The sequence below is a fragment of the Hordeum vulgare genome, chromosome 5H (genome assembly GCF_904849725.1).
Source record: "Hordeum vulgare subsp. vulgare chromosome 5H, MorexV3_pseudomolecules_assembly, whole genome shotgun sequence".
Taxonomy (NCBI): domain Eukaryota; kingdom Viridiplantae; phylum Streptophyta; class Magnoliopsida; order Poales; family Poaceae; genus Hordeum; species Hordeum vulgare.
In genome coordinates this window covers 515597374-515669462 of record NC_058522.1, presented here as the reverse complement: position 1 = coordinate 515669462, position 72089 = coordinate 515597374, and the positions used below count along the sequence as shown (strand labels likewise).

General features: G+C 43.4%; 1 pseudogene across 1 annotated transcript; it reads right to left on the bottom strand.

Moving 5' to 3' along the window:
* Positions 1-23459: 23459 nt before the first annotated feature.
* On the bottom strand, positions 23460-36977 carry LOC123451988 (annotated as a pseudogene). Its single transcript, XR_006632545.1, has 13 exons — positions 36754-36977; positions 35609-36019; positions 35439-35504; positions 35209-35345; positions 34903-34965; positions 34681-34766; positions 33905-34371; positions 32951-33758; positions 32446-32676; positions 32212-32336; positions 31710-32122; positions 24763-24880; positions 23460-24636 (listed from the first exon to the last, which is right to left on the bottom strand). The product of XR_006632545.1 is annotated as an uncharacterized LOC123451988 (transcript).
* Positions 36978-72089: the final 35112 nt, after the last annotated feature.

Below are 72089 nucleotides of genomic sequence, written 5' to 3'. Positions count from 1 at the left end.
GAATCAAGATAGACACTCTACCATGCTTGAACCAAGAACACATCATCCATATCTGTGTAGTGGCCCGTGCTCCCAACCCAACATCATAGTCATCCTCGTCAATCACTTGCACATCATCATCACCGACATTCTCTTGATCGACCTCCACCTCGACATCAACCTGAGTCGCATCAAAATCGTCAAGGAAGGCACTCAAACCCACCGCGCCCTCGGCCAACATCTTGGTATATGAGGAGGGCGCGCATTGGCTACAAAATTTAATGGGAAAAGCTCAAACAAGTGTTCTGAACAGGAAAAACAATGATTACCGGAGCCAACGAAGCAAAAGAAAGAAATTTATACCTCTCGGTCATCTCACCGAACATGTTGTACGTGTGACCGATGGAGTCGCTGTGAATGTGAAATTCATGGCTCGTCGGCGCCAAGGAGGATCACGGCCCCTCGTCGTGATCACCTTGTTCATCGAGGCCTTCGTGTGCGCACTGGCTAGTCCGGTGAAAGTGCAACTAATCCCCGGGTGGTTTTGGTAATTAATAACAACATGTACATCATTGAACTAATGCCTACTCAAGAATATTTGAAGAAAATTCAATTAGGTGTCGCAATGCATGGAGATGTGGACTCAAAATACAAAAGATATCGATTGGCAAAATCTCCAAGGCTCTACATTTTTGGTTTAGTGATCCAAGATCACACTGAGTCAATAGGAAAGAGTATACTATTAAAAGCGGATCAGGTTTTGAGGGGTTGTAATTCCACCATGTCTCAAGAGACAACAACCAAGCCGTGGACGTTCTCGCCCACCTAGGCACAAAGGGCGACCCCGTCCTGGCAACACATTCTTGGAAAGGCTTTTTAAGCCATCCGTTGTATGGCAGGACGAAGTTGGTAGCACACGATCTGATGGTGTGGAGCAGATTATACCCCCTGTAGCCAAGCCAGATGATCAAATCATCGGCAGAAGTTCAATTGAAGAAACGCCCTCGGCTCACGAGGTCATGGCAGTGATCGCGCCATGGCCCGAACCCTTCCTTGCCTATCTCCTGCGCAAGGAACTCCCCGACGACCAGATCAAGGCACGACGAATCGTCCGCCAATCAAAGGCTTACAAGGTACACGAGGGCGAGCTATATAAGAAGATCACCACAGGAGTCCTCCAACTGTGCATATCCGAGGAAGAACGGAGGCAGCTTTTGGCCGAAGTACACGCATGTATGGGCGGTCACCATGCAGCAGCACGGGCCCTGGTCAGCAAGGCTTTTCGAGTTGGTTTCTTCTGGCCAACAGCCCGACAGGACGCCCACACACTCGTTCAGCATTGTGCGGGATGTCAACTCTTTGCGAATCAAAGCCACATGCCCCCAACAGCTCTTCGGACAATTCTAATCACATGGCCTTTTGCGGTCTGGGGTCTGGATATGGTGAGCCCACTTAAAGGGGGACCAAGAAAAAGAAATACCTCCTGGTTATAGTCGACAAGTTTACCAAATGGATCGAAGCAAAGCCTGTCAATTGTGCCAAAGCCGGGCCGGTCATCGACTTCATATCTGGTGTCGTACACCGTTATGGTGTCCCGCATAGCATAATAACAGACAGCGGATCCAATTTCACCGCCCAGGAGGTAAAAGATTGGTGAGCAAATTTGGGCATCAAGCTCAACTATGCCTTAGTATATCACCCACGGACCAATGGACAAGTCGAACGAGCCAATGGGTTCATTATGAGTGGTATTAAACCACGGCTAGTCCGCTCTCTCGCAGAGTCCGACTACCAAAGGGTGGAAGATCTTGATTCCATACTATGGGGCTTGCGTACCACCCCGAATCATTCTACACGGTACACACCATTTTTCATGGTGTAAGGGCCGAAGCGGTCCTCCCCTGCGATATCATCCACGACGCACCTCGTATGCGCATGTAAGAGGAAAAGGAGGCTGAGTTAGATCGGCAAGATGACTTAGACGCACTGGAAGGAGAGTGTGACATAGCTCGGGCCTGATCTGCCTTTTATCAACAACAAGCTCGGCGCTATCAGAGCAGAGAAGTTCGGGCAAAAGCATACAACATGGGTGAACTTGTCCAATGCCTCCCAGGGAAACAGAAGCATAAACTTCACCCAAAGTGGGAAGGCCCTTTTATAATTGACGAAGTCTTAACAGGAGGAGCTTATCGCCTGCACAATCCAGAGGACAACTGCCTTGAGTTGAACCCGTGGAATGCAGCTCTTCTTCGACGTTTCTACGACTAGACCAACGTTGTTACCTTCTTTATATCATTGTCTTTTTTCTTTTTGCCAAAATTTCCTTGTTTTCATTTTTAGGGTTAATTATACTATCCCACGATGTGTTCGTCTTAACCTAACTGCTTCGAGCATTTATCAGAACATTCGTGCTAAATGGAATGATCAAATAGCACCTGGGGGCTTCGTAAAGAAGCAGTTCAATGTATTCATCACACCTACATGTTTATATATATACACCTCGACTCAACATCGATTCACGTCATTATATGCATCAATTGGACTTCAGATCCTTGCAATGTTGGGTTGCATCACTCCTGTTCTTACCCTGCAATTATTACGACCAGTTCGCCTTGATACGTACCTCAGACGGGTAAAGCAAAAGGCTAGCATTTAAGAGACAACTTGGTTGGCTGCGAATGTGCTTCATATAATAGGCAATATTTGCAGTACATGACAGCTATCCGCACTACACAGAGACATGACTACAATGACTACAGTTTATGTGGTAGCCCGGAGAAAGGAACCCGTCGAGGAACTATTTTTTCCGGAAGATGTTTCTTACGTCGCATCGTAATATAACATAATCCCCTCGTGTGTTCTCTGTGTGTTAGCACCACATGGCCAAATTGTGTGGTTATCAGAAATTAGTTCATGTTATCACAGGATACAAAGTATGAAACAATGCCTAGTTATTAACACGGGAGGTAGAAGTCGATGGCCGGTTAAAGACAAAGTTTTCAAAACATGAAGGGAAGTGCCTTAATGCACGAATACAACATTACATATGCTCGCATGCCTAGCGGTTGGTCGAGATGATATATTGTACCATCTAAAGTGCAATCTTCTTGCGACAGGCGGGCGGCGGGCATCACTTGATCATACACCAGGTGAAGAGGAATCTCTTTCCCATCTGGCCCTGCCGGCCCAACCCGGGCCATGTGCTCGGGATCAAGACAGGTAAAGCGGGCCTTCACCATCGCACACGTCTCCCCAGCTCCTTCTTGGTAGGCCGAAGTCTTCCACAGCTTGAAGCGGCTCCGGGCTCCTCTGAATAACTCGGCAAGCTCGGCCATCCCTTGTGGAGGATTTTGATTTGGCCATAGAGCTCGAATCATACTCCGCATAGCCTTTCGATCCCGCTCATGCACAATGGATAGTTCCTTCAGCACGTCCTCCCCAAAGGAGTCGGCTTCTTCCTCAGGACATCCAATTAAGAGACCTAATCAAGAGGAGGTGCACATTTTCGCGATCAACGCAATGAAACAGTGATTTATCACATTACAGGTCGGGGTTTTACTTACAGAATATGCCACCCTTCAATTTCTGCTTCTCTTTGCGATTTTGCACCAACTGATCTTTCAAATTCTCAATTTCTTCAACCTGCCTTTTATTCTCTTCTTTGAGTTGGTTATTTTCCTCACGGCAGCGCTTTAATACGCTATGACCAACTTCAAGCTGAGTATCGGCGTACCTATGAGAATCTCTAGATGCATCTAAATCATTTTGCAATTGGCCTATTGATTCGCCTGCTATAACAAAATTCTTGGTTATAAAGGAAATCCAACTGAAATTTAGCACATCACAAATAATTTCCCTTACCATGTGCTTCTCTGGTGAATTTTTTCACATCCTCTAGTTCGGCCCTGCTGGCTTGTAGATCGGCTTGGCTTAGCTGGAAATCCTTGGATAGCTTTTTCATTTTCCTGCTTTAAAGCCTGCGGGTGGGCATAACGTTATGTCGACCCTTAACTCGGCCGTCCCGACCAAGTTAATGCTCGGGGGCTACTGGGTCCAAACAAATGTTCGGCTATCGAAGAACCAATGACTTACCTGTAGATCGGCAGACATCTACCAGGCCACTTCTTTAAGACTGGCTCGTGTAGCCCCAAGGTATGCATCGGCTGAGCTAAGAGCGTTAAACTCTTGCTCGGAAAAAATAAGATGGTGCAATGACTCATTTCCCTGTCGTTGATTCATCGCGCTTTTGATTTCAGAGTTAGTCGCCGAAAACTCTTCAGAACCTTTAGGGACCAGGCCCGTATTCGGGACTCCTGTGTCAGTTGAGGACCTCAAGTTTGGTTCACTGTCCAATACCTTGACAACGTCTTTGGATGAGGAGGGTTGTGCGCGTTTCCTAATTTTTTGGTTGGGGGTCATTTACATTTAAAAAACAATTGAAATTTATTGTCACTTGTTACAATGGAAACTAATCCTTTGAGGGGCTTGTTCGGGGTATATTCACCTCGAACGGAAGCACAAAGAGTTGCTCCTCAACCTGCTGCACCTACTGAAAATATTTGCTTTGAATTTCCTTCGGGTATGCTTGAGAAATTGCTGGGTAATCCTTTTACCGGAGATGGAACATCACATCTAGACTTGCATCTAATCTATGTAGATGAAGTTTGTGGTTTATTTAAGCTTGCAGGTATGCCCGAGGATGAGGTCAAGAAGAAGGTCTTTCCCTTATCTTTGAAGGATAAGGGGTTGACATGGTATAGGCTATGTGATGATACTAGATCATGGGACTGCAATCGGTTGAAATTGGAATTTCATCAAAAGTTTTATCCTATGCATTTAGTACATCGTCATCGGAATTATATTTATAATTTTTGACCTCGTGACAGAGAAAGCATCACTCCATCTTGGGGGAGGCTTAAATCAATGTTATATTCATGCCCCAATCATGAGCTCTCGAGAGAAATTATCATTCAGAACTTCTATGCTCGGCTTTCTCATGATGATCGAACCATGCTTGACACTTCTTGTACCGGTTCTTTTATGAAGAGAGATATTTACTTCAAATGGAATTTATTAGAGAGAATTAAATGCAACTCTCAAGAATGGGAGCTTGAAGAAGGTAAGGAGTTAGGTATGAATTTCAAGTTTGATTGCGTTAAATCCTTTGTTGAAACAAATACATTTTGTGATTTTAGCGCTAAGTATGGACTTGACTCTGAGATAATAGCTTCATTGTGTGAATCATTTGCTGCTCATATTGATCTCCCCAAAGAGAAGTGGTTTAAATATCATCCTCCCTTAGAAGTCAATGTGGTTAAACCCAATCCAGTTGAAGAGAGAGAGTCATTGCCTATAATGATCCTATTGTTCCCAGTGCTTACATTGAGAAACCACCTTTTCCTGTTAGGATAAAGGATCATTCTAAAGCTTCAACTGCGATACGTAGAGGCTACATTAGAACACCTACACCACCTGAGCAAATTAGAGTTGAACCTAGCATTGCTATTATTAAAGATCTTCTGTCCGACGATGTTGAGGGACATAATATCCACTTCTGTGAAGATGCTGCTAGAATTGCTAAACCTCACGCTAGAGACAAAAATAGGCATGTTGTTGGCACGCCTGTTGTTTCTGTTAAGATAGGAGATCATTGTTATCATGGTTTATGTGACGTGGGTGCTATTGTTAGTGCAATACCTCAATCCTTATATTATGAAATCAAAGACGAGATTGCACCTATTGAGATAGAACCTATTGATGTCACTATTCAGCTTGCCAATAGAGATACTATCTGCCCTGTGGGAATTGTTAGGGATGTTGAAGTCTTGTGTGGTAAAAGGAAGTATCCTGCTGATTTCCTCGTTCTTGCTACCGCACAAGATAGCTTTTGTCCCATCATATTTGGCAGACCTTTTCTCAATACTGTCAATGCTCATATTGACTGTGAGAAGCAAACTGTCACTGTTGGCTTTGAAGGCGTGTCACGTGAGTTCAATTTGTCCAAGTTTGGTAGACAACCTCATGAAAAAGAGTTGCCTGGTAAGGATGAAACTATTGCCTTAGCTTCTATTGTCGTGCCTCCTACTGATCCCTTAGAGCAATACTTGCTTGAGCATGAAAATGATATGCACATGGATGAAAGGGATGAAATGGATAGAGTTGTCTTAGAACAATATCCTATCCTTAAGAATAATCTACCTGTTGAACTGCTTGGGGATCCACCCCCACCAAAGGGTGATCCTGTGTTCGAGCTTAAACAGTTGCCTGATACTCTTAAGTATGCTTATCTTGATGAAAAAGAGATATATCTTGTTATAATTAGTGCTAGCCTCTCAGAGCATGAAGAAAAGAAGTTACTAAAAACTCTGAGGAAGCACGGTGCTGCTATTGGATATACTCTTGATGATCTTAAGGGCATTAGTCCCACTCTATGCCAGCACAAAATCAAAACTAATCTTGATTCCAAACCAGTTGTTGATCATCAAAGGAGATTGAATCCTAAGATGAAAGAGGTAGTAAGAAAAGAAATACTAAAGCTCCTGGAAGCGGGTATTATCTATCCTGTTGCTCATAGCGATTGGGTGAGTCCAGTGCATTGCGTCCCTAAGAAGGGAGGCATTACCGTTGTCCCTAATGATAAGGATGAATTGATCCCACAGAGGATTATTACTGGCTATAGGATGGTGATCGATTTTAGGAAATTGAATAAAGCCACTAGCAAAGATCATTACCCTTTACCTTTTATCGACCAAATGCTAGAAAGACTGTCTAAACACACACACTTCTGCTTTCTAGACGGTTATTCTGGTTTCTCTCAGATACCAGTTGCACAAGCTGATGAGGAGAAAAACACTTTCACCTGCCCTTTCGGTACCTTTGCTTATAGACGTATGCCTTTTGGCTTATGTAATGCACCTGCCACCTTTCAAAGATGTATGATGGCTATATTCTCTGACTTTTGTGAAAAGATTGTTCAGGTTTTCATGGATGACTTCTCCATTTACGGGTCTTCTTTTGATGACTGCCTCATCAACCTTGATCGGGTCTTGCAGAGATGTAAAGACACCAATCTTGTCTTGAATTGGGAGAAGTGCCACTTTATGGTTAATGAAGGCATCGTCTTAGGACATGGAATTTCCGAAAGAGGTATTGAAGTCGATAAGGCTAAGGTTGATGCAATCGAGAAAATGCCATACCCCATAGATATCAAAGGTATAAGAAGTTTCCTTGGTCATGCTGGTTTCTATAGAAGGTTCATTAAAGACTTCTCTAAGATTTCTAGGCCTCTTACCAATCTCTTGCAAAAGGATATTCCTTTTGTTTTTGACGACGATTGTGAGGAAGCCTTCGAAATACTTAAGAAGGCTTTGATAACTGCACCTATTGTTCAACCACCTGATTGGAACCTACCTTTTGAGATCATGTGTGATGCTAGTGATTATGTTGTTGGTGCTGTCCTAGGGCAAAGAGTTGACAAGAAGTTGAACGTTATTCACTATGCTAGTAAAACTTTTGACAGTGCCCAAAGAAACTATGCTACTACGGAGAAGGAATTTTTAGCAGTCGTGTTTGCATGTGAAAAGTTCAGGTCTTACATAGTTGATTCCAAAGTCACTATTCACACTGATCATGCTGCTATTAAGTACCTCATCGAGAAGAAAGACGCTAAACCTAGACTTATCAGATTGGTTCTCTTGCTACAAGAATTTGATTTGCACGTTGTTGACAGAAAGGGTGTTGACAACCCAGTAGCAGATAACTTGTCTAGGTTGGAGAACGTTCTTGATAACCCACAACCTATTGATGATAGCTTTCCTGATGAGCAATTGAATGTCATCAATGCTTCACGTAGTGCATCGTGGTATACTGATTATGCAAACTATATCGTTGCCAAATATATACCACCTAGTTTCACATACCAGCAAAAGAAGAAATTATTCTTTGACTTGAGACATTACTTCTGGGATGATCCTCACCTTTATAAGGAAGGAGTAGATGGTGTTATTAGACGTTGTGTACCTGAACATGAACAGGGACAGATCCTACAGAAGTGTCACTCCGAGGCCTACGGAGGACACCATGCGGGAGATAGAATTGCACACAAGGTATTGCAGTCAGGTTTCTATTGGCCCACTCTCTTCAAGGATGCCCGTAAGTTTGTCTTGCCTTGTGACGAATGTCAAAGAATAGGTAATATCGGTAAACGTCAGGAAATGCCTATGAAGTATTCACTTGTCATTGAACCATTTGATGTTTGGGGCTTTGATTATATGGGACCTTTTCCAAAATCCAATGGGTATACTCATATCCTAGTTGTTGTTGATTACGTCACTAAGTGGGTAGAAGCTATCCCCACTAGTAGTGCTGATCACAACACTTCTATCAGGATGCTTAAAGAAGTTATCTTCCCTAGATTTGGAGTCCCTAGATATCTAATGACCGACGGTGGTTCACATTTAATTCATGGTGCTTTCCGTAAAATGCTTGCTAAGTACGATGTCAACCATAGAATTGTGTCTCCCTATCACCCTCAGTCCAGTGGTCAAGTAGAGCTAAGCAATAGAGAGATTAAACTGATTCTGCAAAAGACTGTCAACAGGTCTAGAAATAATTGGTCTAAGAAGCTCGATGATGCACTGTGGGCTTATAGAACTGCCTATTAGAATCCCATGGGAATGTCTCCGTACAAAATGGTGTACGGTAAAGAATGTCATTTACCTCTTGAGCTAGAGCATAAAGCTTATTGGGCAATCAAAGAGCTCAACTTTGACTTCAAACTTGCTGGTGAGAAGAGGTTATTTGACATTAGCTCACTTGATGAATGGAGAACTCAGGCATATGAGAATGCCAAGTTGTTCAAAGAAAAGGTTAAGAGGTGGCATGATAAGAGGATACAAAAGTGTGAGTTCAATGTAGGCGATTATGTCTTGCTATATAATTCCCGTTTAAGATTTTTTGTAGGCAAGCTTCTTCTAAATGGGAAGGTCCCTATATTGTTGAGGAAGTATATCGTTCCGGTGCTATCAACATCAACAACATGGAAGGTAATTGTCCGAGGGTGGTAAATGGGCAGAGAATCAAGCATTATATCTCAGGTACTCCCATAAATGTTGAAAGCAATATTATCAATACCATAACTCTGGAAGAATACCTAAGGGACATTTATCAGCCTGTTTCAGACTCCGAAACCGAAGAGGTATGTGATTCGGTAAGAAAAAAGACTCCAAAACTTTTCGAGTAGGAATTTTTCTCCGTTTTGGAATATTTGAAAAAATAGAAAAATTGGAAGTAGTCCGGAAAGCGCGCGAGGAGGCGACAAGCCTGCCAGGCACGGGCCCACCCCCTGGCCGCGCCTGGGGGGCTTGTGGACACCTCGTGTGCCTCCCGGACTCCATTTTCGTGCGGAGTACTCCTTCTGGTCTGGAAAAAAATCATTATATATTCTCCCGAAAGGTCTGACCCTCGTATCACGCAAATTTCCTCTGTTTTTGTTTTGAGCCTGTTTTCTGCCGCAGATTTAGGGCAAGATGTCTTCTCAAGATTCAGAGAGGGAGAGCTATGTGGCAGATTACATTGCTGACCCCAAGGTCTATGGGGACTTGGATCCTTATGGCTGGACCACTGATGAGGAAGAAGATTATGATCCCAAGGGGAAGGAACAAACAAGTTCCTATGAAGAGGAGTATCCTCTACCTCAACCTGGACACACGCATGTGGAGTTCAAGAAATCGAGCCTCCCAGACTCAAGGAAGAAGCCTAAGACTTTGTTTATCCATTCTCGTTTCTTGCAGGAGAGTAAGCAGGAATTATGCCAAAGGGTGTTGAAACTTGAAGAGGAAAATGATGATCTGAGGGAGCAGAATTTATGCTCAAGTGGAAATTAAACAAGCTCAAGACCTCTGCAACAACTCCACCGCCATCACCGCCAAAGGAAGACAAATGAGCATGGGTATGGGCAATCCCCTTGGCTTGTGCCAAGCTTGCGGGAGTTGCCCCGGTATCGTATCACCATCACATCTTTTGCATTTACCTTTGTTTTAGTTTGTTCCTTTTCAGTTTTCTATTTCTTTAGTAGATTAAAAGTCTTAGTGTTTTAGTCTTGAGTTTTGCTTTGTGTCACCCCCAATGTATTCGAGCTCGTGAGCCATATAATAAAGAGTGTCTTAGTTGAAGGGTTTTGCCTCATGCCATGATCAAAAGATTGAGAAAGAACAAAAGCATGAAAGATCATGTAATGATCTTATAAGAAGTGATGGCTTCACATATAAAAAGAATGATGATTGAAACTTGTAGAGGGTAGGAAAACGTAGACCTTGGTCATTGTTGCAATTAATAGGAAGTGATAAAGAAGGAGAGGTTCACATATAAATACATCATTTTTACACCATCTATGATTGTGAACACTCACTAAACTATTACATGCCTAGAAGTAGATGTTGGACAAGGAAGACAACATAATGAATTGTGTTTGCTTGGTTCAAAACAATGTTATATGATTAGAGATCCCTTAGCATGTGACGATTGTTTCCACCTCATATTAGCCAAAACTCCCGCACCAAGTAGAGATACTACTTGTGCATCCATAAACCTTCAACCCAGTTTTTCCATGAGAGTCCACCATACCTACCTATGGATTGAATAAGATCCCTCAAGTAAGTTGTCATCGGTGCAAGCAATAAAAATTTCTCCCTAATATGTATGATCTATTAGTGTGTGGAAAATAATCTTTGTACAAACCTGTGATGAGGAAGACATAAAAGCGATAGACTGCATAATAAAGTTCTTTATCACAGGAGGCAATATAAAGTGACGTTCCTCCGCACTAAGAGGACACGCATCCAAACCTCAAAAGCGCATGACAACCTCTGCTTCCCTCTGCGAAGGTCCTATCTTGTACCTTTACTTTTTGCCCTTGAAAGAGTCATGATGATCTTCACCAATTCCTTGTTTCGCCTTTATCTTGCCTAACATCATATGCTTGGGAAATATCTATATTCATATGTCAACTTGGAAGTAAGTATTCATGAGTTATTGTCATTGACATTACCCTTGAGGTAAATGGTTGGGAGGCAAAACTATAAGCCCCCATCTTTCTCTGTGTCCAGCTGAAACTTTGATCTCATGAGTACCACGTGAGTCGTAGCAATTGTAGAGAATGAAAGGATGATTGAGTATGTGGATTTGCTTTACAAGCTCTTATTTGACTCTTTCTGATGTTGTGATAAATTGCAATTGCTTCAATGACTAAAGGCTATCGGTTGTTACTTCTCGGTAAGGTTTTTGATCCATGCTTTACTTTGTGAAGGAATTGTCACTTTAGCATGAGAGATTATATGTTAGTATTGTTGTTCTGATCATGATCACGATGCATGCATGTTTGCATCTTGTTTTGTCGACACCTCTCTCCCTAAACATGTGGGCATATTTATTGAGCTCGGCTTTCGCTTGAGGACAAGCGAGGTCTAAGCTTGGGGGAGTTGATACGCCATTTTGCATCATGCTTTTATGTTGATATTTATCGCTTCTTGGGCTGTTATTTCACTTCATGGTACAATACTTATGCCTTTTCTCTCTTACTTTGCAAGGTTTACATGAAGAGGGAGAATGCCGGCAGCTGGAATTCTGGCCTGAAAAATGAGCAAGTTTGAGATGCCTATTCCGTGCAACTCCAAAAGCCGTGAAAATCATCGTGGATTTTTTTGGGAATTTATAAAAAAATACTAGACCGAAGAAGTGCCAGAGGAGCGCAACCAGGGGACCACAAGCCTGTAGGCGCGGCCACCCCCCCCCCCCCCCCGGCCGCGCCTAGGGGGCTTGTGGGCTCCCTGCTGGCCCACTGGCCCCCCTCTTCTACTATATGAAGGGTTTCGTTCCGAAAAAATCAGGAGGAGGCTTTTCGGAGGATTCGCCGCCGCCACGAGGCGGAACTTGAGCAGAACCAATCTAGAGCTTCGGCAGGACGATCCTGCCGGGGAAACTTCCCTCCCGGAGGGGGAAATCATCGCCATCATCATCACCAACACTCCTCTCATCGGAGGGAACTCATCACTATCAACATCTTCATCAGCACCATCTCATCTCCAAACCCTAGTTCATCACTTGCAACCAATCTCCGTCTCGCGACTCCGATTGGTACTTGTAAGGTTGCTAGTAGTGTTAATTACTCTTTGTAGTTGATGCTAGGTGGATTACTTGGTGGAAGAGTTTATGTTCAGATCCTTGATGCTACTCATTACCTCTCTCGTCATTAATATGATTATGCTTTGTGAGTAGTTAATTTTGTTCCTGAGGACATGGGATAAGTCATGCTAATAGTAGTCATGTGAATTTGGTATTCGTTCGATATTTTGATGTGTTGTATGTTGTTTTTCCTCTAGTGGTGTTATGTGAACGTCGACTACATAACACTTCACCATTATTTGGGCCTAGAGGAAGGCATTGGGAAGTAGTAAGTAGATGATGGGTTGCTAGAGTGACAGAAGCTTAAACCCTAGTTTATGCGTTGCTTCGTAAGGGGCTGATTTGGATCCACTAGTTTAATGCTATAGTTAGACTTTGTCTTAATTCTTCTTTCGTAGTTGCGGATGCTTGCGAGAGGGGTTAATCATAAGTGGGATGCTTGTCCAAGTAAGGGCGGTACCCCAAGCGCCGGTCCACCCACATATCAAACTATCAAAGTAACGAACGCGAATCATATGAACATGATGAAAACTAGCATGACAGAAATTCCCGTGTGTCCCCGGGAGCGTTTTTCCTCCTATAAGACTTTGTCCAGGCTTGTCCCTTGCTAAAAAAGGGATTGGGCCACTTTGCTGCACCGTTGCTACTTTTGTTACTTGCTACTTGCTACGAATCATCTCACCACACAATCACTTGTTACCGATAATTTCAGTGCTTGCAGATTTTACCTTACTGAAAACCACTTGTCAGATCCTTCTGCTCCTCGTTGGGTTCGACACTCTTACTTTTCGAAAGGACTACGATTGATCCCCTATACTTGTGGGTCATCACACCACGTGATAATCGGGTGTGATAGATTCTAACATTCGCATACAACGGGTGAAAGCCAGTCTACACACGCAAAATACTTAGGTTGACTCGACGAGCCTAGCACGTACAGACATGGCCTCGAATACAGGAGACTGAAAGGTCAAACATGAGTCGTATGGTTGATACGATCAGCATGGAGATGCTCACCATTGATGACTAGTTTGTCTCATGTGATGATCGGACACGGGCTAGTCGACGTGGATCATGTAACACTTGGATGACTAGAGGGATGTCGATCTAAGTGGATTTGATTAGATGAACTTAATTATCATGAACTTAGTCTAAAATTGTCTTTACAAATATTGTAGATCCAATGTCCAACGCAAATGTCTCATTCAACTTCAATGCGTTCCTAGAGAAAACCAAGTTGAAAGATGATGGGAGCAACTATGCGGATTGGGCTCGTAACTTAAAGCTCATCTTCACTGCTTCCAAGAAGGCATATGTCCTTAATGCACCGCTAGGTGATCCTCCCGTTCCCGTGGCAACCGAGGACGTTAGGAACGCCTGGCAGTCGCGGAGTGATGACTACTCTCTGGTTCAGTGTGGCATGCTTTACAGTTTAGAACCGGGGCTCCAAAGGCGTTTTCAGCATCACGAAGCATATGAGATGTTCAAGGAGCTTAAACTTGTTTTTCAAGCTCATGCCCGGGTCGAGAAATATGAAGTCTCCGACAAGTTCTTTAGCTGTAAGATGGAGGAGAATGGTTCTGTCAGTGAGCACATACTCAGAATGTCTGGGTTGCACAACCGCTTGACTCAGCTGGGAGTTGAACTTCCGGATCATGCGGTCATTGACAGAATCCTCCAGTCGCTTCGACCTAGCTATAAAGGCTTTCCGATGAATTACAACATGCAAGGGATGGAAAATACTATTCCCGAGTTGTATTCAATGCTGAAATCTGCGGAGGTAGAAATCAAGAAAGAACATCAAGTGTTGATGGTGAATAAGACCACCAGTTTCAAGAAAGGCAAGGGTAAAAAGAACTTCAAGAAATACGGCAAAGCAATTGCCGCGCCCAGTAAACCAGTTGCCGGAAGAAGCCAAAGAAAGGACCCAAGCCTGAGACTGAGTGCTATTACTGCAAGGGAACCGGACACTAGAAGCGGAATTGCCCTAAGTACTTAGCAGACAAGAAGGCCGGCAACGTCAAAGGTATATGTGATATACTCGTTACTGATGTGTACCTTACCAGCGCTCGTAGTAGCTCCTGGGTATTTGGTACCGGTGTTGTTGCTCACATTTGCAACTCTAAGCAGGAACTGCGGAACAAGAGTAGGCTGGCTAAGGACTAGGTGACGATGCTCGTCGGGAATGGTTCCAAGGTTGATGTGATTGTCGTCGGCACGCTACCTCTGCATCTACCTTCGGGATTAGTTTTAAACCTTAATAATTGTTATTTAGTACCAGCTTTGAGCATGAACATTGTATCGGGATCTCGCTTGATGCAAGATGGCTACTCATTTAAATCTGAGAATAATGGTTGTTCTATTTATATGAGTGGTATGTTTTATGGTCATGCCCCACTGGTCAATGGTTTATTCTTGATGAATCTCGATCGTGATGTTACACATATTCATAGTGTGAGTATCAAAAGATGTAAAGTTGATAATGATGGTCCCACATACTTGTGGCACTGCCGCCTTGGTCATATTGGTGTCAAGCACATGAAGAAACTTCATACAAATGGACTTTTGGAGTCTCTTGATTTTGAATCATTTGACATAAGCGAACCATGCCTCATGGGCAAGATGACCAAGACTCCGTTCTCCGGAACAATGGAGCGAGCGACCAACTTATTGGAAATAATACATACCGATGTATGCGGTCCAATGAGCGTTGAGGCTCGCGGAGGCTATCGTTATGTTCTCACCCTCACTGATGATTTAAGTAGATATGGGTATGTCTACTTAATGAAGCACAAGTCTGAAACCTTTGAAAGGTTCAAGGAATTTCAGAGTGTGGTGGAGAATCAATGTGACAAGAAAATAAAGTTCTTACGATCTGATCGTGCGGGAGAATATTTGAGTCACGAGTTTGGCATGCACCTAAAGAAATGTGGAATTGTTTCACAACTCACGCCGCCTAGCACACTCCAACGTAACGGTGTGTATAAACATCGTAATCGCACTCTATTGGATATGGTACGATCTATGATGTCACTTACTGATTTACCGCTATCATTTTGGGGATATACATTGGAAACTGCCGCATTCACTTTAAATAGGGCATCGTCTAAATCCGTGGAGATGACACCGTATGAATTATGGTTTGGCAAGAAACCTAAGCTGTCGTTTCTGAAAGTTTGGGGCTGCGATGCTTATGTGAAGAAACTTCAGCCAGAGAAGCTCGAACCCAAAGCGGAAAAATGCATCTTCATAGGATACCCTAAGGAAACTATTGGGTATACCTTCTATCTTAGGTCCGAATGCAAAGTCTTTTTTGCCAAGAACGGATACTTTCTAGAGAAAGAGTTTCTCTCGAAAGAAGTAAGTGGGAGGAAAATAAAACTTGATGAGGTAATTGTACCTCCTCTCGAACCGGAGAGTAGCGCAGTACAAGAAAATGTTTCTGAGATGCCTGCACCGGCTACAGAAGAAGTTAATGATGATGATCATGAAACTTTGGATCAAGTTGCTATTGAACCTCGAAGGTCCGCGAGGGTACGTTCCGCACCAGAGTGGTACGACAACCCTGTCAAGGAAATCATGTTGTTGGACAACAGTGAATCATCGAACTATGAAGAAGCAATGGCGGGCCCGGATTCCAATAAATGGCTCGAGGCCATGAAATCTGAGATAGGATCCATGTATGAGAACAAAGTATGGACTTTGGTGGACTTTCCCGATGATCGGCGAGCCATAGAAAATAAATGGATCTTTGAGAAGAAGACTGACGCGGATGGTAATGTGACCATCTATAAGGCTCGACTTGTCGCTAAGGGTTATCGACAAGTTCAAGGGATTGACTACGATGAGACCTTCTCACCCGTAGCGATGCTAAAGTTGGTCCGAATCATGTTAGCAATTGCCGCATTTTATGATTATGAAATCTGGCAAATGGACGTCAAAACGGCATTCCTGAACGGCTTTCTTAAGGAAGAATTGTATATGATACAGTCGGAAGGTTTTGTCGATCCTAGCAATGCTAACAAGGTATGCAAGCTCCAACTTTACCTCTATGGGCTCGTGTAAGTAGGGATGAAAATGGAGTGGAAAGTTTTTGCTTTTCCGGAGGAAAAATGAAAACGGAGAGGAAATATGAAAGCGGAAATGGAAATTTGCAAAACGGAAATGGAAATGGAATTTTTAATGCGAAAACGGAAACAAAAACGGAAGAGTATTTTTCGGTGGAACATATGTGGAAATGGAACTTTCCGTTTTCGTTAATATGGAATTTCCCATTTTTACTATAGGCCTACGGCTGCTTTGTAGCTCAACCACCAAATAACACACAATGAAATAATGAGCATAATGGATCATTTGAGGCCCAACTTATACTACCATATATGTACTCAGCTAGACCCTATACACAATTGTCATGTACTAATACAATACTAGGATATGTTGCTAACGTAATCAAATTATTTTGTAGACATGTTAGCAATTCATTAATTTTTGTTGTTGTCTGTATTACTCTATGATTCAAGGGGTTTAAAAGTTCCAGTCAATGCCTGCTTCTATTTCTATATCCGTTTTGTATTCGCTCTGTGTCTGTTTCCGGTAGTATCTGTTTCCGTATTCATTTCCGGGGTTTCTATATTCGTTTCCACTTCTGCAAAACAATATGAAAACAAATGTGATAGCACTCATTTCCGTCCGTTTCGCTCCGTTTTCATCCCAAGGTGCAAGCATCTCGGAGTTGGAACATTCGCTTTGATGAGGTGATCAAAGCGTTTGGGTTTGTACAGACTTATGAAGAAGCACGTATTTACAAGAAAGTGAGTGGGAGCTCTGTAGCATTTCTCATATTATATGTGGATGACATATTGTTGATGGGAAATGATATAGAACTATTGAAAAGCATAAAGGCCTATTTGATAAGAGTTTTTCAATGAAGGACCTTGGAGAAGCTGCTTACATGTTAGGCATCAAGATCTATAGAGATAGATCGATACGCCTCATTGGTCTTTCACAAAGCACATACCTTGACAAGATATTGAAGAAGTTCAATATGGATAAGGCTAAGAAGGGGTTCTTTCCTGTATTACAAGGTGTGAGGTTGAGTGCGACTCAATGACCGACCACGGCAGAAGATAAAGAAAAGATGAGTACAGTCCCCTATGCTTCATCCATAGGCTCTATTATGTATGCCATGTTGTGTACCAGACCTGATGTGAACATTGTCATAAGTTTGGTAGGGAGGTACCAGAGTGATCCAGGAGTGGATCACTGGACAGCGGTCAAGAACATCCTTAAGTACCTGAAAAGGATTAAAGATATGTTTCTCGTTTATGGAGGTGCCCAAGAGCTCGTCGTAAAGGGTTACATTGATGCTAGCTTCGACACAGATCCGGATGACTCCAAGTCACAAACTGGATACGTGTATATTTTGAATAATGGGGCAGTTAGCTAGTGCACTTGCAAGCAAATCGTCATGGCGGCATCTACATGTGAAGCGGAGTACATAGCTGCTTTGGAAGCAGCACACGAAGGAGTCTGGATGAAGGAGTTCATCACCGACCTAGGAGTGATTCCAAGTGCGTCGGGTCCGATGACTCTATTCTGTGACAATACTGGAGCTATTGCCATTGCAAAGGAGCCCAGATTTCACAAGAAGACCAAGCACATCAAGCGCCACTTCAACTCCATACGTGGATACATCCAGGATGGAGATATAGATATTTGTAAAGTACATACGAATCAGAATGTCGCAGATCCGTTGGCTAGACCTCTTCCACGAGCGAAACATGATCAGCACCAGAATTCTATGGGTGTTCGATTTATCACAATGTAACTAGATTACTGACTCTAGTGCAAGTGGGAGACTGTTGAAAATATGCCCTAGAGGCAATAATAAAGTGGTTATTATTATATTTCCTAGTTCATGATAATTGTCTATTATTCATGCTATAATTGTATTAACCGGAAATCGTAATACATGTGTGAATATATAGATCACAATGTGTCCCTAGTGAGCTAGTTGGCTAGCTCGTTGATCAATAGATGATCATGGTTTCGTGATCATGGACATTGGATGTCATTGATAACGGTATCACATCATTGGGGAATGATGTGATGGACAAGACCCAATCCTAAGCATAGCACTAGATCGTGTTGTTTGTTTGCTAAAACTTTTCTAATGTAAGTATCATTTCCTTAGACCATGAGATTGTGCAACTCCCGGATACCGTAAGAGTACTTTGGGTGTCTCAAACATCACAACGTAACTGGGTGATTATAAAGGTGCACTACAGGTATCTCCGGAAGTATCTGTTGGGTTGTATGAATCGAGACTGGGATTTGTCACTCTGTGTGACGGAGAGGTATCTCTGGGCCCACTCGGTAATTCATCATCATATTGAGCTCATTGTGACTAAGGAGTTAGCCACGGGATGATGTGTCACGGAACGAGTAAAGAGACTTGCCGGTAACAAGATTGAACAAGGTATAGAGATACCGACGATCGAATCTCGGGCAAGTATCATACCGATAGACAAAGGGAATTGCATACGGGATTGATTGAATCCCCGACATCGTGGTTCATCCAATGAGATCATCGTGGAACATGTGGGAGCCAACATGGATATCCAAACCCTGATGTCGATTATTGACCGGAGAGGCGTCTCGGTCATGTCTGCATGCTTCCCGAACCTGTAGGGTCTACACACTTAAGGTTCGATGACGCTAGGGTCATATGGGAAATAGTGTGTGTGGTTACCGAACGTTGTTCAGAGACCCGGATGAGATCCCGGACATCACAAGGAGTTCCAGAATGGTCCGGAGGTAAATATTCATATATAGGAAGTGGGGATTTGGTCACCAGAAGTGTTTCGAGCGTCACCAGTAATGTACCAGGACCACTCGAAGGGTTCCCGGGGTCCACCGGGAAGGGACACCAGCCCCAAAGTACTACATGGGCCAAAAGTGGATGGGAACTAGCCCCTAGGTGGGCTGGTGCGCCACCACTAAGGGCCCAAGGCGCACAAGGGGTGGAGAGGGGCAAAACCCTAGGCGTGGAGTGCAACCTTGGGCCTCAAGGCCCACCCTAGGGCGCCTCCACCCTTGGTCGCCGCCCTCCTTGCCCTAGATGGGCTGGCGCACCCCTTAGGGTAGGAAACCCTAAGGGTGGGCACCCTCCTCCCTCTCCTTCTATAAATAGTGGAGGGTTTGGGGCTGATTTGAGACACAACTTCTCTCTCTCTCTCTCTCGGCGCAGCCCTACTCCTCCTCCTCGTCCTCCGTAGTGCTTAGCGAAGCTCTGCCGGAGTACCACTTAGCTCCACCGTCACCACGTCGTCGTGCTGCCGGAGCTCTCCCTCAACCTCTCCTCCCTCCTTGGTGGATCAAGGCGTTGGAGACGTCACCGAGCTGCACGTGTGTTGAACGCGTAGGCACGTTGTTCGGTGCATAGATCAGAATCCACCGCGATCTAAATCGCTGCGCGAGTACGACTCCATCAACCGCGTTCTAGCAACACTTCTGCTTAGCGATCTTAAAAGGTATGAAGATGCTCTACTCCTTTGCTCGTTGCTGGTTTCTCCATAGATAGATCCTTGTGTGGCGTAGGAAATTTTTTGAAATTAATACGTTCCCCAACATGTGTAGAGCATATTTATAATCATCCAATTACATTGTGACGTTTAATACACACAGGGCATTCCTTCGGTGTCACGGATTTGCATGATCTCATAGTCTTAGGAACAGATACATTGACATGCAGAAAGCAATAGCAGTAAACTTAGTGATACGATCAAATGATATGCTTACGGTTTGGGTCTTGCCCATCACATCATTCTCCTAATTATGTGATCCCGTTATCAAATGAAAACTCATGTCTATGTCTAGGAAACCTTAACCATCTTTGATCAACAAGCCAGTCCAGTAGAGGCTTACTAGGGACACTGTGTTGTCTATGTATCCACACATGTATTTGAGTTTCCAATCAATACAATTATGGCATGGATAATAGACGATTATCATGAACAAGGAATTATAATAATAACCACTTTATTATTATCTCTAGGGCATATTTCCAACACCAGGCACTCCCAACTCTCATGGATTGCCAAAGGCAGCCCCACGTGTGAGGAGGAAGAAGAACTCATATGAAGAACATTTAGACTTTGAGCCTGAGGATGTGACCTCCAGGAGAAAGGGGGATCACAAAGAGAGAGTTGTTTCTCACAAGGTCTCAGCTAGTGTGAGGGATTGCCATGACACATACGGCTCCTGATAGCTCAGTCCGAGGGCAATCGAAGCCCAAGATGCAAGCAAGGAATAGAGTGGTATATGCTCCTGCCGGACCCACTTATATGTATGAAAACCCTTCCGAGGATGCTACAGAGGAGGAAGAGGAGACTCGAGTGGTCAAGCCACTTATCTGATGATATGCCCAATGCACCGCCTCCATCATCCTGGCCACCTCTCAAGGGCAAGGGCAAAGTTGTTGCTACCAAGAGGAAGACCCCATTGCTAGAGAGGGAGAGGAGGAAGCCCATGCACACTTCAAGAAATTGAGATCATTTCTACCAGCTCACAATGACACTCATGGAGTGGCAGAGAATATGAAGAAAAGGAAGGACGAGGGTTTGAGGAAGTGGAGAGCTATAGATCCATATTCCATAAGGAGAAGAACAGTTGTGGACTATTGATTCCACACCAGGGATCAGCATGATTGCTATGAGACTATGCTCCTTGACAAGAGCCCAGAAGTTAGAGACATGAGATGGGTAGATTGGGACAACATCAAGGCACACCCTGACAATTTTCCCAATGTGCACGAGAACTTCAAGACTGAAGACTGATGGTTTCATTGGAATCAAGTTGACTTCATGGAATGACAAGCTCATCGTGCAATTGTACTCCACTGGACACTTCTACCCGAATGGCAAGATCAAGTGGATGACTAAGGGTGTCAGATACGAGTCCTTGTTTGAGGAACGGGTTGCTTTGATTCATCCACATGGGAATGGGAAGAATGGCTTGGATGTCTACTCCAAGCCTAGGACGTACCACAACACAATGTCCAACATGTACACGGCTACCCCCTAGAGGACATTGAGAAGCATAAGTTTGGATTTGTCTACTATCTTCTCCCAGGACTTGCCAATGCCATCTTGAGGCACACTCTTATGCCCAAGTCCGAAGATGAGCATATGATACGTGGCTATTCGATCAACATGTTACATCATATTGATAGCTTCACCAAATTCAAGGTGATGGATATCATAGTGGAGACAATGAAGAGGACAACTGGTGATCAAAAGTGCTCGTGCGGATTTGCACCACACATTCATATGCTTATCAACTCCAAGGTTAGTAACGACATCTATCTGCTAGACCGCGGGCACTTGGCTCTTCAATCGTAATTGGAGGACTACGTAGTGACGATGGATACTTCGCATCCCACCTCTCTTAAATCCCAAGCCAGAGCAGAGGCCGTTAGAGCAAAGAGTTGAGGAGACTATATTTTGAAGCACAAGAGCAAAGAGTTCGTCATCAACAACAATAACATATATTACCTTTTGAAGAGTGGTGTCTCCTAGATTGGTTAGGTTTCACTTGGGAGCCCTCAAATCTTGTGGAGTTGAATCAAGGAGTTTGTAGGGGCAAGGAGATCGCTTCTTCGTGAAGATCGAGCCCGAATGAGGCTAGTCCTCCATGGACGTAAGCCATGGTGGAAAAGACAATGTTGCTTCTTCGTGGACCCTTCGTGGGTGGAGCCCTCTATGGACTCACGCAACTGTTACGCTCCGTGGGTTGAAGTCTCCATCAACGTGGACGTATGATAGCACCACCTACTGGAATCACGCCAAGAATCACCATGTCTTCATTGTGTTTGATTCCTCCTACCCCTCATTTACATTCATATGCAATGTCTTTACTTTCCGATGCCTACTATCTAGACTTGCATGTGTAGGGTGTTACTTGACTCGTGTGAACCACTAAAACTTGTCGTAAACTAAAATTAGGAAAAGGCTAAGTTTTTAGTTGGTCAGGTAGTCTAACCGCCCCTCCAATAGACCTACTTGCAATCCAACAGCCGTTGGAGGTCGTCTTCTTCCTCCCGCCCGCGGCCTTGACAGGAGGAACCGGAGCGGGGCCGAAAGAGGGTGGTGTCGTGCTGGTTGCGCCCCTTGGCGAGCTGGTTCCCCTGCTGTTTTCTCTTGATGGCGGTGACGGAAGGAGTTAGGGCAACGCCAGCATGATCGTCCGTAGGAGGCGCGAGCGAACGAAGCGATGGTATTAGCGATGGCGACAACGCATTATATGAGGCACCCGACGACTGCGGGTGCTCCATCCAATCGAATTCCGGTGCCACGAGGCCAGACAGCGTGGTCCGAGGCTGGATTGAAGGCGGCAGTGGCGCAGGAGGCGCGAAGTGAAGCGGACGAAAGTTGTTTCGTGCCAAAGGAAAAGGGATCTGACAAAAACAAAGGGAATTCCCGTAGGTATGGAAGAAATGAGCCGGCATATCTAGGATCCCGCAAAACAAAATCTGGGACGATCAGATTTACAAGATCTATTCGGACCGACAAAATGACCTCCGTCATGTAAAGTGGTGGTTATTTTACAGGGTGGCCTGGTTTACGGGATCTACTAGAGATGCTCTTAAGCGATCTCATCCCTATCCACCTTTCTCGCCCACTTCTATTTCCTCTTCTTTCTCAACATCTTTGTGACTGCCTCAAATGAAAAAACAAATTTAAAACAAATTAGCTTCATATACATAAAGCATTCTTACCGCAACTGTACACAAACCCCTCTCCATGTCAAAGTGGTAAGCACACCCACCGCCACGAGGAAGAGGGTTCCAGCAAACGACCCCAGAAAATCTACGTGACAACGGCCTTGCTCCAAAATTCATGCTAGGGTAGAAAGGGCGTTCGCAGAGACCATCCCCCTGGGGAACATTCGCCAGATATCTTTTCCGTTTTAATTTTCTCACAGCCAACCGATGAGGCCATGTAATCAGCCCTGCAACAACTACAGCACCAAATTGGCCAGCCATCAATCAACAACCTTGTTTTAAACTACTGAAAATGTTTGATGAAAAACGAAATTAGAAAAGAAAAATAAACAAGTATGAAACCATGTGAGAAAATTTCAGGGAAAAAAACTATTGATCTAGTTGTCCCCCAACTGTGCCCAGACGGGCCACCCCGCCACGGTTCAATCTTGAAAGGTGACAAATGCCACACACGTGCGCACGACACTTCTCACCGTCAGAAGAGTCTGGGACTGGGAGTTATCTTTTGCAATGGGTATACCTCAACTAGTGATTTCATAAATTTAGATATCCCAGAGGCAATTTTAAGGCAACAGAAAAGTTAAGTGTTATGTGCCAATTTTAGGCGTTTACACCACCATTCCCCCAGAGTATATCGCACTGTTGCAAGCTAAAGACAAAAACTGACATGAGATTTATTTAACATGCAGAGATTGGATGGTACTTAAAATGCAGAGTCTGAAGCTCTGCTCAAATCTCTATCGATGTTTGGAAGAGCAGCTGAATATATGTGTATGTTTTCTGTACCAAAACAAGCCATGATCCACTCTCTCAAGTTCTTCGCAATTCAATACTCAACATGGGTGTGCCGCCGGGAGCATGTAAAGTCGTCAAAATGCACTCTAAAAGATGCCATCTGTTTGCACATTGACAAGATAGTTGTGTCTTCAGCAGACTCCTTGTGCAGTGGGTTGATGCTACAAAGATCCATCTTGCAAGACATCAGGAATGCAAACGCAAGGAGCCATCATCACTGGTTAATCGAAAACGAGTAATTCCTACTGCTAATCTGAGGCCTCTTTGCGATTCCGGTTGCATTTTACCAGCCTATTGTTCCTTTGATGCTGGAAAAGCAAGGGAGAGAGACAGAGCGCCTGACATATCAGTAGGCGGTGGATCTCCTTTATTCCACTTTTCTTCAACCATCGGTTTTCTAGAAGATGTGTTGTCCCCCAATGCTGGCTTGAGATCCTGTGTGTTCTGTTCAGGTAAATCTTCAGACTGAACGGTCATGCTATTTCCAGTCGCTGCATCATCCACCGAGTTTATATCTGCATCATCCACCACGTTTAGATCTAGCGGAAATGTGCACTTTCCATTACTCTTTGAGATTCCTGCCATGGTCTTATTGTCAGTGCAATCATGAACAGGTAAAGCTGCTAGAGGGTGTACCTTGGATGATAACCTTCCATCTCTGATCGTCCCACTTAAACTAGACTCCACAGTGGACGATACATTATCCAATTTAATTTTCTTGTCTACTGATCCATTGGCTCCATCAATCCAGTTTGCCATATCCACATTTCTTTTTTGTGCACTACGTGATGCATGTGAAACAAGATCCACTGTGCCTGAGTTCAGTTCAATGTTATTTGCATGATCTACATCCATCAGGCTCTCTGCATTGTTAAGGTTGATGGCTCTGTTCTGATTATCTGGTTCATTAACAAGAAAAATTAGACTACTTGGTTCATTACCAAAATAATTTGGACTAAAAGCCAAGACAAGGTAACGTTCATAAACAACAGACCCCAACTGAGATGGAGAAATAATGCATTTACCTTGTTTGTGGATTGATGAGATAGAGCAAGTAACTGGCATCGTATTTACATCAAAAATGGGTTCAACAACATTGCCACCGTCGCACATTTTCTTTTGAGAGTCTGGATATGCAATTATCTGCACAGTTACAGCCAATTAATAAATTTAGATATCGAGAAGAGCAACCATCTGAATATTGTGCAAACTACAGCACATAAATTTAGACGTTGAGAAGAGCAGCCATCTGAATAACTGTGCAAACTAAAGAGCGTAAATTTAGGGTTTAAGAAGAGCAACAACACAGGCAGGCACACACTGATAGTTTGTCCACAGTTGTTAAATTATTGAATCAAATGCATCAAGGAGAAAGCCCTGGAGAAACGAGAACCACCAAAATAATAATAATTGTGGATCACTGTGAGGAAAATTCTGGTATTCGCTCTGGTGCTATACATACTAGTGTCCACAGACACAGCCCAAAAAAGCCAACACTCCCCCTCAAGATGGGCGTTAGATATCTATCATCGCCATCTTGTCGCATGCTGACAAACACTCTTTGGTCCCTAACCCCTTTGTTAGACAGTCAGCTATTTGTTCTGCAAGAGTAACATGGCTTAGCTTCATTGTCCCCTCACCAGGCCTCTCTTTGATGAAAAACCGATATATCTCCATGCATCCTTCGGTCAGACTGAACTTGATTATTTGTAATGTTGATTGTTGACCTGATATCACACAGAGCTTCAATGGTCCTCTCCTTAGTAGCCTTGACTCCCATAAGAGGCCTTTCATCCATAGTGTCAGAGGGATTTTCGTTGGGTCCTAACAGCAGTAAAAGGTTGGGTCCTAACAACAGTAAAAGAGCTAGTATGTGAATATATGAATTTGTACTCCTGGAAACGTCTCGACAGGTCACCAAGGTAGAACAATGATGAACACTATATAATATGGTAAGCTTACCCCCTTAGTCGGTGATGATCGCTTGAGCTCCCTAGGCCGTACCTTGGCCCAGAGGGGCCTAATTATACGGCCTTCATAGCGCAAGGCCTTGGGTAATTTTACTTACTGTCAACAAACCTCCCATCAGAAGTCGTGATAGAGCTTAGTCCGCAAGCAAGATTGATGTACATACTTGCAGGTTTCGATTGACGAGAATCATCTTCGTTGCTCGTTTGGAGTCACATATACTTGGTCAATTTTGGTTGCTGATAAAAGTTGCCCCTTCCCAAAAGATGCGATTAGATCCTTAAACATGTGCTAGCTTTGTGCTGGCTCAAGATGGTCGGGCAACTGGAAAGAGGTTAGCCTTGCCTACCTCGCACAAGCAGAAATGACGAAGCGCCAGCCGGAATGCTCAACCAAGATTTCCCTTCCTTCAACCCCAATGTTCCGAATTCTCCTCTTCCTGATCCTTATAAGGCCAATCCTGCAAGCCGGGAGCTCACCATTGCCATGACCTCCAATGAAGATATCTTGAAGGTTACCTCGAACAACATCCAAGTATGTTGCTCCTAGCTTCATTGCATGACTCGTTTGTTTCTTTATTTAATTGCACGGTTCCTTTTATCATGTTGCACCTACAACAACTCACCCTTACTGCGCATCAAATGGAACTTGAGGCCACCATAGCTCATGAAAAGGAGTTGCAACATGTTGTTTCCCAGGTCCAAGAGGAGCACGGCATGTAGACTTAGGTGGTCACAAAGCTTAGGGCCAAACTGGTTACCTGCAAATTGTCAACTGGTAATCATTTGCCATAAGATAGCTCGAGCAGCTCTTGCGCAAGTAGAAACCTTGAAGGGTGATCGCCAAGCCTCTCGGGCCCCGACCTTGAAGGTCTGTGAGCTTCTGCACGAAGTGATGTTGGCTCGAGGCTTCCCTAATTGTCCTTCGAGACGTTGATCTCCACATACTCCAATGGGTCAGTAGATCTGTCATAAGGTGTAAAAGTCTCGGTCATCAACTGCTTTGGAGTGTGAACTTGCCAGAACTGCGGTGCTAGGGCACGACAACCCCTGATCATGGCATCAGCATTGTTGTCGGAAGAAGCATAGTCCCCCTTGAGTGCATTCGACATCGGTTGTGACTTCTACATCTTACTTCATGAAAACTCGACTTCAATGTTCTGCTCGTCCTACGCCAATTTTGACAACAGGGAGAGCGGGGTCCCCAACGGTGCTTGCAGCTTTCACCTGAAGGATTTGGCAGATCCATTCTCCGAACGCAACTAATTAGTTCACTTCTTCCCGTATTGCTTCTTGGCCTCTGATGGTACTCGTCGATGTTAATGGTTGAGTGAGTTGTCTACCCCCACAACATTCTAGCGCGGGATAGCAGCCGCCCACCATTCTTCCATCTTCTCCATTATGCAGGGTCTTTTCTCACGATGCACGCCTTGGGGCCCTCCTGGGAGTCAGGGACGATAGAGGATTGTATCTATCCACAAATCATGGGGGCGGATCCACTCGAGCATGTGCTTCAACAAACTAAACCTCCTAGTCGACCAAAATATCTTAGTCATATTCATCATTGATCATTGAGCGAAGATGATTAAACTCCGTTCACTCCGTGAAAAGGCGTACATAATCTGGTGTCCTCATGCCTAACTTGTAGTAGCACACTCACCTGGATTTTCTCCCCCCTGGTGGGTTATTCTTGTAGCCATTGGTTGATAATGGGAACGCTTCTCCAACTCCCGTGTGGTTATCTATGAAGTTGCACTCCTGTTTCAGGTTGATGTTGGTGTTGCGATGACATGTCTCTCTACTGGCCTCGAACTGCTTCCAAATCCCAATTGATGAACTCATCAATTTGGAGGGTCCTAATTAAGGTAGTTGGCCTCGAAATGCTTCCAAATCCCCGTTGATGAACCCATCGATTTTGGAGGATCCTAATTAAGGTAGTCACAGTAGGCAATAAGTTGGCAGGCAAGTAGTGGGTGAGTCCTCCAGCTAACCCAAACCATGGGAAGAGATAGGTTAATACCCGAGCAGGCAATAGGCGATAGCATACTTAGGGAAGGAGATGTCACTAGAACTAAAGAGGACTTCAATGTTGTAAGGTCACTGGCAGGCCCTGGTCATCATAACAGCCTCCATTGCATACCCTAGGATGCCAAAATAATCTCACCTTTATATCCTAGGAAGCTCGAGTCATATAACGAATTTTCCATCTCGTCGGGAGAAGCGGGTGCATAGGATGAAGAAATGGACATATATCCGATTTGATGTCACGAAACAACCACGATTGGTTGAGCTGTCAATGGTACAAGAGTTAGCATGTGAATTTGCAGTCATGGGAACGCCACGTCAAGTCACCAGGGGATCTAGAACATAGATGAATTGGGGGGGGATCTAGAAGGAGACATATACCCAGGTTCAGGCCCCAATGTGGGTAATAGCCCTATTTCCTAACTTGTTCTCTCTTATATGTGTGGAGAAATACAAATATTGGTTACAAAAAAAGGAGGGTACTCGGCAAGTTAGAATAACTCAATGAGTCTAAGTAGACTTAGACAAAAGTGTGAACGGTCCACGTAGTGTAAAGGATCTAGATTGTGTGTCCTCTCAATGGGATCCTTGCTACCCTTAGTGCACTGAGTGTAAAGGTATGGGAGTCAGGACCAAGCAAGTGCACCCATTGGTCACTTCCCAACGTATGTCATGGAAACTTGGAAACTCTTGAGTCTTCATATGATAAGCATACCCCCATAGTCGATGAAGATCCATTGGGTTCCTTGGGCCATACCCGAACCCCGAGAGGTCCAATTTTCATAGGACATGGCCTTGAAATTTGACTTAATGTCGACACATAGCATCTCTCAAAACAAAATTAGCATCGCTCTATATTCTACTTCTGTTGTAGATCAAGAAACCACTGGTTGCTTCTTGCTCCTCAAGGATATTAGGTTTCCTCCAACGAAGATACATAAGCCAATTGTTGACCTTCTATCATCAAGGCAACTAGCCCAATCGACATCACATTAGGTCTCTATACATTTAAGTGCACATTGGCCTTAAACCATAGCTCTTCCACTACACCCTTTTAGATAGCGCAAAATATTTGTGTTGCATTTAAGTGCCCGCTTCTTGGGTCATGCATGCATCGACGACTAACCACACTCACTACATAGGATACGTAAGGTCTTGAGTGGCACAAACATGAGTAGACCTACTAACCGCTAGTCGCCCTCTATCAATTGAATCTCCAACGCATACAATGATGATTTTGCTCAATAGCAGTTGAAGCAACTCAACACCCAAGCATTCATGCATCACTAAGTAGGTTCAGGGCATACTTTCACTGCAGAAGAACTATCTGTTTGGAGGACTTACAATTTAAATGCCTAGAAAATGCCTCGATTGACCAAGGTCCTTAATCGTAAACTCTTTGTTCGGCTTTTGCTTTAATTGTGGCATCTCAATGGTATCATCCCTTGTAATAATGATATCATCGATATATAATGCTAGCATCATGGTGCCTCTCGAAGTGGCGGTAGAGTGCAATCGCATTGTACCCCATACCACATAGCACAACAAAATCGGCCAAATCACGCTCGTGGAGATTGTTTAAACCCATATACTAATTGCTCAACCTAAGGACCTTTCCAAGAATTTGAGATGTGCCAAAGACGGGTGGAATTTCACTTTCTCATAAAGATCACCTTGCAAGAATGCATGTTTCACATCCCACTAGCATTGCATATGATATGAAGTTCCCACGGTATCATCTTTGCCACGGGTGCAAAGGTCTCATCATAGTCAATTCCATTGATCCGCAAAAAAAGGGCGGCCCGATGCACGTAGCTTATGCTTGCACAGGGTGCGGGGAAGGGTCTAACCACTTTGGGCCTGTTGTACCTCCCGATCTTACCATGTGGGTCTTGTTTCATAGTGTACCCATTTGTAGTTAACTGCCTTGTCTTTTGGAAGTGTTGTAGGCTCCCATGCCTTAACTCTTCTCAATGGTTGTCATCTCCTCTAGCATCGCTTCATGCCAAGAGCTTGCTGTGCTCGTCTAGAATCAGTTGGGATTACCATTGAGTGTATATATTCAGGTGAGAATCATATGACACATAGTTTGCACTATCATGCTCAAAAGTATACTGTTAGGGAGGTTTTGCTACCCCCAACTCTTGATTCTTTCCTCTAGGCAATCTGGCTTTCTCCACCTCTCTTCACTCATAGGTTGTCCCCTTGTATACACCATCAAAGTTTCTTTCTATTTTGGCTTTCTCCAAATTTCTTCACTCGGAAGACATAGGTACCAACAATAACTCTTGATGGTTATAAGGAGCTAAGATCCTTTTTCTCCATGAAAAAGGCTCAGACTTCCTGAAGTCACATCCATGCTCACAAATGTTCACCACCCACTAGGGCTCCAATACTTGTAGCCTTTTTTTGTCTAGATGAGTATCCTATGAAGATCACTTCACAACACGTGGATCCAATTTTAAGGTATGTGGTCTCTAACAAAGCAGGTACATCCAAACACCTTGGGGAAACAATGGCCTCATTTTTTGAGGAAGACCATTTCATATGGAGTCTTCAACCCAATGATAACTACTTCACTCTACAATAATTTAGGTACGCTCATAATAAACATAAGTGATCGAGCTACCTCTAGCAAATGTCGCTTCTACCTTTCAACTACTTTGTGAAGATGTATAGGACACTAAAGTTTGATGAGGTTTTCCAACCAAAAATGATTGAACATACAAAACCAAAGACCATGATAATAGGTAGAGCGCATTTCACCATGCCAACTCCATTGGCGGTTTAGATGGTCTCTTCATGCATGGATGGATGTGTAGCATATGATGCAAACTCACTCGATCTACACGTGAGATGTGTCGATGCTCCTGAATCCAGCATCAAATTCATTTGACCGAGACTTCAATTGAAGTTGGAACCTTATTCAAGTTACCTTCTTCAATTTGAGCAAGATTGCCAAGATTTTTTTCCCTTATTTTGGAATTTCCGCACTCCTCTTTATCTATCTCGATTTCTAACTCTTTAGCTAATACTTCCAAAATTTCCTTTGAATTTTTTCTCATAATCACCTTGATCACTTGAGCCAAATTCTCAATTAGTCGCTCCATATCTTTGTAAACCTCATTGCTTAAAATTGATGCACACCACTAAGCAGCAAGCACAAGTATAGTATCAACCACTGAGCTCTCTCGAATGCTCTGCTTGAAACTTATCACCGTGGCTGCAGCACACAGCAGCAATCCACTGTTCCATCTTATTTACTCCTCAAAAACTTATCCAAATTTGGTCTTCTTCAATGCTGTTCAAGCTACTCCTAGCTGCGTACTTTTCCTCAACCGTTCAAGCTGCCTCTCCTGGCTGCACACACACCACCCAAAACCTCCGGCACCAAGAAGGCCGCCAAGCAGCAAATTCATCGTCCATTCTTATTTTTGTCTCGATCCAGCCAGCAGCAACCCACCCAAGAATCTTTTCCCCTCCAAGTGGCTATACGCACCACCACCTGGCTATACGCACTCACGGCCTGCAGCTGTACACTAACCACCTCCACTCCAGACCTTGCTGCCCTGCCGCTGTCGCAGCCTCCGCAACCAATTTCGCTGCACTTGACCACAGTGCTTCCCCCATGCAAACTTCTGTGCCTTCATCGCCTCCAGCAGACCCACGGGTCATCTTACTCGCACAATCTGTCGGCCGCCGGCTCTGCACCAACACGCCTCCACCTTGGGCCTGCTGTCCTAGACTGGAGCCGGTTTCCACCTGCACTCACACCTCTGGGTGCCTGGAACTCCACCACACTGCGCTGAATCACCACCCCTCCCACTCCCGCTCTAATAACATACTCTCCCTCCCCTCCCGCACACACACGCACAGACACACACACACACACACACAAAGCCAACAAATACAACATAGAATAAAGGATAAAACAGTCAACGAGAATGCCTTAGCAAGCAGAACAAGCTATAAGCACCCACCTTGTGTTTTCCTGCCGGAGCAGTGGAAAAATCATCGATTGCCCTCCTGTTATTTGTAAAACATGTCGTACTTGAATCATGACAGTGATCTTTCAAATCTCTTCCAGCCACAGCCTGGACCGAAGAGTTATCTCCATTTGAACATCCCTGAAGATTAGCTTCCGAAGTTTGCAGACATTGATGGTCTGCGGAAGTGGCAGACTTAACCAAATAACAGGCTGGGTCAGTGCCATTATTTTGGTCTTCAGACAATGAACGGCTAGACGACAAAACGGAGGTATGCGGATCCACGGTCAGGGGATCCTCATTCAAATTAGGTTCGCATTTACTTATCGGTACATCAAGTGGAAGGTTCCAGTGATCTTCTCTTTTCACTTTAAACACACCCCATAGAAAATAGAACATGTTCCATCCTGAAAAAAGAACCAAGGAAGAATAAGAACTATCACAGGAGAAGTTATGTACAGATAAATATCACTTGAATTTGTGGAAGAATTCCAACTTTGAGAGTTCTTTGATAGGATGTTAGAAGGGAATATAATTAATTCAGCTGTTTCGATATTTCCTCTGAGTGCCAAATCATTGATTAGCATATTCTGAACCAATTTACTGTAATGATGTTCATAGCTGCAGAAAAATAAATAATAGAATTTCAGTTAGATGTGTGAATTTGAATAAGATGCTATGTGGACAGCTGCAGAAAGATATGAACAAGCACAAGCTGCAAGGAGCATACCTCTGAGCATCTCTAGCAAAGAAGAAAACACCAATATTCTCATATGTGGGTCCATTTTGTTGAAACTGTGTGGGCCATGAGTTTCGACGAGGCAGTTCTTCAAGCTGGACTCTAGAAGGGAATTTCTTTGCTACTTCCAGCACTTTTGGTGAAGCAGAACATGATAAGTGAGCTTGAAAACCATCACATAGCTCAGGTGATCTTCCAGTCCTCCACAGCTCAAAATCACCCCTACACAACAGAAGTTTCAGTGCACGTGATGGAAATAATCTATAAAACAAATAAATGATTGCAACAAAGTGGGTTAAGTGATAATCATGTTTAACAATCAAATGATACTAGACCATGACATGTAAATGAGATGGTAAAAGTATGAACATGAGGGACCACCTAACAAAACCACTGAATATTCCTCGTTGGTGCTAAAAGCATGCATGACATGCGACAAACTTTTAATCAAAATAAGAAAATAGTTAATTACTGCTAGGAAGGGAATATATCGTACTGCCAAATATAATCCAACTCTGGAACAGTTGAAACTATTGTTTTATCAACAGGTGAAAAGCCTCGACTCGATTTGTCAATCGGATCACTTGATATAGTAGAACTGCTGGGAACAGATCTTCCTGTTACAGCCGATACAGCTCGACAGTCTTTGAATTTCAGGCTGCTATAGTCTGTGGAAGCTGTTCTCATAGACGTAGATGAACTGCTTCTCAGATCTTGATCTGGGTCATGATAAGGACCACATTTGAGGATGTGATCAGATTGACCTGCTGATCTGGAAGTAACTTTTTCAGTAGCTTCAGACATTTTATTCCTTTTGGCAGAGGCATCCTTCAAGTTTCGCTCACTCAGAGGTTTCATTGCAGACAAACCTAATTTATCAACACCACAAAATTGGGTAAAATGGCCTGAATTGCTAGAGGCAGATATGTTATTTCCTGTAGTGAGGCGCTGAGCTGCAGATTCTGCTCTTGATTGAACTGGAAAAGCCAGTGGTCCAGTAATTGAGGGGCATCCTAATATAGAAGTGCCTCTATCATTACTTACATTTCGGCTCACTGGTAAATTCATCGCACTTAGCTCCTCAGCAGGTGGTATGATGGAAGACTTTGCCTTATTTGCTGGCTCACAAGTTTTGGGCTTTTTGAATGATGCTGACTTAGTTGAAAAGCTCGTTGGCCCCTCTTTTCTCATACTACAGGACAACTGTTCCTTCCAAGTTTTAGTCTTCTGAGGAACTTCATTCACTAGTTGCTTCACCTTGGGCACCTTAGAGTTGTTGAAAGAAGTGGACTTGGAGAGTTGACCTGCATCAAACCTTGATAAGTAAAGTTCTCTCTGATTGGAGTCCCACGGGAATGCTGTTGCAGAAGTAGTGCTAATAACTAAATTGAACATTGTTGGATTGTAGGTAAAATCTCTTAATTAGAAATATTCATGGTAACAAATTTACCTGTAAGTGGTGGTGCCTGATTCTTGCTAGCATTAGACCCAAGTAAGATTGGCACTTGGGAAGTAGGTTGCTTTCCTTTCTCCTTATCCAACCTGAATGAGCTCTCGCGTGGCAGAGGTATTCCTTTTCTGGAGTAAGACTCCATTGATAAACCACCAGGTTCAGGAATATTTTGTTTAGCCACAGGCAGAATCTTTGCATCTTCAACCATATCAATGCCTTGATTTGCTTCATTCCGTTCTTTTCTGCCAACAGTTTCATCCTCCACTTCATTCTCACAAGGACTTCTGCTGTTTGCATCATTGAAAGGTTTACTGATTTTCCCTTCAACAGACTCTTCCTTTGAAGTGACAAGCTTCACCTGAGGTTTTTCTAACTTCTCCTTTTCAAGTTCTACTTCAGTTTGGCACTCTTCACAAAACCACTCACCATCCGGAACCTTTTCCATCATCACCCGCATGCAATAACTGTAGTAAAGAAAACAGATACGAACTTTAAGAAGGCGAACAGAACATCTTCTGAAAGATATCATGGAAAAGAAATGCTCAACAAATCAACTTTTTCAAAAAAATCATGTAAATTGACGAGCATATTGGTACTTGTTCAGGCATAGCACTACTTGCAGTTGCTGAGTAGTTGTTGTTAGATTTGCAGCCAACAGTTCTACAGGACATGACAGTAGAAGTGCAACTTACCATCATGGTATGGTGTCAAGCAATGTGATCAGTCCAGTTCTAACTTCTAAGGAAAAAAGAAATGTAACAGAAAAATCTTACGTATGCTCAGCGCCATCGTTGCATCTATTGCAAACAGCAAGCTTCACCTCATCACCAACATCTCCACATATGTCACAAACTTTCACCTATTGTCGTTTAAACAGATTACAGAGATCAGGCAATTCAAATCTCAGAGCAAACTCGATCACAAAAACATAGAAATGTCTCTGTATAATGTAAAATACAAAAAAATACAATAGGAAGTGAAAATTCAAAACTTACATCCTCAACTTCTTCGGTACTCTCATCATCTGAAGACGTGGAATCTATCTCTGCATTAAAAACCTGCTAGACAATGAAACCATGCCTAAGAGATTTAGTTTTGCAACTAAAAACTGAGGTACATAAATTATATATGTATTATGTTTGGATCAACATTCCAATATATCAACTAACAAGATGACCACCACAACACGACAATCCACAGAAAAGAGTAAACACTGAACAGGCTCTGCGTGGACAAGATATGTACATGCAAATGAAACAAACAGTCTCTGGAGTAGAAGAAATTAACAACTAAAAACTCACATCATCCATGATTGCTCGAGAAGTTTTATCCTCAGCAGTAGTCTTCTTAACAGCAGTTGTTTGCACATTAGAAGTATTTTTCAATGCCCTTGAGTTTTCATGTGCTTCATTTACTGAGACACTCTGGCCTGTGGGGCCTGTAACAACACCATCATGTTTCAAATGAAATGTATCTTGATGAAGTTTCCTAGTATTATTTTCCTTCTCTACACAGGGAGATTTCTCATTACCAGCTGAGCTTCCAACAGCTATCTCCCCATGATTCTGCTGTTTTGCCTTCCTGCTTGAAGGAGAGGCTGCAAAATCAGAAGAACTGACTGAGAAACCAGTTTTCGCAAGTCCAGTCCACCAGTTTTCCAATCAATAAATTCCTTAATGTGTGTAATAGAGTGACTTTTACCAGCATCGTCTTCTTCTGTAATAGCGTCATCACTGCTCATGACATTATCATCCTTTTTACCACGTAAACATCTAGAAGATGGAGGTGCTCTTCTCCCTCTTTTCTTCCTAACAGGCGCACTGAAGGCTCCTTCAAGCTCAGAAAATGAAACATCAGTATTGCAATGTTCTGTGGTGTGCCTCTTTCCATCGAATGACTTAGAATTAAAAGCATAGGTCCCTCTCACCTGGTGAACCTGTGTCGGCCTGCTTTACTCTTGATGCTCTTGACCTCATCAGATATGAAGGGTGATTAAGATGAGCAGGAAGCTCAGCGTGCAATAATGTCCCTCGTTCAGGTTTATTGATAAGGTCACTTCTTTCTTCCTCTCTTGTGAGGAAAACTTCGCTCTTAACTGCAACACACTAAATCCTGGAAAATACAAGTGCTTCCTCTTTGTTCAAAGTTTCCAATTGACAATAAGTACATGAACATGGGGAGAGAGGGGAGTAAAAAGGGAATAAAGTTATTCTACTCCCTCCATTATTATTTACTCCACATATTATCTTTGACTGAAGTCAAATTTTATAAAATTGACAAAGTTTATAGAAGACAATATGAACATTTATTTAAAATAACAAATCTATATGATGTAAAAATATATCCATGATGAATCCAATGGTATTAATTTCGTATTGTATATGTTAATAATTTTTCCTATAGACTTCGTCAAATTTTATAAAGTTTGACTTCAGACATAACCTGATATGCAGAGTAGTTAAAAACAGAAGGAATGTCAAATAATAAGGATTCTAAAACATAATCAGCTTGCAAAAAAGGGCTGTTATGACATCGTGTTTTGACATGTATATCTGCATTCCTAAAATGAATCCGGTTGAAATCCATATACTGGTAAGTTGGGAAACAGAATGAATAGTTATCAGTCATGTGGATGTAACCAGGTATCAGATTTAACATTAGATCAGATATTGGAACAAGTCCATCGGGTCTTACTGTTGATTTCTAAGTTCATTCCCTAAGTAAAAAAAAACCTAAGTAAAAAAACGAAAAGGAATTGTAATTTACATATATATTACATCCATAAAAGACACAAGCTCCAGGAAATCCTCAAGAGGGAGGGGGGATGAGGTAGGAGTGGTGGCTACCTGCCTATGGACTGGTCGCCGGCGTAGCTCCAGGGAGGGAGGCGCTGCTCGACGGAGGAAGGCGCTGCTGGGCTCCTGTACCGGCGGCGGGGCAGCGGCGGCTTCGTACGGCTAAGCGCGCCGCCGCGGAGGGCCGGCAGCAGTGGTGGCGGGCCGGCGGCGGCTAGGAACCCTAGCTGTCGCGCTCGGGAAGGGGGCCTCTCTGGTCGTTCGCTGGGGAGGGAGACGCTCTCTTCGAGGGTAGGGCTGCAATTCTTTTTAATTTTTCCTTTTTTGCAATTGCAATTTTACTATTACCGGTGGACACTCTGGTGTGGGACATGGATATCAGGTACCCGGTGCCTGCTTGGTAATATGCCTGGGCCGTATCGAAAAAGAATCCGTCATGTACGAGTTTATATCGCTAATAATGGCTAAAGATATACTAGTAAAATCAAAAAAAATGGCTAAAGATATACTGGGTAGTAGTATGTTGTTAATAAAAAAGGTTTATATTATTCATTCAATATTTGATATTTTTTCTTAACACGGTTCAGACGCATACGCACATACACTCAACTACGAATGAATGTAAATATATTTTAAGAACTTTCGAAAAACTAAGCCTACACATAATCTTGAGATTGTTGGAGCCGTCACTCGCCACGGACGTCTTTGTAGTCGATGAAAACGTCGTCTCTCACTGAACACACGCCATCAGAAAGATGCGAGCATCGATGTCAAGTCTACAAGTTAAACTTTGATGGTGTGGGAGCACTAACCATCCAATCACAACTGGGTGAACAAATTAAGTCTAAAAGCTAGCATTATATACACACTAGAACAAATGTACATGAAAAAAAATTGCTAGAGGGAGGTCTTGTACCATCAAACACAATAAGCGTCGCAGCAATGCCGCCTCCTCGCACGTTTCATCAGTCCTGATTTTATTGTGTCGATTACTTTTAACTGAAAAGGTGGAAACGCAGGAAAACTCAGTCTGTGTTCCTCATTCACCGCCCCCTCCCTGATTCCTCTCCCCCTCTCTCTCTTTCTCGTCTATCGTCGCCACTAGCGTCCTCCCCAATAGCCTGGAACCCACCCCTCTCTCCTGCGCTCATCTTATCCCACCACCATCAAGCTCCTCCCCTTCACCTCGCCCCAAATCAAGCAACAGGTTTGGATCCACGACCACGGCGACGTGAGCGCCCGGATGCGGGTTCAAGATGCTTGAGGTGGGTGCTCGTTGCAGCTCTTACCCCGGTGCCGACACCATGGACAAGGTGCCCTCTCCATCTCTTATGTGTTTGATTTGGAGTTGGTTCTCTGTTCATGAACCTCCCTCTATTCTCTGTTGTAGGAGAGCATCTCTCTCTGAATGTGAAGCAGCCCCAACCCTAGCCCTTCTTCGTCATGGCGACTGAGTAGGCGGGAGGTACGAACCGCTCCTCCCCTCTCAAAACTAACTCATGGGTGTGTTCTTCATCCCCTTATGTGATGTGTGCCTCTACGTGTTGGGTCATTGTGAATTTTTCTGTGTGTGTTGGCCATTCAACCATGGCGTTTTCTAGGGTTTTATCTACTTTCATGCTACATCTATTAGTGCTTGGAGAGTTGTAGGTTTTTATCTACTGTGATGATTGAAAGTGCGTTATATCGACTAGAGGGGGTGAGTAGGCGATTTTTATGAATTCGTCACACAGGAATTTCTACTTGAGGAAATTGCTATGGGACGAACTACTAGGAGCGGAATAAGTACTCAATTGCATGCGAAACGTGGCAATAGCATATTCATCGTGATGAACTGAAACATACACAAAGCACGGGTATCGTGTAAACAGGATAAGTAGGTGAAGAACAAGGTGATTGAAGAATTTGAGATGAGGAAATTGAGAGTCTTCAGTGAAAGTCTTCAAACAGTAACGATCAATTTCATCAAAAGTGCTCGAGGAAATAAAAGATTTGAGGAAATAGAACCAGGAGCTCGATAAAGAGAATGATTTGATGACCCAGTTCCAACTGTTGTGACAGTCGTACGTCTGGTTTGGAGCGGCTTAGTATTTAAGCCAAAGGACACATAGTCCTTGATGATGAGTTGATGGATATACTTCTCGCCCCTCGTTGGTTACCCAAGTGGAAGGTGGAGATGTAGTCAGCAGTAGATTTCTCTTACACCGGGATTGTAAGGTTTATCGAACCAGGAGGACTCCGAGGATCAACAAGTACGTGTCCGCTGCTCTAGCGCTAGTAGAAGACGTAGACCTACACACACAACAAATAACTTTGCTCTCAACGAGTCCAGAGAGGTTGTCAATCTCTCCGACCTTGTAGTTTGCAAAGGATCAAAAAACAAACGGGAATAGCGATAGTGATTGCAACGGAAAAGTAAATAAAAGCAGTAAATGGTGGAGGTGTAAACAATGGTGGTAATATGGACCAGAGTCCCATGATGTTCACTAGTGATGTCTCTCTCCCAAAAGACGATAAACAACTATGTTGGGTAAACAAATTACAACTGGGCAATTGACAGAATTAAAAAAATCACCGCAATGCTAATCATGCTACTAGAAAGTTAGAGGCTCAAAAGTAATGGGCAGTACGCCAAGACAAGTAGACCTTTTATCCATCAGCATCTACTCTTTAATCATCCATCTTGAGGTATCTATCCAGAACATCTCCCTGGTATTAAGTTGCGAGCCCCACCCAAAGTGTAAACTCAAAGCAATGGACAAATGCATTAATGAACTTTGTGTAAGGTAAACAAACCTTGCAACCGTGGTTACAAGCACCGTTGTTTTCTCCTTGGTGGCAACAACACATCCCCTAGTCTCATGTTTCTGTCACTCAAGCTACACATCAGGGGCATGAACCCACAATCATGCATAACGCTCCCTCTTGGAGTTACAATCTACTACTCGGCCAAAGCAATAAAAAGCAACGGACAACATGCATGAATTACTCAAGAACATAATATAAAAGGAGAACCAAATATATAACTCATCACAATCTGAACATAATCTCATAATCCATTGGATCCCAACAAACTCAGATAGTAACAACAGATAAATTACACAGATGCCTTGATCATTTAGGGCAACTCACAAGGGCTAAGCATTGAAGCACAAGATTGGAGAGAAGACATCACATAGCTACTGGTCATGGACTTATGGTCCAAGGAGGACTACTCACGACACGTCCGGGAAACGTCCATGGTGGTGGAGAAGCTCCTGGAGGTCAATCCTCCCTCCGGCAGGGTGCCGGGAAGAGGTCTTCTGGCACTCCCGATCTCGGAAGCGCTACGACGGCGGAACGGTGGAGAAATTCGCGATTCTGGATATATCTATAGGGTTTTCCGTTCCAGGGGTAAATATAGGCCAAAGGAGGGCGCCAGGGGGTGGACCAGCCGCCCAGGCGACCTGGTGGCGCGGCCAGGAGGGGGTCGCGCCAGGTGGATGCCTGGGTGAGGCTTGGCTCCCCTCTGACACACCTTGGTGCTTCGTGAAGCTTCTGTCACGCTGATTTTTATATATTTTTCTCGAGATTTTTGGGGCTCTGTAAATTAGGGTAAAGTCCCTGCAATTAAAATACACCAACAAACAAAAACTGGCACTGTGTGCACTGAGTTAGTAGGTTAGTCCAAATATGTGTAAAAAGGTATAAAAGTGTAGCAAAACATATAACAATGTCACCCAAAAGAGCATGGAACAAACATAGATTATAGATACGTTTGGGACGTATCAACATCCCCATGCTTAATTCCTGCTCGTCCTCGAGTAGGTAAATGATAACACAAATAATTTCTACGGTGACATGCTAACACACATACAAGAACTTCAAAGTAAAGCAAGTAAGATATGCAATTCAAGTCAAGACAATAACAAGCAAGCGCCTATATCTAGTATTGAAAATAGCAAAGTAAGAACATAAAGGTGCAAGAGCTCTCGTTGTCCGTGACTCGAATGTCTCCAAATGGTGTTTGCGTGCAAGAAGTGGGAGATGGATTTAGAGCATAAAAATATCATATAGTTTAATTGAGAGCTCAATCTACTAAAACTTCACACTTGGTCTTCTTCGGAATCTTATTTTGACTCATCCCCAGACCACTAGTCACGCACAAGTCAAAATGATCCTCTCCCTTTCAACTTTGAGCACTCATGCAATGGATGAGCGCAAGCAAGATATGTTGGCACTTAGGATGGCAAAGAGAATAATGATGGGGAAGGAAGAAAAAAAAGGTGTGAAAGGCTCACATCAATGAGGACAACCATGGGCGAGAGAAAGCCAAATGATAGATATGATGTGAGGAGTAGGGATTGCCATGCAACGGATGCACATATGAGTTAAGGTAAGCTCTCCAATGGAACTAGTGGGGGTGCATCCAACTTGCTTGCTCATGAAGACCTAGAGCTCATTTGAGGAGGCTCGTCATAGGAATATACAAGCCAAGTTCTATAGTGTAAGGGTCCCCACATAGTTATGCATGAATGATAATCTCTATGGAGTACAAATATAACAATGGAGTACGAGTGTGGATCTTTCAAAAGGAATAGTAGTGTTGCCCCCTTCTCTATTTTTTTCCTTTTTTTATTTTTTGTTGCCTCTTTGGCTATTTCTATTTATCTCTCATTTGTCCTCTTTGGGATCTTTTCATGTGTCCTCTTTTGGGATCTTTTAATTTGTCCTCTTTGAGATCTTTTCCTCGCTTAAGGGCAACACTATATTCTACAAGAATAAAAAGAAGATCTTCACACTTTATAATAAGTACTCAACATAAAGACAAATAAAAAACTATCATGATGTATGCAAATGTATGCCCGTGCCAGTGTAGCAGGATATGCACTGAAACTAGCACGTCATGTAGCAATAATAAGGGCAAGGCCCAACTAGCATGCGGCTCCTCGATCAAGCAAAAGCATGTATGACATGAAGATCAAATCATGAGATGGTGGATGTTGCATGTCAATATATCTCGGAGAGGCTATAGAAATGCCTTAATAGGTAGGTATGGTGGCTGTTTTGAGGAAGGATATAATGAGGCTTATGATGACAGAGCGTATCATGCCAAGGGTTTGGATGCACCGGCGAAGTTTGCACCAACTCTCAAGATGAGAAAGGGCAATGCACGATACCAAAGAGTCTAGCAAAATATGGAAGGTGGAAGTGCCAACAATCGAATACTCGCATTAGTCCGAAGAACACATGCACTTATTATCGGTAACTCTCCATCTAGTCAGGAGATTCACAAAGAGACAAATACCCCGAGGAGGAGTGTTTGGGGGTTTGGTTATCCTTGCGCATCCTCGACCCATGATAACATGAGGGTACTCTATACATTCCAACCCCTCCAGAGGTTAGCGATCCATCTAGTAGCTAGAGTTCTCAACTATTTTTTTTGTTTTTGAAAATACACACGGATTTCTGAAAATACGACACCTATCACTAATAGGCTCAAGCTCTTGACACCAATAGTCCAAACATTACTCAAATCAATACCTCAAAACTATTGCAAGTTACTACTATACTTAAATAGCAACCTCAATTACCTACTCATGCAAGACACACAACTCAGTCCAACAAGCCAACTCTTTAAACAAGATAAGCATTATAACTCAAGAGAGTTCCAAAATCAACCTAAATAAAAGCTCTTAAAAAGATAAAGCATGAAAACTAAGAGCTAAGCATGACAACACCTATGAAAAGATAAAGAACACATAAAAAGATAAGCATGAACACCTATGTTGTGTTCTAGGGTGGAGTGGGGCGTGTTTCTCTTCCAAACAAAGAAGGCTAGGATCCAACTTGTTATGAAGAGCAAGCAAAACTAAAACAAACTAAAAAGTAAAGAGCGGGACGCTCCAAGCATAGCACATAACATATGAAGTGATAAAAATATAGCATGGAGAAGGACGAACTGATGATTGTTGATGGAGAAGGGGATGCACGGGGGCATCCCCAACCTTAGACGCTTGAGTCTCCTTGAATATTTCTTGGGGGTGCATGGGGGCATCCCCAAGCTTGAGTGCTTGACACTCCTGGATCTTCTTTCATCATCTTCCATCGCATACTTGAAAACTCCATACGAAACTCGTCATAAACTGATTAGAGTGGTTAGTGCCCATAATAAAACAATTTATTCTCTACTGGATATAAATATTTTCAAGAAGAGATACTGTTTCTCAAGATTGCCAAAAGGTTTTTGCAAAGAAAAAGCAAGCTTAAATTTGCAAAACAATGAAAACGCAAAACGGGGCAGAATCTGGGAAAAAACAGAACAACGGGTAGTAAATAATTTGTTCGGGACACTTCTGCAACTCAAATAAAAAACTGAGAACAAAAGCCAGAAAGACAATTATATAGATCATATTGTCAAAAAAAATCATATCAAAAATATGAAACAGTGAGTTTTGGCGTTTTTTTCGTCAATAAGGCAGAATCTGTTTCTGGACAGCATGTCACAACTTTTGAACTTTATTGCAATTTGAGGCTAAAACTGTTGGGGAACATCGCATGGGAAACAAAAAATTTCCTACGCGCACGAAGACCTATCATGGTGATGTCCATCTACGAGAGGGGATTTCCGATCTACGTACCCTTGTAGATCGCACAACAGAAGCGTTAGTGAACGCGGTTGATGTAGTGGAACGTCCTCACGTCCCTCGATCCGCCCCGTGAACCGTCCCGCGATCCGTCCCACGATCTAGTGCCGAACGGACGACACCTCCGCGTTCAGCACACGTACAGCTCGACGATGATCTCGGCCTTCTTGATCCAGCAAGAGAGACGGAGAGGTAGAAGAGTTCTCCGGCAGCGTGACGGCGCTCCGGAGGTTGGTGATGATCTAATCTCGGAAGGGCTCCGCCCGAGCTCCGCAGAAACGCGATCTAGAGGTAAAACCGTGGAGTTATGTGGTCGGGCTGCCTTGGAAAATTTGTCTCAAATCAGCTTTAATTGCTCCATATATATAGGAGGAGGGAGGGGGGCTTGCCTTGAGGCTCAAGGAGCCCCAAGGGCTGCGCCACCAAGGGAGGAGGAGTCCTCCTCCAATCCTAGTCCAACTAGGATTGGAAAGTGGAGTCCTTCTCTCCTTTCCCACCTCCTTTTTTTTCTTTCTCTTTGATTTTCTATCCTTGGCGCATAGGGCCCTCTTGGGCTGTCCCACCAGCCCACCAAGGGCTGGTGCGCCACCCCCAAGGCCTATGGGCTTCCCCGGGGTGGGTTGCCCCCCCCCCGGTGAACATCCGGAACCCATTCGTCATTCCCGGTACATTCCCGGTAACTCCGAAAACCTTCCGGTAATCAAATGAGGTCATCCTATATATCAATCTTCGTTTCCGGATCATTCCGGAAACCCTCGTGACGTCCGTGATCTCATCCGGGACTCCGAACAACATTCGGTAACCAACCATATAACTCAAATACGCATAAAACAACGTCGAACTTTAAGTGTGCAGACCCTGCGGGTTCGAGAACTATGTAGACATGACCCGAGTGACTCTTCGGTCAATATCCAATAGCGGGACCTGGATGCCCATATTGGACCCCACATATTCTACGAAGATCTTATTGTTTGAACCTCAGTGCCAAGGATTCATATAATCCCGTATGTCATTCCCTTTGTCCTTCGGTGTGTTACTTGCCCGAGATTCGATCGTCAGTATCCGCATACCTATTTCAATCTCGTTTACCGGCGAGTCTCTTTACTCGTTCCGTAATACAAGATCCCGCAACTTACACTAAGTCACATTGCTTGCAAGGCTTGTGTGTGATGTTGTATTACCGAGTGGGCCCCGAGATACCTCTCCGTCACACGGAGTAACAAATCCCAGTCTCGATCCATACTAATTCAACGAACACCTTCGGAGATACCTGTAGAGCATCTTTATAGTCACCCAGTTACGTTGCGACGTTTGATACACACAAAGCATTGCTCCGGTGTCAGTGAGTTATATGATCTCATGGTTATAGGAACAAATACTTGGCACGTAGAAAAAAGTAGCAACAAAATGACACGATCAACATGCTACGTCTATTAGTTTGGGTCTAGTCCATCACATGATTCTCCTAATGATGTGATCCCGTTATCAAGTGACAACACTTGCCTATGGTGAGGAAACCTTGACCATCTTTGATCAACGAGCTAGTCAACTAGAGGCTTACTAGGGACAGTGTTTTGTCTATGTATCCACACATGCACTGTGTTTCCAATCAATACAATTATAGAATGGATAATAAACGATTATCATGAACAAACAAATATAATAATAACTAATTTATTATTGCCTCTAGGGCATATTTCCAACAGTCTCCCACTTGCACTAGAGTCAATAATCTAGTTCACATCACCATGTGATTCCTACGAATCCAACACCCATATAGTTATGGGGTCTGATCACGTCTTGCTCGTGAGAGAGGTTTTAGTCAACGGTTCTGAAACTTTCAGATCCGTGTGTTCTTTACAAATCTTTATGTCATCTTATAGATGCTGCTACTATGTGCTATTCGGAAATACTCCAAATATCTACTCTACTATACGAATCCGTTTCACAACTCATAGTTATTCGGATTAGTGTCAAAGCTTGCATCGACGTAACCCTTTACGACGAACTCTTTAACCACCTCCATAATCGAGAAAAATTCCTTAGTCCATCAGTTACTAAGGATAAATTTTGACCGCTGCTAGTGATTCAATCATGGATCACTCTCTGTACCTCTCAACAGACTTTGAGTCAAGGCACACATCAGGTGCGGTACCCAGCATGGCATACTTCAGATTCTACAGCCAAGGCATAGAAGACGACCTTCGTCTATTCTCTTTATTCTGCCGGGGTCGGGTTTTGAGTCTTACTCAAATTCACACCTCACAACGCAACCAAGAACTCCTTCTTTGCTGATCTATTTTGAACTCCTTCAAAAACTTGTCAAGGCATGCATCTTGTTGAAACTTCCATTAAGCGCTTTCGATCTATCTCCATAGATCTTTGATGCTCAACGTTCAAGTAGCACAATCCAGGTACTCCTTTGAAAACTCCTTTCAAACAACCTTGTATGCTTTACAGAAATTCTACATTACTTCTGATTCACAATATGTCAACCACATATACTTATCAGAAATTCTATAGTGCTCCCACTCACTTCTTTGGAAATACAAGTTTCTCATAAACCTTGTACAAACCCAAAATCTTTGATCATCTCATCAAAGTGTATATTCCAACTCCGAGATGCTTGCACCAGTCCATTGAAGGATCGCTGGAGCTTGCATACTTGCTAGTATCTTTAGGATCGACAAAACCTCCTGGTTGTATCACATACAATGTTTGCTCAAGGAAACCGTCGAGGAAACAATGTTTTGACATCCTATGTGCAATATTTCATAAATAATGCAGCAACTACTAACATAATTCTAACAGACTTTCAGCATCGCTACGAGTGAGAAAGTCTCATCATAGTCAACTGTTTGATCTTGTCGGAAACATCTTTGCGACAAGTCGAGCTTTTATTAATAGTGACCTATCACCATCATCGTCTGTCTTCCTTTTAAAGATCCATCTTTACTCAATAGTCCTATGACCATCAAGTAGTTCTTCCAAAGTCTACACTTTGTTTTCATACATGGATCCTCTCTCGGATTTCATGGCTTCCAACCATTTGTCGGAATCCGGGCCCACCATTGCTTTCTTCATAACTCGTAGGTTCACTGTTGCTCAACAACATGACCTCCAAGATAGGGTTACCATACCACTCTGCAGTAGTACATGACCTTGTCAACCTACGAGGTTTGTAGTAACTTGATCCGATGCTCGATGATCACCATCATCAACTTTCACTTCAATTGGTGTAGGCGCCACAGGAACAACTTCCTGCGCCCTGCTACACACTGGTTGAAGTGATGGTTCAATAACCTCATCAAGTTCCACAACCCTCCCACTCAATTCTTTCGAGAGAAACCTTTCCTCGAGAAAGGATCCGTTTCTAGACACAAACACTTTGCTTTCGGATCTGAGATAGGAGATGTACCCAACTGTTTTGGATATCCTATGAAGATGCATTTATCCGCTTTGGGTTTGAGCTTATCAGACTGAAACTTTTTCACATAAGTGTCGAAGCCCCAAACTTTCAAGAAACGACAGTTTAGATTTCTCTAAACCTCAGTCTATACTGTGTCATCTCAACGGAAATACGTGGTGCTCTATTTAAAGTGAATGCGGTTGTCTCTAATGCATAACCCATAAACGATAGTGGTAATTCGATAAGAGACATCATAGCATGCACCATACCAAATAGTGCGTGGCTATGACGTTCAGACACATCATCACACTATGATGTTCCAGGTGGCATGAACTGCGAAACAATTTCCACATTGTCTTAACTGTGTACCAAAACTCGTAACTCAGATATTCATTTCTATGATCATATTGTAGACAGTTTATCCTCTTGTTACGACAAACTTCACTCCTGAAACAGAATTGAACTTTTCAATATTTCAGACTTGTGATTCATTAAGTAAATACTCTTGTATCTACTCAAATCGTCATTGAAGTAAGAACATAATGACATCCACTGCGTGCCTCAGCACCCATTGGACTGCATACATCAAAATGTATCACTTCCAACAAGCTACTATCTTATTTCATCTCAATGAAAACAAGGCCTTGCTCATGTGGTATGATTTGCATGTCACTAGTGATTCAAAATCAAGTGAGTATAAAGATCCATCAGCATGGAGCCTCTTCATGCAATTTATACCAACATGACTCAAGCGGCAGTGCCACAAGTAAGTGGTACTATCATCATTACCTTGTATCTTTTGGCACCAATATCATGAACATGTGTAACACTACAATCGAGATTCAATAAACCATTGAAGGTGATTATTCAAGCAAATAGAGTAACCATTATTCTCTTTAAATGAATAATCGTATTGCTATAAACACGATCCAATCATGTTCATGCTTAACGCAAGCACCAAATAACAATTATTTAGGTTTAACACCAATTTCGATGTAAGAGGGAGCGTGCGACGTTTGATCATATCAACCTTGGAAACACTTCCAACACGTATCGTCACCTCGCCTTTAGCTAGTCGTTGTTTATGCCGTAGCTTTCATTTCGTGTTACTAATCACTTAGCAACCGAACCGGTATCCAATACCCTCGTGCTACTAGGAGTACTAGTAAAGTACACATCAACATCATGTATATCAAATATACTTCTTTCGACTTTTGCCAGCCTTCTTGTCTACCAAGTGTCTAGAGTTGCTTCGCCTCAGTGACCGTTCCCCTCATAACAGAAGCTCTTAGTCCCGGGCTTGGGTTTAATCTGGGGTCTCTTCATTAGTGCAGCAACTGCTTTGCCGTTTCACGAAGTATCCCTTCTAGCCCTTGCCTTTCTCAAAACTTAGTGGTTTTACTAACCATCAACTATTGATGCTCCTTCTTGATTTCTACTTTCGCAGTGTCAAACATCGCGAATCGCTCAAGGATCCTTGTATCTATCCTTGATATGTTATAGTTCATCACGAATCTCTCACAGCTTTGTGGGAGTGATTTTGGAGAACCATCACTATCTTATCTGGAAGATCAACTCCCACTTGATTCAAGTGATTGTCGTACTCAGATAATCTGAGCGCATGCTCAACGATTGAGCTTTTCTCCTTTACTTCGTGGACAAAGAATCTTGTCGGAGGTATCATACCTCTTAACAAGGGCACAAGCATGAAATCACAATTTCATCTCTTTAGAACATCTCTTATGTTCCGTGACGTTTCAAAACGTCTTCGGCGCCTTGCTTCTAAGCCATTAAGTATTTTGTACTGAACTATCGTGTAATCATCAAAAACGTGTATGTCGGATGTTCACAGCATCCACAGACGACGCTCGAGGTGCAGCACACCGAGTGGTGCATTGAGGACATAAGCCTTCTGCGCAGCAACGAGGACAATCCTCTGCAAAGTTTTCTACTATCAACTTTCAACTAAATTTTCTCTAGGAACATATAAAAATAGTAGAGCTATAGCGCAAGCTACATCGTAATTCGCAAAGACCATTAGACTATGTTTATGACAATTAGTTCAATTAATCATATTACTTAAGAACTCCCACTCAAAAAGTACATCTCTCTAGTCATTTGAGTGGTACATGATCCAAATCCACTATCTCAAGTCCGATCATCATGTGAGTCGAGAATAGTTTCAGTGGTAAGCATCTCTATGCTAATCATATCAACTATACGATTCATGCTCGATCTTTCGGTCTCATGTGTTCCGAGGCCATGTCTACACATGCTAGGCTTGTCAAGCTTAACCCGAGTGTTCCGCGTGTGCAACTGTTTTGCACCCGTTGTATGTGAACGTTGAGTCTATCACACCCGATCATCACGTGGTGTCTCGAAACGAAGAACTGTCGCAACGGTGCACAGTCGGGGAGAACACAATTTCGTCTTGAAATTTTAGTGAGAGATCACCTCATAATGCTACCGTCGTTCTAAGCAATATAAGGTGCATAAAGGATTAACATCACATGCAATTCATAAGTGACATGATATGGCCATCATCGTGCGCTTCTTGATCTCCATCACCAAAGCACCGGCACGATCTTCTTGTCACCGGCGTCACACCATGATCTCCATCATCATGATCTCCATCAACGTGTCGCCATCGGGGTTGTCGTGCTACTCATGCTATTACTACTAAAGCTACGTCCTAGCAATATAGTAAACGCAGCTGCAAGCACAAACGTTAGTTTAAAGACAACCCTATGGCTCCTGCCGGTTGCCGTACCATCGATGTGCAAGTCGATATTAACTATTACAACATGATCATCTCATACATCCAATATATCACATCACATCGTTGGCCATATCACATCACAAGCATACCCTGCAAAAACAAGTTAGACGTCCTCTAATTGTTGTTGCATGTTTTACGTGGTGACCATGGGTATCTAGTAGGATCGCATCTTACTTACGCAAACACCACAACGGAGATATATGAATTGCTATTTAACCTCATCCAAGGACCTCCTCGGTCAATTCCGATTCAACTAAAGTTGGAGAAACCGACACCCGCCAGTCATCTTTGAGCAACGGAATTACTCGTAGCGATGAAACCAGTCTCTCGTAAGCGTACGAGTAATGTCGGTCCGAGCCGCTTTGATCCAACAATACCGCGGAATCAAGAGAAGACTAAGGAGGACAGCAAGACGCACATCACCGCCCACAAAAACTTTTGTGTTCTACTCGAAATTACATCTACGCATGAACCTAGCTCATGATGCCACTGTTGGGGAACGTCACATGGGAAACAAAAATTTTCCTACGCGCACGAAGACCTATCATGGTGATGTCCATCTACGAGAGGGGATTTCCGATCTACGTACCCTTGTAGATCGCACAACAGAAGCGTTAGTGAACACGGTTGATGTAGTGGAACGTCCTCACGTCCCTCGATCCGCCCCGTGAACCATCCCACGAACTGTCCCGCGATCCGTCCCACGATCTAGTGCCGAACGGACGGCACCTCCGCATTCAGCACACGTACAGCTCGACGATGATCTCGGCCTTCTTGATCCAGCAAGAGATACGGAGAGGTAGAAGAGTTCTCCAGCAGCGTGACGGCGCTCCGGAGGTTGGTGATGATCTAATCTCGGCAGGGTTCCGCCCGAGCTCCGCAGAAACGCGATCTAGAGGTAAAACCGTGGAGTTATGTGGTCGGGCTGCCTTGGAAAAGTTGTCTCAAATCAGCTTTAATTGCTCCATATATATAGGAGGAGGGAGGGGGGCTTGCCTTGAGGCTCAAGGAGCCCCAAGGTCTGCGCCACCAAGGGAGGAGGAGTCCTCCTCCAATCCTAGTCCAACTAGGATTGGAAAGTGGAGTCCTTCTCTCCTTTCCCACCTCCTTTTTTTTCTCTTTGATTTTCTATCCTTGGCGCATAGGGCCCTCTTGGGCTGTCCCACCAGCCCACCAAGGGCTGGTGCGCCACCCGCAAGGCCTATGGGCTTCCCCGGGGTGGGTTGCCCCCCCGGTGAACATCCGGAACCCATTCGTCATTCCCGGTACATTCCCGGTAACTCCGAAAACCTTCCGGTAATCAAATGAGGTCATCCTATATATCAATCTTCGTTTCCGGACCATTCCGGAAACCCTCGTGACGTCCGTGATCTCATCCGGGACTCCGAACAACATTCGGTAACCAACCATATAACTCAAATACGCATAAAACAACATCGAACTTTAAGTGTGCAGACCCTGCGGGTTCGAGAACTATGTAGACATGACCCGAGTGACTCTTCGGTCAATATCCAATAGCGGGACCTGGATGCCCATATTGGATCCCACATATTCTACGAAGATCTTATCATTTGAACCTCAGTGCCAAGGATTCATGTAATCCCGTATGTCATTCCCTTTGTCCTTCGGTATGTTACTTGCCCGAGATTCGATCGTCAGTATCCGCATACCTATTTCAATCTCGTTTATCGGCAAGTCTCTTTACTCGTTCCGTAATACAAGATCCCGCAACTTACACTAAGTCACATTGCTTGCAAGGCTTGTGTGTGATGTTGTATTACCGAGTGGGCCCCGAGATACCTCTCCGTCACACGGAGTGACAAATCCCAGTCTCGATCCATACTAACTCAACGAACACCTTCGGAGATACCTGTAGAGCATCTTTATAGTCACCCAGTTACGTTGCAACGTTTGATACACACAAAGCATTGCTCCGGTGTCAGTGAGTTATATGATCTCATGGTTATAGGAACAAATACTTGACACGCAGAAAACAGTAGCAACAAAATGACACGATCAACATGCTACGCCTATTAGTTTGGGTCTAGTCCATCACATGATTCTCCTAATGATGTGATCCCGTTATCAAGTGACAACACTTGCCTATGGTGAGGAAACCTTGACCATCTTTGATCAACGAGCTAGTCAACTAGAGGCTTACTAGGGACAGTGTTTTGTCTATGTATCCACACATGCACTGTGTTTCCAATCAATACAATTATAGCATGGATAATAAACGATTATCATGAACAAAGAAATATAATAATAAATAATTTATCATTGCCTCTAGGGCATATTTCCAACAAAAACTCGGCACAAAGCATTGAAATAAAGATACAATGATGTTGCTACAGTAGTAACAAGCATCAAGACCACTAAAACTGAAAGTAAAAAACAAATTGGGTTGCCTCCCAACAAGCGCTTTCTTTTATGCGTTTGAGCTAGGCATGATGCAAAAAGATCAAGTATTTTCAACTCCAAAAGAATAACTTGCCCGAGTAACAGACTCATAAGGTGACTTAATCTTCTTTCGAGGGAGGTGTTCCATTCCCTTTTTAAGGGGAAATTGGAATCTAATGGTCCCTTCTTTCATGTCAATGATAGCACCAACGGTGCGGAGAAAAGGACGTCCCAAAATAATTGGACATGAGGGATCACACTCAATGTCCATAATAAGAAAATCAATGGGAACATAATTATCATTGACAACAATAAGAACATCATCAATCCTCCCTAAAGGTTTCTTTATGGAAAAATCAACAAGACGAACACCAAAAGAACATTGATCAAAAGGTTTCAAATCAAGCATATCATACATTCTTTTGGGCATAACGGAGGCACTAGCTCCAACATCACATAAAGCAAAGCAAGAGAAATTATTAAATTTAATCTTGACTATAGGATCCCAACCATCTTCTAGTTTTCTAGGAATAGAAGTCTCTAGCTTGAGCTTCTCCTCCCTAGCTTTGGTAAGAGCATTGGTAATATGCTCGGTGAAGGCAATATTGAGTGTACTAGTGTGGGGGTCTTTAGCCATTCTTTGCAAAAAAGTGATAACTTTGGAAAGACTACAATTATCAAAATCAAGATTACTACCATTAATTAAAGTGGTGGCGATGTCATCTAAGCTCATTATTTTGGTAGTCTCTAAGTTCAAAGGACCTTCTTGTCCTAAAGTTGAGGTATTAGCATCACCATTAATAGGTCCATTGGGACTAGGGATGTGATGGGTGCTAATAGTTTTGAGATCCTCAACAACTTGTATAGTAGCAAGGGTAGTGTGTGTAGGAAGGCTCTTAATCCTATATTCCTCTTCTTTTTCTCTAGCCCATCTATCCTTAAGTTTGGCTAGCATTCTAATGTTCTCGTTAATTTGGACTTGGATAGCATTCATGGGTGTGGTTTTCCTTTCCTCGAGGGGGAAGTTCTAATTTTAAGCATCTATACATCATGAGCTATGTTGTCTACCTTCGAAGAGAGACTATCTAATTTTTATAATTTCTCTTATACACTCTTGTTGAAGGCTTTTTGAGAAGTGATAAAGTCTTTAAGCATGCTCTCTATTTCAAAAGTGGAGTTTTTGGTGCTAGGATAAGTGTTGTTGTTCCCATAGTTGTTGGATGGAAACGGTCTAGGATTGCTACCAAGATTACTCCTATAAGCATTATTATTAAAGTTGTTCCTAGAGATAAAATTAACATCAACTTGCTCTCTTTCTTGAGCAACCAAAGAATTTAAAGGAACATCATGAGGATCAATAGGAGCTTGCTTAGTAAGTAAAGACATGATCATGTCAACCTTATCATTAAGGGAGGAGATCTCCTCAATAGAGTTTACCTTCCTACCTGTTGGAGCTCTCTCGGTGTGCCATTGAGAACGACTTGCATCCTCTCGTCCAATAGTTTTGTGGCAGCACCAAGTGTAGTTGACATAAAGGTTCCTCCCGTAGCCGAGTCCAACAGATTTCGCGAGGTAAAGTTCAATCCTGCATAGAAAGTTTGGATAACCATCCAAGTAGTCAAACCATGTGTAGGGAAATTCTTAACAAGAGATTTCATACGTTCCCAAGCTTGGGCAACATGTTCATTATCCAGCTGCCTAAGATTCATAATGTTACTTCTTAATTGGATAATCTTAGTAGGCGGGTAATACTTCCCAATAAAAGCATATTTGCACTTATCGCAAGAATCTATGCTATTCCTAGGCAAAGATTGAAGCCACACTTTAGCTCCTCCTCTCAAGGAGAAAGGAAAAAAGCTTAAGTTTAACAATATCACCATCTACTTCTTTGTATTTTTGCATATCACAAAGCTCAAAAAAATTATTCAAGTGCAAAGCAGCAACATCTCCAGCACCGGAGAATTGATCTTTCATAACAAGGTTCGGTAAAGCAGGTTTAATCTCATAGGAGGTCGCCTCACTGGCGGGAGAAACAATAGGAGTGCAGATAAAGTCATTGCTGTTGTGACTAGTGAAGTCACACAACTTCATGTTCTCAGTGGAACCCATAGAAGCAGCAACAAGCAAGAACAAAGCAACTAATTTTTGGGGTTTTTAATATAAGACTCTAAAGAAAAAACTAGAAAGCAAACTAACAAGACTAAAAAACAAAGGTAAAACACAGTGTGCAACTCCCCTATCTTGAAGACTGGAGTCCCCGGCAACGGCGCCCGAAATTTGCTTGATGACGAGTTGATGGATATACTTCTCGCCCCTCGTTGGTTACTGATATGTCCATTTTGCATCATGTTTTCATGTTGATATTTTTCGCTTCTTAGGCTGTTATTTCACTTCACAATACAATACTTATGCCTTTTCTCTCTTATTTTGCAAGGTTTACATGAAGAGGGAGAATGCCGGCAGCTGGAATTCTGGCCTGAAATTGGAGCAAGTTTCAGATACCTATTCTGCGCAACTCCAAACACCGTGAAAATCAACGAGGATTTTTTTTCCGGATTTATAAAAAATACTGGGCCGAAGAAGTGCGAGAGGGGCGCCAGCAGGTGGCCACAAGCCTGCTAGGCGCGGCCACCCCCTGGCCGCGCCTAGGGGGCTTGTGGGCACCCGGCTGGCCCTCCGGCCCCCTCTTCTGCTATATGAAGGGTTTCGTCCGGGAAAAAATCAAGAGGAGGATTTTTCGTGGATTCGCCGCCGCCACGAGGCGGAACTTGAGCAGAACCAATCTAGAGCTCCAGCAGGACGATCCTGCCGGGGAAACTTCCCTCCCGGAGGGGGAAATTGTCGCCATCGTCATCACCAACACTCCTCTCATCGAAGGGGACTCATCACCATCAACATCTTCATCAACACCATCTCATCTCCAAATCCTAGTTCATCACTGATACGTCTCCAACGTATATATAATTTTTGATGGTTTCATGCTATTATCTTGTCGAACTTTGGATGTTTTGCATGCCTTATATATATTTTTTGGGACTAACTTATTAACTCATTGCCAAGTGCGAGTTCCTGTTTTTTCCATGTTTTTTACCCCTTTTAGAGGAGATTTTGAAACGGAGTCCAAACGGAAGAAAATCCCCGAAAATATTTTTTTTGGAACGGAAGAAGATCGGGGAGCTTGGGAGCCAAGGCACGGGAGCCCCAGGGGCCCCACAAGCCCCCACCCCGCGGCCAAGGGGAGCCATCGAGGCTTGTGGGCCCCCTAGACGTCCCCTGACCTAGGTCTTTCGCCTATATATTCCCATAAATTCAAGAGAAAATCAAGAGATCATCGCAATCACGTTTCCACCGCCGCAAGCTTCTGTCTTCGTAAGATCCCATCTGGGGCACATCTTGGTGCCCTGCCGGAGGGGGGATTCCGACACAGAGGGCTTCTTCATCAACACCATGACCTCTCTGATGATGCGTGCGTATTTCACCATAGACCTACGGGTCCATAGCTAGTAACTAGATGGCTTCTTCTCTCTCTTGGATCTTCAATACAAAGTTCTCCATGATCTTCATGGAGATCTATCCGCTGTAATCTTCTTTTGCGGTGTGTTTGTCGAGATCCGATGAATTGTGGATTTATGATCAGATTATCTATGAATCTTATTTGAGTTTCTTCTGATATCTCTTATGCATGATTTCATATCCTTGTAATTCTCTTCGAGTTGTGGGTTTTGTCTGGCCAACTAGATCTATGATTCTTGCAATGGGAGAAGTGCTTGGTTTTGGGTTCATACCATGCGGTGACCTCACCTAGTGATAGAAGGGGTAGCGAGGCACGCATCGTGTTGTTGCCATCAAGGGTAAAAAGATGGGATTTTCATCATTGGTTTGAGATTATCCCTCTACATCATGTCATCTTGCTTAAAGCGTTACTCTGTTCGTCATGAACTCAATACACTAGATGCATGCTGGATAGTGGTCGATGTGTGGAGTAATAGTAGTAGATGCGGAAAGTATCGGTCTACTTGTCTCGGACGTGATGCCTATATGCATGATCATTGCCTTAGATATCATCATGACTTTGCGCGGTTCTATCAATTGCTTGACAGTAATTTCTTCACCCACCGTAATACTTGCTATTTTGAGAGAAGCCTCTAGTGAACATTATGGCCCCCGGGGTCTACTCCACACCATATTTTCAGCCTTACACTTTTTACTTCGTTGCACTTTCCGCCTTCAGATCTCACTTTGCAAACAATCTTGAAGGGATTGACAACCCCTTTGAAGTGTTGGGTGCAAGTTTGTTTGTGTTTGCGCAGGTACTCTGGACTTGACGAGACCCTCCTTCTGGATCAATACCTTGGTTCTCAAACTAAGGGAAATAATTATTGCTCGTGTGCTGCATCACCCTTTCCTCTTCAAGGGAAAAGCCAACGCAAGCCCAGCCTCTGTCAACGTGTCAACTTCTGGCGCTGTTGTGTGTGGGATAGTAGAAGAATTTCTAGCGCCATTGACGGGGAGGAAGATCAAGTCAAGAACTCATCCAAGTAGGTGTCGCAAACTCATCTCTTGCATTTACTTTGTTTGCCAGTTGCCTCTCGTTTTCCTCTCCCCCACTTCACCAATTTGCCTTTTTCGTTTGCCTTTTTTGTTCGCCTTTTCGTTCGCCCTTTTCTCTCGCTTGCTTTCTGCTTGTCTGTGTGGGATAGTCTATCCTGATGGCTAGATCCACCACTTCAAACTATACTCCCGAGAGCGAAGTCCTCAATTTCAAACAAATTGAGGAAGAAAACTTAAAGGACGCTTGGTATAGGATTTGCAACGCTCAGAGTAGATCTACTCATAAGCAATCCACTACCGTCTTGCTTCGCAGTTTTTATGTGGGTGTTTCTCCTTGGAATAGGTATATTCTTGACACTATCGTAGGTGGAAATTTCTTGGGTAGCCATACGTTGATTCTTACGGAGCTGTGATAAATTTGGTAGGCTCACCCCCACTCTTGGTTAATGGAACTACCTTAACTCTGGAACATGTGATGCGTAGGCTGAACGTTATTGAAAATAAAGTTGCTATGATTGAACTCATTGAGAATTTGGATAAAAAGATCCATAATCAAATCACTCAGTACGGATCCAAGGTGGGAATGGTTTTGAAAAATTTAAAGGAGAAGGAACCCACAGTTAACGAAAAGCTAGGTCATGATTCCGCTAGGATTGGCAAACTAGAGGATGTTATAACCAACTTGGGTTCCGCTTTTGCCGCTATGCAGAATACTCCAAGTTTTGCCCACAATAAAATCACCAAGTATGTCTTTGTTCCTAAAAGTAGTGGTGAATCATCCAGCAAGAAAGATGAAAACCTCAGGATGATAAGTGATCACGCCACTTATGGTTTGAGCACCAAAGACGACGATACGTGATTCTATCGCTTCTATGCCTAGCTAAGGGCGTTAAACAATAGCGCTTGTTGGGAGGCAACCCAATGAAATTATCTTTTTCTTTCTGTTTTGTTGCATCCACACTTTCATAGTTCTGTTGTGATTGTGTTTTTTGTGTTTCTTTTTGTGTTTGAGCCAAGCAAAGCCTTTATGACTAGTCTTGGTAATGGTTGTTTGATCTTGCTGGAAAAAGACAAAAACTTTTTGCTCACGAAATGATTTTTCATTTTTATTCAGAAAGAGATTTTGAGTTGATTCTTCTTGCCGCTGATTGATATGATTTTTTCCTAGGCCGTCGTAATTGTTTAGATTTTTTGAGGTACCAGAAGTATACGAAGTATACAGATTGCTATAGACTAGTTTGTTTTTGACAGATTCTGTTTTTGTTGAGTTGGTTGCTTGTTTTGATGAAACTATGGTTAGTATAGGGGGGTACTAGCCATGGAAAAGTGAGAATACAGTAGCCCATCATAAATATAGATAGAATTCAAGTTTCTACATTACCAAAAGAAGTGGTAGTTTGTTTTCTTGTACTAATGTTATCACAAGTTTGTGTTTAAGTTTTGTGTTGTGAAGTTTTCAAGTTTTGGGTGATGTTCTCATGGACAAAGAGATAAGGAGTGGAAATAGCTCAATCTTGGGGATGCCCAAGGCATCCCAAGCCAAATTCAAGGACACCAAAAAGCCTAAGCTTGGGGATGCCCCGAGAAGGCATCCCCTCTTTCGTCTACAATCCATCAGTAACATTACTTGGAGCTATATTTTTATTTACCACATGATATGTTTTTTGCTTGGAGCATCTTGTATCTTAGGAGTCTTTTCTTTTTGTTGTGTCACAATCATCCTTGCTGCACACCTTTTTGAGAGAGAGAGACATGCTCTCATCGTGATTTTGCTAGAATGCTCATAGTGCTTCACTTATATCTTTTGAGCTAGATACTTTTGCTCTTGTGCTTCACTTATATCTTTAGAGCACGGCGGTGCGTGATTTGGTAGTTGGCTTATGCTATCAAAGTAGTCCCAAATGTGATAGGTACCCAAAGAGGATACAAAAACCTCAATATTCATGTGCATTGAGTAGAAAGAGTAGTTTCGATTCCTCTCAATTAGTTTTGAGACGTGGATTCGGTAATAGTGAGAGTTATGTTAGTAGGGTGTTGTGAATCTAGAGATACTTGTGTTGAAGTTAGTGATTCCCGTAGCATGCACGTATAGTGAACTGCTATGTTAGGAAGTCGGAGCATAATTGATCTATTGATTGTCATCCTTTGTGTTGAGGTCGGGACCGCGCGATGGTTTACACCTACCAACCCTTCCCCTCGGAGTATGCGCTTAGCACTTTGTTTCGATTACTAATAAAAACTTTCGCAATAAGTATGTGAGTTCTTCATGACTAATGTGAGCCCATGGTATAGATGCACTTTCACCTTCCACCATTGCTAGCCTCTCTAGTGTCGCGCAATTCTCACCGGTGCACAAACCCACCAAATTCCTTCCTCAAAACAGACACTATACCTACCTACTATGGCATTTTCATAGCCATTCCGAGATATATTGCCATGCAACTCCCACCGTTCCGTCTCATGACTTGTGTCGTCTCTCTCGTATTGCCATTGCATGATCGTAAGATAGCTAGCAAGATGTTTCAATGTCATACGGCATGCTAGATCGTTGCACATCCCGGTACACTGCCGGAGGCATTTCCTATGGAGTCATCATCATTGTGATCTTTGAGCTGTGAGTAAATGAAAGTGTGATGATCATCATTATTAGAGCATTGTCCCATGTGAGGAAATAAAAAAAAAGAGCCCAAAGAGCCCAAAAAACAAAAAAAGGAGAAAAAAAAGAAAAAAAGAGGCCTAAGAGCCCAAATGAAAAAAAGAGAAAAAGAGAGAAGGGACAATGGTACTATCTTTTTCCACACTTGTTCTTCATGTTAGCACCATGTTCTTCATGATTAAGAGCTTCTTGCTTTGTCACTACCATATGCTAGTGGGAATCTTCGTTTTATAACTTGGCTTGTATATTCCAATGATGGGCTTCCTCAAAATTGCCCTAGGTCTTCGTGAGCAAGCAAGTTGGATGCACACCCACTAGTTTTCTTCTTGAGCTTTCACATACTTATAGCTCTAGTGCATCTCTTGTATGGCAATCCCTACTCATTCACATTGATATCTATTAATGGGCATCTCCATAGCCTATTGATAAGCCGAGTCAATGTGACCATCTCCTCCTTTTTGTCTCACAACCACCACCACACTCTATTCCACCTATAGTGCTATATCCATGGCTCATGCTCATGTATTGCGTGATAGTTATAAAAGGTTTGAGAAAGTAAGAGTGCGAAAACAATTACTTGGCCAATTCCGGGGTTGTGCATGATTTACATTAGTTGTGTGAGGATGATGGAGCATAGCGAGACTATATGATTTTGTAGGGATGAGTTTCTTTGGCCTTGTTATTTTGAAAGTTCATGAGTACTTTGCTAGTTTGCTTGAAGTACTACTGTTTTCATGTCAATAGCAAACTATTGTTGTGAATCTTACGGATCTGAACATTCATGTCACGTAAAAGAAGTTGCAAAGGACAACTATGCTAGGTAGCATTCCACATCAAAAATTCGTTCTTAATCACTTCCCTACTCGAGGACGAGCAGGAGTTAAGCTTGGGGATGCTTGATACGTCTTCAACGTATCAATAATTTTTGATGGTTTCATGATATTATCTTGTCAAACTTTGGATGTTTTGCATGCCTTTTATATATTTTTTGGTACTAACTTATTAACTTAGTGCCAAGTGCCAGTTCCTGTTTTTTTCCATATTTTTGACCCCTTTCAGAGGAGATTTTGAAACGGAGTCCAAACGGAAGAAAATCCCCGAAAAGATTCTTTTTGGAACGGAAGAAGATCGGGGAGCTTGGGAGCCAAGGCAGGGGAGCCCCAGGGGCCCCACAAGCCCCCACCCTGCGGCCAGGGGGGCGCGCCATCCAGGCTTGTGGCCCCCCTGGACGTCCCCTGACCTAGTTCTTTCGCCTATATATTCCCATAAATTCCAGGAAAAAATCAGGAGATCATCGCTATCACTTTTCCGCCGCCGCAAGCTTCTGTCTCCTCAAAATCCCATCTGGGGCATGTCCTGGTGCCCTGCCGGAGGGGGGATTCGGACACGGAGGGCTTCTTCATCAACACCATGACCTCTCTGATGATGCGTGAGTAGTTCACCATAGACCTACGGTTCCATAGCTAGTAACTAGATGTCATCTTCTCTCTCTTGGATCTTCAATACAAAGTTCTCCATGATCTTCATGGAGATCTATCCAATGTAATCTTCTTTTGCGGTGTGTTTGTCGATATCCGATGAATTGTGGATTTATGATCAGATTATCTATGAATCTTATTTGAGTTTCTTCTGATCTCTCTTATGCATGATTTCATATCCTTGTAATTCTCTTTGAGTTGTGGGTTTTGTCTGGCCAACTAGATGTATGATTCTTGCAATGGGAGAAGTGCTTGGTTTTGGGTTCATACCGTGCGGTGACCTCACCCAGTGACAGAAGGGGTAGCGAGGCACGCATCCTGTTGTTTCCATCTAGGGTAAAAAGATGGGGTTTTCATCATTGGTTTGAGATTATCCCTCTACATCATGTCATATTGCTTAAAGCGTTACTCTGTTCATCATGAACTCAATACACTAGATGCATGCTGGATAGCAGTCGATGCGTGGAATAATAGTAGTAGATGCAGAAAGTATCGGTCTACTTGTCTCGGACATGATGCCTATATGCATGATCATTGCCTTAGATATTGTCATGACTTTGCGCGATTCTATCAATTGCTCGACAGTAATTTGTTCACCCACCGTAATACTTGCTATTTTGAGAGAAGCCTCTAGTGAACACTATGGCCCCCAGGGTCTACTCCACACCATATTTTCAGCCTTATACTTTTTACTTCGTTTCACTTTCCGCCTTCAGATCTCACTTTACAAACAATTTTGAAGGGATTGACAACCCCTTTGAAGCGTTGGGTGCAAGCTTGTTTGTGTTTGCGCAGGTACTCTGGACTTGACAAGACCCTCCTTCTGGATCGATACCTTGGTTCTCAAACTGAGGGAAATACTTACTGCTCCTGTGCTGCATCACCCTTTCCTCTTCAAGGGAAAAACCAACGCAAGCCCGACCTCTGTCAACGTGTCAACTTCTGGCGCTGTTGTGTGTGGGATAGCAATCACTTGTAACCAATCTCCATCTCACGACTCCGTTTGGTACTTGTAAGGTTGCTAGTAGTGTTAATTACTCTTTGTAGTTGATGCTAGTTGGATTACTTGGTGGAAGAGTTTATGTTCAGATCCTTGATGCTACTCATTACCTCTCTGGTCATGAATATGATTATGCTTTGTGAGTATTTACTTTTGTTCTTGAGGACATGGGATAAGTCATGCTAATAGTAGTCATGTGAATTTGGTATTCGTTCGATATTTTGATGTGTTGTATGTTGTTTTTCCTCTAGTGGTGTTATGTGAACGTCTGATACGTCTCAAACGTATCTATAATTTTTGATGGTTTCATGCTCTTATCTTGTCATCTTTGGATGTTTTATGTACCTTTTATATCTTTTTGGGGACTAACTTATTAATTCAGTGCCAAGTGCCAGTTCGTGTTTTTTCTGTGTTTTTGGCTCTTTTCAAATTTGATTTTGGAACGGAGTCCAAACGGAATAAAATCCCTGAAATGATTTTTTCCTGAACGGAAGAAGATCAGGGGGCCTATGGGCCAAGCCAGGAGGGCTCCACGGAGCCCACAAGCCCCCGCTCCGCCACCAGGGGGGAGGCGGCGGTGGCAGGGCTTGTGGCCTCCCTGAGCGCCCCCTGACCTAGATCTTTGGCCTATATATTCCCTAAAATACAGCAAAAAATCAGGGGATCCACGAAAATACTTTTCCGCCGCCGCAACCTTCTATTTCCACGAGATCTCATCTGGAGACCCTTCCCGGTGCCCTGCCGGAGGGGACTTTGGAGTTGGAGGGCTTCTTCATCATCATCATCGCCCCTCCAATGACTCGTGACTAGTTCATTTCAGACCTACGGGTCCGTAGTTAGTAGCTAGATGGCTTCTTCTCTCTCTTGGATCTTCAATACAAAGTTTTCCATGATCTTCATGGAGATCTATCCGACGTAATCTTCTTTGGCGGTGTGTTTGTCGAGATCCGATGAATTGTGGATTTGTTATCAGATTATCTATGATATATATTTGAGTCTTTGCTGATTTCTTATATGCATGATTTGATATCCTTGTAAGTCTCTCCGAGTCTTGGGTTTTGTTTGGCCAACTAGATCTATGATTCTTGCAATGGGAGAAGTGCTTGGTTTTGGGTTCTACCATGTGGTGACCTTTCCCAGTGACAGTAGGGGCAGCAAGGCACACATTAAGTAGTTGCCATCAAGGGTAACAAGGTGGGCTCTGTCGTTGATATGAGATTGTCCATCTACATCATGTCATCTTGCTTAAGGCGTTATTCTGTTCTTTTGGACTTAATACACTAGATGCATGCTGGATAGCGGTCGACGTGTGGAGTAATAGTAGTAGATGGAGAAAGTATCGGTCTACTTGTTTTGGACATGATGCCTATAGATATAATCATTGCCATAGATGACGTCACGACTTTGCGCGGTTCTATCAATTGCTCGACAGTAATTTGTTCACCCACCGTCTACTTGCTTTCATGAGAGAAGCCACTAGTAAACACTACGCCCCCCGGGTCTATTCACATCTATCGTTTACACCTCCGCTTTTACTTTGCTTTGTTACTTTGTTGCTTTAAGTTCTCACTTGGCAAACAATCTATAAGGGATTGACAACCCCTTCATAGCGTTGGGAGCAGGTTCTTTGTGTTTGTGGAGGCTCTTGTGATGCTCCTTCACTGGATCGATACCTTGGTTATCAAACTGAGGGAAATACTTACCATCGTTGCACTACATCACCCCTTCCGCTTCGAGGGAACACCAACGCAAGGCTCCAAGGCCATGGGGGGAAATCCTTTGCATATTTGCCTAGGAAGTCCCTTAAGGCGTAGCCGTAGCAGAAGGATTCATGGTGCCGTCGACACACCTATTTTTGGCGCCATTGGAAGGTCTTTTGTTGCAGTAGCACAACCGACATCAGCGTCGACTACATAACACTTCACCATTATTTGGGCCTAGAGGAAGGCATTGGGAAGTAGTAAGTAGATGATGGGTTGCTAGAGTGACAGAAGCTTAAACCCTACTTTATGCGTTGCTTCGTAAGGGGTTGATTTGGATCCACTAGTTTAATGCTATATATGGTTAGACTTTGTCTTAATTCTTCTTTCGTAGTTGCGGATGCTTGCGAGAGGGGTTGATCATAAGTGGGATGCTTGTCCAAGTAAGGGCAGTACCCAAGCGCCGGTCCACCCACATATCAAACTATCAAAGTAGCGAACGCGAATCATATGAACATGATGAAAACTAGCATGACAGAAATTCCCGTGTGTCCTCGGGGGCGTTTTTCCTCCTATAAGACTTTGTCCAGGCTTGTCCCTTGCTACAAAAGAGATTGGGCCACTTTGCTGCACCATTGCTACTTTTGTTACTTGTTGCTTGTTACTAATCATCTCACCACACAATCACTTGTTACCGATAATTTCAGTGCTTGCAGATATTACCTTGCTGAAAACCACTTGTCAGATCCTTCTACTCCTCGTTGGGTTCGACACTCTTACTTATCGAAAGGACTACGATTGATCCCCTATACTTGTGGGTCATCAGTCATGTTGGTTTCTATAGAAGGTTCATTAAAGACTTCTCTAAGATTTCTAGGCCTCTTACCAATCTCTTGCAAAAGGATATTCCTTTTGTTTTTGACGATGATTGTGAGGAAGCCTTCGAAATACTTAAGAAGGCTTTGATAACTGCACCTATTGTTCAACCACCTGATTGGAACCTACATTTTGAGATCATGTGTGATGCTAGCGATTATGCTGTTGGTGCTGTCTTAGGGCAAAGAGTTGATAAGAAGTTGAATGTTATTCATTATGCTAGTAAAACTCTAGACAGTGCCCAAAGAAACTATGCCACTATGGAGAAGGAATTTTTAGCAATCGTGTTTGCTTGTGAAAAGTTCAGGTCTTACATAGTTGATTCCAAAGTCACTATTCACACTGATCATGCCGCTATTAATTACCTCATGGAGAAGAAAGACGCTAAACCTAGACTTATCAGACGGGTTCTCTTGCTACAATAATTTGATTTGCACGTTGTCGACAGGAAGGGTGTTGATAACCCAGTAGCAGATAACTTGTCTAGGTTGGAGAACGTTCTTGATGACCCACAACCTATTGATGATAGCTTTCCTAATGAGCAATTGAATGTCATCAATGCCTCACGTAGTGCACCGTGGTATGATGATTATGCAAACTATATCGTTGCAAAATATATACCACCTAGTTTCACATACGAGCAAAAGAAGAAATTCTTCTTTGACTTGAGACATTACTTTTGGGATGATCCTCACCTTTATAAGGAAGGAGTAGATGGTGTTATTAGACGTTGTGTACCTGAACATGAACAGGGACAGATCCTACAGAAGTGTCACTCCGAGGCCTATGGAGGACACCATGCGGGAGATAGAATTGCACACAAGGTATTGCAATCAGGTTTCTATTGGACCACTCTCTTGAAGGATGCCCGTAAGTTTGCCTTGTCTTGTGACGAATGTCAAAGAGTAGGTAATATCGGTAAACGTTAGGAAATGCCTAATAACCCACAAGTGTAGGGGATCGCAACAGTTTTCGAGGGTAGAGTATTCAACCCAAATTATTGATTCGACACAAGGGGAAGCGAAAGAATATTCTCAAGTATTAGCAGCTGAGTTTGTCAATTTCAACCACACCTGAAAGATTAGTGTCTACAAGAAAGTATCAGTAGCAAAGTGGTATGATAGCAACGATGTCAAAAAAAGATCTGTTGACGTCAGACTATTCCTAACTGTTGTATCAATGGAGCCAGTAAATAGCACGTGGACGGGGGACTATCTTCCCCAGCAACGGCTCCAGAGAAGTCTTGCAACAGGTAACATCAAAGTAGCGAGTAACAACAGTAGCAAGGAACATCAATAGTAACAGCAGCAACAACAACAGTAGTAACAACAGAGTAACAGCAGTAGCGACAACAGTAGCAGCAAAGTAACGTAGCAAGGACCAATAGTAAAAGACTCGTAGGCAGTGGATCGGTGATGGATGAGTACAACGGATGTGATTCATCATGTAACAGCTATAACACGGAGAGATAAGTGATTAGCTCCCGTTCGTCAATCTAATGTAGGCATGTATTCCGCATGTAGTCATACGTGCTTAGGGAAAAGAACTTGCATGACATCTATTGTCCATCCCTCCCGTGGCAGCGGGGTCCTAACGGAAACTACGGGATATTAAGGTTCTCCTTTTAATAAAGAACCGGACCAACACATTAACACTTGGTGAATACATGAACTCCTCATACTATGGTCATCTCCGGGAGTGGTTCCGGCTATTGTCACTCCGGGGTTGCCGGGTCATAACACATAGTAAGTGACTACAACTTGCAAGATAGGATCTAAAACACACATATATTGGCGACAACATAATAGGTTCAGATCTGAAATCATGGCACTCGGGCCCTAGTGACAAGCATTAAGCATGGCAAAGTAGTAGCAACATCAATCTCAGAACATAGTGGTTACTAGGGATCAATCTCCGTCAAAACTAACTCGATTACATGATAGATCTCATCCAACTCATCACCGTCCAGTAAGCCTACGATGAGATTACTCACGAACGGTGAAGTGCATCATGGAATTGTCGAAGGAGGAAGGTTGATGATGACGATGGCGATGATTTCCCCTCTCCGGAGCCCAAAACGGACTCCAGATCTGCCCTCCAGATGAAGAACAGGAGGTGGCGGTGCCTCCGTATCATAAAACGCGATGAATCCTTCTCTCTGATTTTTTTCCGGGCGAGACGGAATAATTAGAGCTGAGTTTGGAGGCGGTGGTGCCACGTGGGCCCCACAAGCCCTCACGGCGCGACCAGGGGGGTGGCCGCGGCCCACGGGCTTGTGGCCCACTGGCACACCTCCTCCGGTGGATCTTTGCGCAGGTATTTTTCATTTATTCCAGAAAAATTGTTCGTAAATTTTGAGGACATTCCGAGAACTTTTATTTCTGCACAAAAACAACACCATGGCAATTATGCTAAAAACAGCGTTAGTCCGGGTTAGTTCCATTCAAATCATGCAAATTAGAGTCCAAAACAAGGGCAAAAGAGTTCGGAAAAGTAGATAAGACGGAGACGTATGAACTCCCCCAAGCTTAAAGCCTTGCTTGTCCTCAAGCAATTCAGTTGACAAACTAAAAGAGACAAAAGAAAAACTTTGACAAACTCTATTTGATCTTGTTGTTGCAACCATGTCTAACTCATAACCAGAATTTCAGCAAGATCACAAGCAAACCACAAAAGCAAATGACATCTAGGTCTCACGGTAAACTCATATCAATGGCATAATCAACTAGAGAGCAAATAATAATAAGTCTCAAATGTCAACACTTCAATCAAAACAACATGAAGCAATACGAATAGATAGTATCTCGCTAGCTCTTTCTGAGACCTCAAAACATGAATGCAGAGCACCTTCAAAGACCAAGGGCTGACTGAACATTGTAATTCAAGGCAATGAAGATCCAGTCACAGTCATACTCAACACAGTTAAAAGCAAAGCATAAAAATGACAAAGGTGCTCTCTAATTGGTGCTTTTATAAGAGGAGGATGACTCAAGAGGAACATAAATAGACAGGCTCTTCGCAGAGGGAAGCATTGATTTGCAGAGGTGCCAGAGCTCATGCTTTTAAAACAGAGATAATAATTTTGGGTGGCATGCTTTCATTGTCAACACAATGACTAAGAGTTCTCAACATCTTCCATGCTACACATGCTATAGGCGGTTCCCAAACAGAAAAGTAAAGTTTTGACTCCCTCACCACCAATCAATCACACTCCACGGCTAGCCGAATCCTCAGGTACCGTCCATACCAACATCAATCCTGGGGGAGTTTTGTTTGTAATTATCTTTTTGATTTGATCATGGAACTGGGAATTCCAATTACCGGCCCCTTTCTCGTGAATGATAGTGAATAAACACATATCAAGGATAACACGCCTAGCATGGAAGATACCGATAGCCCCCTGTTACCACATGAGCGGTTCGGGCATGCAAAACAAATTATTTCTTGAAGGTTTAGAGAGTGGCACATGCAAATTTACTTGGAACGACAGGTAGATACCGCACATAGGTAGGTATGGTGGACTCATATGGAACCACTTTGGGTTTATGGAGGTGGATGCACAAGCAGTATTCCCGCTTAGTACAAGTGAAGGCTAGCAAAAGACTGGGAAGCGACCAACTAGAGAGCGACAACAGTCATCAAAATGCATTGAGATTAACCAACATTGAGTGCAAGCATGAGTAGGACATAAATCACCATGAACATGAACATCATAGAGGCTATGTTGATTTTGTTTCAACTACATGCGTAAACATGTGCCAAGTCAAGCCACTTGAATCACTCAAAGGAGGATACCATCCTATCATACTACATCATACTTATCTCAACATTCATGTGGGCAACCAAGACAAACCATTATAAGCTCCTAGCTAAGTAAGCATGGCATAAGCAACTATGATCTCTAAGTTGTCATTGCAAACATGTTTCTCTCACAACAAAGCTGAATCAGGCATGATGAGCTAGTCATATTTACAACAACAAAATAGATCGAGTTCATACCAGCTTTTCTAGGCTCAGTCACTTCATCATATATCGTCATTATTGCCTTTCACTTGCACGATCGAATGATGTGAACAATAATAAGAGTGCTCGTGCATTGGACTAAAGCTGGAATATGCAGGCAAACACAAAGGAGAAGACAAAGTAATATGACTCTTTGAAAGCTAAACAGGTATGCATGCAAGAGCCACTAAACATTGTAACCAATATCTTCTACCTTGACCCAAAGAAAAAGAAAACTATTTACATGGGAAAGCCCCCAACAAGCAAAAGAAGAAAAGGAAAATCTTTTTGGGTTTTCTCAAACTAGACAGACACACAAAAAGAAAACAAGAAAAATAAAATAAACTAGCATGGATGATACAGTGGCAAAGTGTGAACACCGGCTTACAAAGTGAAAGCATAAGCAAGAATGTAAAGTCGGTGAGAACACGTACTCCCCCAAGCTTAGGCTTTTGGCCTAAGTTGGTCTACTCCCAAGGATGGTCCTGGCGAAACCCAAAATCATAATGGGGGTTATACGGGAGCGTTGCAGCCACTGCCTGAATAGCTGCCCCACGGAGACGAGCAGCCTTTGCCTCCCTCTCATACTCCTCTGCCTCTCCTCTGGTTATGTAATATCTCCGTTTTACCTGAAAGTCAAAGAAGGCTGGAGCAGGAAGGGTAGTATGGAAAACACGCTGCCGGTTAAATATCAAACGGTATAGGAGGGATTCGTCATCCCTCTCAAGGAACTGGTAGCGTGTCAAAGCGACGCGGTCAAGGAAAGCTGTATGGAGCGGGGGATCTCCTTCGCGGATGGGTACTTCAGGATGTAAATGGCAATGGGTTCCACTAGTCCCATGTATGCCATCCACATAAAACAGTATAAATGGCGTTTGTGCATATCACCTAAAAAATAAGTGGTTTTAGTGAACAACCCAACTAAGCCCACGAACGCGAGCGGCGTGTTCGTCTCCTTCCCCGACACCCCAAGCTGCCAGCGTGTCGTACCTGACGGCCGCGGCTGCGATCACCGCTGCCTTCAGGCCCCATTACCAGGTGGTGGCTCCGGACGACCTCGTCTTCCCGTACAACGACGGCGGCCTCCTGGTCCCACAGGCGACGTCGTCCCCCTCCTCCTCGTACCACCACCAGCAGCAGCATGACGTCGTCGCACAACTGCTCCACGAGGCCGCCGGCAGCGGGGCCCTCCTCCCGTTCGGGAATAGATCGTTGATACGTCTCCATCGTATCTACTTTTCCAAACTCTTTTGCCCTTGTTTTGACTCTAATTTGCATGATTTGAATGGAACTAACCTCGACTGACGCTGTTTTCAGCAGAATTGCCTTGGTGTTATTTTTGTGCAGAAATCAAAGTTCTCCAAACGTCCTGAAAAATTACGGGGAGCATTTTTGGAAAATTTGAAAAATATATGCGCCAAGTTCCACCTGAGGGGGTGGGCCAGTGGGCCACAAGCCCTAGCTCCGCCACCCCCTGGTGGTGGTGGGCAGGCTTGTGGGGCCCACCCGGCTCTGCCGCCCCAACCTCAGGTCTATAAGTTCCCTTTCGTCCCAGAAAAAATAAAAAGAGAAGTTTTCGTCGCGTTTACAATACGGAGGCGCCGCCACAACCTGTTCTTCATCTGGAGGGCAGATCTGGAGTCCGTTTTGGGCTCCGGAGAGGGGAAATCGTCGCCATCGTCATCATCAACCTTCTTCCCTCTCCAATTCCATGAAGCTCTTCGTCGTTCGTGAGTAATCTATTCGTAGGCTCGCTGGGCGGTGATGAGTAGGATGAGATCTATCATGTAATCGAGTTAGTTTTGATGGGGATTGATCCCTAGTATCCACTATGTTCTCACATTGATGTTGCTACTACTTTGCCATGCTTAATGCTTCTCACTAGGGCCCGAGTGCCATGATTTAAGATCTGAAATTATTATGTTGTCACCAATATATGTGTGTTTTAGATCCGATCTTGCAAGTTGTAGTTACCTACTATGTGTTGTGATCCGGCAACCCCGGAGTGACAATAACCGGAACCACTCCCGATGATGACCATAGTTTGAGGAGTTCATGTGTTCACCAAGTGCTAATGTGTTGGTCCGGTTCTTTATTAAAAGGAGAACCTTAATATACCGTAGTTTCCTTTTGGACCCCGCTGCCATGGGAGGGATGGACAATAGATGTCATGCAAGTTCTTTTCCCTAAGCACGTATGACGATACACGAAATGCATGCCTACATCACATTGACGAACGGGAGCTAGCCACATATCTCTCCGTGTTATAACTGTTGCATGATGAATATCATCCAAACAAATCACCGACCAATTGCCTACGAGTTTGTCCTACTGCTGTTGTTACTTGTCTTGCTCTGCTGCTGTTACTACTGTTGTTGCTGCTGTTACTTGTCTTGCTCTGCTGCTGTTACTACTGTTGCTACTTGCTACTGCTGTCACTACTGCTGTTCCTTGCCACTGTTATTGCTCGTTACACTGCTGCTACCTGTTACAATTTTGGTTCGCTGGTCGTTGACGGGAACTGACAATTTCCGTCAACGAGGCAACTTGGCGCCATTGATACAATCGTTAGGAATAGTCTGCCGTCAATAGATCGTTTCTGACACCATTGTTATCATACTACTTTGCTGCTGCTACTTTGCTTGCAGATACTAATATTTCAGGCGTGGTTGAATCTGACAAATTCAGCTGCTAATACTCGAGAGTATTCTCTCACCTCCTGTCTGGCTTACCAACAAGTTTGGGTCGAATACTCTACCCTCGAAAACTGCTACGATCCCACGCGCTGGTGGGCCGTCAAAAAATTTCTTCTAGTTTCGATTGCCGGAGAGTGCTAGCAGCATTCTTCTGGTGCCGCTGCAAGGGGAAGCACAACTGACATCAAGCATTTTTCTGGCGCCGTTGCCGGGGAGGTATTGCTATATTCTCTGAGTCACTTGGGATTTATATCTGCTGATCACTATGATCAATCTGAAAGATCGGAAGACCAAAGTCTTGCCCTCAACTACGAGGGGAGGTAAGGAATTGCCATCTAGCTCTGCACTTGATTCACCTTCAGTTATGAGTAAGTTTGCGACATCACCTCCTGCTACAAATCTTGATATGTCACTTGTGCTTGATGATGCTTATGATGCTACTGCTAGAGATGCTATGCTTGATACTGCTAGAGATACTACTTTGCATGATGTTCCACTAGGGGTGTTCCTTGATGCTCATATTGCTAGAGTTACTGCCAATGCTCGTGATGCTTCTGAAACTGCCGATACTATTGAGATAGAACCTGCTTTTGCTCCTGCTATATCTAGCTCTCTTAGATATGAATTGCCTGATATACATGAGGGTTACGTTATGGAGGGAGAGATAGATGAGGATTTTCTTGCATGTAAGGATGCCTATGACGCTGAGAAATTACTTGTCAAGTGGAAGGAAAAATCTCTGAAAGCTAAGATGAAATATGACCCAAAGTTTGCCACTTCACCTATCTTTATCACCGATAGGGATTATGAATTCTCTGTCGATCCTGAGGTAATCTCTCTAGTCGAATATGATCCTTTTCACAGTTATGAGTCTGAGACGGTCGTAGCCCATCTTGCCAAACTACACGATATAGCCACCCTTTTCACTAATGAGGAGAAGCTCCACCACTACTATATCCTTAAGTTGTTTCCTTTCTCTCTAAGGGATGACGCTAAAGTCTGGTTCACCTCTCTTGCTCCTGGATGTGTGAGTAGTCCCGAGGAGATGGTCTATTACTTACGTGAGAAATATTTCCGTGCCCATAAGAAGCAAGCTGCCTTGCAGGAAATATACAACTTTGCTCAACTCCAAGAAGAGAGTCTCCCACAAGCTTGGGGAGGCTCGTCCAGCTACAGAATGCTTTGCCTGATCACCCTCTTAAGAAGAACGAGAT